Source organism: Rhinichthys klamathensis, unplaced genomic scaffold (genome assembly GCF_029890125.1).
Source record: "Rhinichthys klamathensis goyatoka isolate OS25496 unplaced genomic scaffold, OSU_Roscu_1.1 h1tg000264l_1, whole genome shotgun sequence".
Lineage (NCBI taxonomy): Eukaryota > Metazoa > Chordata > Actinopteri > Cypriniformes > Leuciscidae > Rhinichthys > Rhinichthys klamathensis.
Genome location: NW_026606785.1, coordinates 2,094,577 through 2,166,665, shown reverse-complemented (window position 1 = coordinate 2,166,665; position 72,089 = coordinate 2,094,577). Strand labels below are relative to the sequence as shown.

The following is a 72,089-nucleotide window of genomic DNA, read 5'->3' as shown; positions in this document are numbered from 1 at the left end:
AAGTATACTTACACAGCATAAATGCTTTACATGTGTTATATTGCACACTCTATACTCAATTATGAACAGCATTCACCATCCACATTTTCGTATATTAACAAACACAAACTTAAACAATATTTATGAAAATACAAAACAATTGTGACTTACCTAATGTAACAAAACAGTTCAAACACCCTTTTAGAAAGATATTGACAACGATGATTCAGATTATCGACAGCCGCACATGTGGTTCACGATCTCTCTCTTCACTGAGCTGGCGCGCATATGACGTCAGCTCTCATCGACGCAATACTCTTAACAATTTTGTTGCTCAGCGAATACAAAATAATTACAACAAAAAAAAAAAAAAACATGTCTGAACATTTCATGCATTAGGAAAGAAAAAAATATATATATAATCAAGACAAAAAAAAATCATACATGAAAAATATATAACACAGCCTCAATTAATTGGGTGGGTTACATGTTCACCTCTGTTTTTCCTAATTGTACCACGTACACAGGTTTTCATATCAAGTAGGCGCTTACACAGTCGTACAGAGTTGTATAAGTTGTCCATAAACAATCTGTAGCCGTGACCTACTAGGCGATCAAGAAGAGAGACAACCGTGTCTCCCAGGGCAGCGCTTTCCCCACAATAGGGCTTCATGTTAAAACAGTACCCTGTATCAGAATCGCACAAGATGTAGGATTTTACTCCATATTTGATGGGTTTATGGGGATTGTACACCCTGAAAGCTAGGCGCCCACGCCACAGAAACATCCCCTCATCAATGCAAATGTTTGACTTGGGCTGATACATTTCGCGGAATTTGGACACAAGGTGATCCAAGACAGGGCGGATTTTGTACAGCCTGTCAGTACAATTGTCTGGCCTTGTTGTATTATCATTGAAGTGAAGAAATCTCCATATGATTTCAAACCTGTTGCGAGGCATGACCTTGTTGAAGTAGGGGGTAGCTAACATGTCATCTGTACACCAATACATATCAAGTTCAGGCTTATGAATGATACCAGTGAGAAAAAGGAGCCCCATGAAAGTTTTCATTTCTGAAACTGTGACAGGCTTCCATGCATGATATCTAGCATGTTGTGAAGTGTCATCCATAGCCTGAATACACTGATCTGCATACAGGTTGGTCTGATCAACAATGTTCTGAATCAGTACATTAGAAATGAACAACTCCGTAAAGTCTACAGGTTGTTCTGACTCAAGAGCAGCAGCATCACCGATAGGCCCAGGATTCTCAGTGAAGGGAATGTTTTTTGGCTGCCAGTTAATTTCATGCCACTCAGGATCATCAGGTTCATCATCTTCAGCTGGATCAGGATGGTTCACAGTGGCCCTTGTTTGGTCACCAGCAGCACCGTGTTGATGTACTTGACGCATCCGGCCTCTGCCTCGCTGTGTTCTACCTGTAAATAATTATATGAGTAATTGGAATTACTTTCAATAAACAGACCTAGATACACACACATATATAAATACATATTACAATGTGGTAAATGTGCACAAAGAGAGATACAATTTGGCCATTATACGCTCATATTTACAGACACAGCCACACATAAATGCATGCACACTTACACACAAATATTATAGTGTTTATATATATATATATATATATATATTTATCCCATAAAGATATAACACTTTCTCAGATATTTTGTTTTCTTACCTCTATGTATATTTATATTTTAGTTTTTCTTCATTAAAAATAAATAAATAAAAGAATACCTGGGTCTCTGAGGGTTATAATATGAGACTTGATGTTTACAGTAACAAAGTACAACAAACTAATCTGATTTTGTCCTTACAGGGAAAACGATGGAAAAAACTGGAGGCGAAATCCATTCGAGAGGCGATGAAAGAGGAGGAGAAGAAACGTATCTACTTGGAAGAAGCAAGATAACAGGCCCAGAAAAGAAAGGAGGCTATTGAAAAAACTAAAACCCAGCAGTACCACCAGACTGACAGAGTCAAAGGCCTCCATGTGTGTGTCTTACGTTATTAGACCACAAGTCAAGTCAAGTCACCTTTATTTATATAGCGCTTTTTACAATACAGATTGTATCAAAGCAGCTTCACAGTGATAACATGAAAATAATAATAAAAAATTGGATCATCGTCCACCTTAAGGCAGATCTATGATATTGTTGAATATTAAATGCAACTGTTTTTCTGTGGTGAAATGTTAGTAGAAACGATCCTCTTGTTGTTCTAGAGCGCTCTGAGGCTGGCGGAGGTCCTGAAGGAAAGAGAGGCTCAGATCGAGCTCAAGCGCATGAGGCAGAACGCCAGCAGAGCCGTGGACAGAGAGATCTTGGCCCGAATGGCTTGCAGAGAAGAGCAGGCGGTCCAGCAGGAGCGACAGAAAGCACTGCAGAGAAAACGAGACCAACTGGCCATTTCTGAGTGCTTGAAACTACAGTAAGGAGAAATTAAAGTGCATTTATGCTTCAGTGCATACACAGCTAACACAAATATGCTCTAATGACTTTTTGATAACGTTCCAATTAAGATATAAATGTTATTTCTGAATGTTCCCTAAACGTTCAAAGTGTCAACAACATTTAAAATGTTTTTTTTATTTTTTTTTATTCAAACACTTGAATGTTACTTTTGAACAGTGTTGGGGAAAGTTACTTTTAAAAGTAATACATTACAATATTGTGTTACGTTAAAATTAACTAATTGTATTACTTAGTTTAATGGAAAGTAGTGTTATGTTAACCCTCTGGGGATCAGAGTGTTTTTGGGGCCCTTGGGATGTTTTGACATGCACTGACATTTGTGCTTTTTTCAGTTATTTATAAACATGTTAATGGCAAAGGTTTAAATTCACTCTATATAGCACAGACGGGACTACCATGATAAGTGAGCAACATGTATGTACATGTTTGTATTTTTAAGAGAATAATGTTTATGCGTGGTTATTAAAAAAAATAAAAATGAAAGTTGCTGAAATAAGACCACAAAACACATATTGATTATTTCTTCACAAGACTTTTGAAAATTGTATCACATAGTCTAGAATATTTGCTCCAAAACTATGTGAGAATCATCCTGACTACTCATTCAGATAAGTCAATAAAGTATTTTACATTTTTAATTACGTGTTTTGTTTGAGAAAGCTTTACGCGAGGAGGCATGATCTCTCATTAATATGTATGGCATTTCACACCTGAGAAAGACAAAGACCCTCCCATAATATGGCCCTATTAGGTGCTATCAGGCCATATCATTACAGGAGCCTTGCACAAAGAATGAGGAGATTTAAAAAAGAATGGCTTTTAGATTGTTTGGATTTATATAAGGAAAATACAGGATGCATACGTCTGGACACTTCTATCACACACCCTTCACCATATAGACATGTTTTTTTTCTAGTTCAAAGTTAGAGTTGGAAACATCTTGAAAAGAAAATTGTCTTTTTCCATAAATGTCTTAGTTTGATCATACATATTTCAAAGTTGAGGATTCATTATTTTGATATAGCTTGAACAAACACTATAACATCTTAGTTGATTAGTTTATTGACAAAACATACTATATATTTAACATATGAGCAGAAACTCCAAACAAAAGCTTATTTGATGTCTATTTTAGAGTCTGTAACAGTACGTATCTGTGCGTTCATTCATTCATTCATTCATTCATTCATTCATTCATTCATTCATTCATTCATTCATTCTCTCTCTCTCTCACACACACACACACACACACACACACACACACACACACACACACACACACACACACACACACACACACAACATGATTTACATTTAAACAGTATGCTATTTTTCCGTTTACAGACACTAACGTTATTCTATATCGCGATTAGAACAAAGCACTTGCATAAAACACTTACTTCTCAGCTGAATCTGTTGCTCCTCGAAGTGAAAATAAACCAGCACTTGTTCTGTGGTAAATTGTCCCAGGATTGTCCCTCATATAGCCGCGCAAGACGACAGTAGATTAATCTGACTAAAAAATAACGTGTGTTTTCAGAGTTTATGGGCGTTAACGCGTCTCAATGTGTTGCTTCACATATTTGCGTTTGAATAGCGCGTGCTCTCCGTGGGCGTGTCACATTACCAGAGATAATCAGCTGAGAGAACGGTAATGAGACGGGCTGACACGTCTCTCTTTTTATATAGATGACCAGAGGTGGAAAGAGTAATAAAATATTCTACTCAAGTAAAAGTACTACTACTTCAATGAAATTTTACTTAAGTACAAGTAAAAGTACCGGTCTAAAAATCTACTCAAGTAAAAGTAAAAAGTTGCTCATTTAAAATTTACTCAGAGTAAAAGTTACTGAGTTACTTTTTTAACAGCGGGTGGGGGAATCCCCCGTGTAGGGTTGTATTAATGGTATGAGATTTTCACAGTATGATAACGTCTCAGAAAATATCACTGTTTACAGTATTAATCAATTATTAAATATGCTATATGTATTTTTTAGCGGCCTCTATCGGTGATGTTTCAGATTGCAACCAATTTTTACAAGAGCGCTCGTGCTCTTGCGCGTGCTCGAACACAAGAGCGATCACTCATGGTACCGGCCACACTGATACTTTCAACACACCGGAGAAAGCGTCACACAACATGCTGGAAACTCATGTAAACTCCCACTGCAACGTTACAATAATAGGCTACTTTTATCAGCTTGACGTTGAACTAATGCTCCATGCTCGTACCATGATAACGTTACATTTGTGGTGTTATCTAGCATAAGGCATTTCACTAACTATTCGTGTATCTTTCACAATCAGCAATGTCAACATAGGTGAATGTATAATACCGTATGATAACGAAAACGGTTAGTGAACTAGACTGAACAATTTCAGTGTAACAGTAAGATCGTAGGAAGTAACATTACTGTACTGAACGTGTCTGGAAATGTGTATTATAAACAATATGATAGTAGTGGGATGAGTGACGTTAGACAGTAGATCTAGTACATAAAATAAAAGTTACATCCTAAAGCACCTACTTTTTGTTATCCTGGAACAGTCTTTTGTATTCATTTCATGTCTCATGTATGTTGTAGTTTACCTTGCTATTTCATTATAGTTTAACATTATTTCAGCATATCTGAAAACTTGTAATTTATCACAATAAAAATAGCGGAGGTCTCTCCATAATTCAAACACTCTGCCGATGTTGATCCGTGTTTTTGTCCTAAGTCGATCCGATTCACGTTTGGCCTGACGAGCTTCAGCAGATACATTTTTGTTTTGTTTTGTTTTTTATATTTTTGTGGAGTTTGTGTTGGAGTGTGTGTTGTGCTGGAGGCAGGTCGTTTGTTGGTGTTATCAGACTCCATGTGGTCAGCTGCAGTGCCGTCGCATAGACTGTATATAAACAGCAGAGAGGCTCGGGAGCGCGCATGCACGTCACATCCGATGGATTTCGCAGTAAATCCGACCCGGAGACTTCACATAGAAATAAGAATACTGGCCTTCAGAGGTAATAGCTAAACCCGACAAGTGGATCATTGTAATGTGTGATTACAACCCCTTCACACACAGGCAATAAAAAAAGGATTCATTTTAGAAGAAAAGTTACATATACAGGGTTCCCGCGGGTCCTTAAAAAGTCTTAAAATGTCTTAAATTAAAATCCGGGAAATTAAGGTCTTAAATTGTCTTAAATTTACCGTAAAGTTGCTGTAGGTATTAAATTTTCAGCCTGTCTGCTTAATGACGATAGGGAAGCACAGTGGTCCACCGTAAAACATCTATCTATCATTTTTATCAATTTAGTACGTGTGAAATGAGTGTCCGCGATTGAATAGCTTATTGAGGTAACGTTAGGTCAGCTACAGACGCTGAAGTCGGTCTGCGCCTGCGTGCCGCCATTACGCGGTTGTCGTGTTTACTCGCAGGTGAGGTGAGGTTCAAAATGCAAAGATGGGGAAGTGTAAATTTAACGACAAGTGGATGGAAGAGGATGCATTTAGGAGGTGGTTGGCGCCGGCTGAAAATAATAATGAGGCAATGTGTAAATTCTGCAAAAAGACCTTTTCATTAGGGACCATGGGGCTCAAAGCCGTCGAGTCGCACATGAAGGGAGGAAAGCACCAGAGATACGTTGCAGCAGCTAGTCATAGCGGGTCCAGGTTAATCCCTGCATTGTTTGCAGCTCGACCTAACGATGTTACTAGTTCAGACGCCACCTCACAGTCGGCTATAACAAGTTTCATTTCACCGCCAGACACCCAAAAGGCAGAGTTACTGTGGGTTCTCCATACTGTGACGAGGCACAATTCATTTAAATCTAACGAGGACATACGTGACATCTTTGCTGCCATGTTCCCCGATTCGCAGCTTGCAAAGTCATTCACCTGTGGTGAAAATAAAACGGCATACGTCGCCAAATATGGCATCGCTTCATTTATCAAGAAGGAGCTATCGTGCAGCGTTAGTGAGAAGCCATATGTCGTCATGTTTGACGAAAGTTTGAATAAAACGACAAAGAACAAACAAATGGACCTTCATTTGCGATTCTGGACTACTGATGATGAGACCGGCACTCACTACGTCATCTCCCGCTACTATGGATCGGTATTCATGGGCCACTCCAGAGCCGAGGACATGTTGGGTCATTTCAATGTAAGTAACGTTACGATTGTGTTTGAAATCGCATATTATTATTCATACTAAGTGTGGTGTAAAATTTAGTACTGTTAGTGCGGTTTAAAGTTCATATGCTAGGGGTGTAAACACCAACACTCCCCCGGTGTTCACTCCGGGCATAGGACTGGTTATGTGCTCCAGTCAGGTCACAATTCTATGGTCACTTTGACAATCTAAAGTAACAACACATTTGCTCAGAGTTTAAGAGGTATAACTGTTGGTAGATGTGGTTTTTAGTTTAAATATGCCGAATTGTGATTTTATGGGCTGTTGGGCAAATGTAGCTGCTAATGTAGGCTGTCACTTAATGCCATAGCAACAGCAAACATTCACTTAAGGGTTAATGAGCTGTAAATAGAGATGCAGAAACAAGCTATGTTTGTAAATACACATTAGATATGTTGTATTTTACCACAAAATACATGATTTTTACCAGTTAGTAAACCTATAGAAATAAATTATTTTAATTAGCAAAATTTACCATTACATTTATAGGCCACGCACATAGAAAGACCACTGTGACCATATACTGACTTGAAAAGTGCACATTAACCAGTACTACTGTTACAATCTGCATAAAGTTTTTTTTAATGTAAAAGCTCACATTTTTAATGTACGAAGGCATCCTGTATCATAACTAATGTCTGTCGTTTGTAAAACAAATCTGAATTGAACTCACTGAACATATACCCATATACCAATTATATAATGATTAACGTTAATTATCGCCTGTGTTTGTGTATGTTTGCATTTTATTTTTCAGGAGTATGTATTTGTGTGTGTTTGTGTCGGGGTTTTGATGGATGTTTTTGATCTCTCTCTCTCTCTCTCTCTCTCTCTCTCTCTCTCTCTCTCTCTCTCTCTCTCTCTCTCTGGATGGATGTTTTTGATCTCTCTCTCTCTCTCTCTCTCTCTCTCTCTCTCTCTCTGCTATATAAGCCCAACCATTATTATTATATTATAATGTGGATTACTTGGCACATTGAATTGATCTTTTTCCTTTTTTTTTATACAAATGTGCAGGAAGGTACAAAGGAGCTGAATCTGAACAACATGCTCTCACTATCAATGGATGGGCCCGCTGTAAACTGGAAGTTTGTTGAACTCTTACAAGAGGAACACAGAGAGCAGTGTGGTGGAGCCCAACTACAAATAATTGGGAGTTGTGGCCTTCACACGATGCACAACTCGTTCAAGAACGGCTTTGCAGTGTGGCAAGTTGAGAAAGTCCTGAAAGCCCTGCACTACCTGTTTCATTGTGCACCTGCAAGGAGAGAGGACTTTGTGTTAGTGACAAAGTGTGATACATTTCCTCTGCCATTTTGCGGACATCGATGGCTGGAAAACCTTCCAGCAGTGGAGCGAGCCATTGAAATTTGGCCATATATTGTCACCTATGTGGATCAGGTCAAAGCCAAAAAGCTGCCCAATCCAAGGTCATCGTCATATGACACCATCGCAGAAGCCCGGATGGATCACTTCATCTTGGCAAAGTTACACTTCTTCATGAGTGTCTCAAGAAGTTTTCAGCCATTTCTCACCAAGTATCAGACAGATGCCCCGATGATTCCCTTCCTCGGCAGAGATTTGGAGGATCTAATCAGGGTAGGCCTAATGACTACTAAAAGTATATTAATGGTTTAATCATTCAAGCACCGTCATTTACAGAGGATATGAACAATAAAACAAAGTACTGAGTTTTCAGCATGATGATGTTTGTAGAAAGTATTGTAAATACTGTAATACTTTTTCTAATTTTGTTTATAATTATTATGCTTGTGCTATTCTATTTTCAGAGCCTTCTCAGACGCTTCATAAAGCGAGACGTCCAGGTTGATGTTTCCCCAGCAAAGCTGGTCAAGCTTGATGTGACAGACCAAAAGCTTTGGGTCAGTCCAAAGCAAGTGGACATTGGCATGGGAGCCACAGCTGCCCTCAAGGTAATATTTATCTTAAAATACTTTATCATTGTGCTATATGAGCTGCAAAGTCACTTGACTAGTGAAGTATTTATGTTGAGAAATAAAGAGATCAGTTTAATTGTTTTGACATCAAGCAGTTGACCTTTTAATTGGATCTGTCAAATGTTGTATAGTGTAAGTTACACATAGGGAGAGTTTATTTGATGTTTCAGGTGATGTGACTTTTGTGCTTTTGTCAGGGAATGTCAGGCAGTCAGAGTGGTGGAAGTGAGCGTGAGGTGCTACTGTTCATGCGAGACAGCCAGAGTGCCCTGTCAAAAATTTGTCAGAACATTTTATTGAAGTGCCCCCTGAAGTACCCCTCTGTCCGAAATATGATGTGCCTGGACCCCCAAAATATGCACAAAGAACCTGACATGTGCCAGCAAAAAATTAAGGCCCTCATCATGAAATTTGTGCAGGATAAGAAGCTGTCAGGAGGAGTCACAGCGGGTAACATCTTTAGACATATCAGAAATGTGAACAATTAGCCTAGTGTTTATCAAAGGGAGTCTTATTTTAGGTATCATACTAGCCTATTATTTTGCAGTTCTTTTTTGTTTTATTTTATTGGAAATACAGCCTAGTATGAGTTATAATAAATGTATGTAGGCCTAATATATGTTCTTAGACATAATAATTGAAATATAGTTAAAAATATGAGATGCATTTTCCAGAGTATAGTGAAAATAAATCTCTTGTGACAACAAAGTATAATTTTAACTAGAAAATATTACAGATGTGCTTGTCTTTATCTAAATGCAGGTGATAAGATTGCCCAACAATTTCAGAAGTTCCTCTTCAGTGAGGCCAGAGGAGAGGAATTCATGGCCTTCAGTGCATTGGATGGAAAATTGCGAGTTGACAGCTTCCTGCATAAGGCCATGAATGGATATGCAGAACTTTGGAGCTTTGTGGAAAAGCTGCTGCTTCTGTCCCATGGACAAGCTACTGTGGAGCGTGGGTTCTCCATAAATAAGGAGGTGGAGATGTGCAATATGAACGAAGACACTATAGTCTCACAGAGATTAATCTGCGACTATGTGAGGATGTGTGGTGGAGTGGTCAAAGTGCCTCTAACTAAAGAGCTGCTAAATGAGTGTGCATCTGCACGCAACCGGTACAGGATCTTCTTGGAAGATGAGAGGAAGAAAAAGGAAAAGACAAAACAGATGATCAAGAGAAAAGGGTTTGAAGATGAGCTTGAAGAGCTACGCAAGAAAAGAAGAACAATCTCAACTGTGTGTGAAACTCTAGAAAAGGATGCAGATGGCCTTGCAGAGAAGGCTGAGAATACAGCAGGGACCAAGATGGCAGAACTTATCACTAAATCCAATTCCATGAGAAAAAGATGCAAGGAAAAGAGAAGGGAGTTGGTGGACCTAGACCATGAAATTGAGAAGAGAGCAGCAGAGCTGCGCCACATGTCTTGAGGAGAATTTGGGATGTTACGAAACAAAGGGTTTCTCTCAGTAAAAGTCATGTAATAACATTTGTGTTTTCTAACAGTTATGTAGATTATTTGTCAACTTTTTGGCTTGTGAAAGGCTGTGTTGAGGACATTATTGAGCTTATTTTCAGTATTCTAAATGGTTCCTTCATACAAGGCATTGTGTTGTTTAGTGTAATCTAACTTATCTGTTACGTTGGCTCTGTTCTACATCACAAAGGAACAAAAAATAAAAAAGGTTTCAAAGAAAAGTATTTTTACTTTTTTTACTTACCGAGTTTACACATTTCACATAATTGATACCAAATGGAAAGCTTTTAAGTTTTGATTTCCATTGTAGGAGGCAATAAATTGAGTAGCCTATTCCAAAGAAATCTTGACATTTTTGGGTCTTAAATTATTTTTGTTGAGGTCTTAAAAAGGTCTTAAAAAGCATTAAATTTTACTTTTAAAATGGTGCAAGAACCCTGTTTTACTTGTACTTAAGTAAAATTTCATTGAAGTAGTAGTACTTTTACTTGAGTAGAATATTTTATTACTCTTTCCACCTCTGGTCATCTATATAAAAAGAGAGACGTGTCAGCCCGTCTCATTACCGTTCTCTCAGCTGATTATCTCTGGTAATGTGACACGCCCACGGAGAGCACGCGCTATTCAAACGCAAATATGTGAAGCAACACATTGAGACGCGTTAACGCCCATAAACTCTGAAAACACACATTATTTTTTAGTCAGATTAATCTACTGTCGTCTTGCGCGGCTATATGAGGAACAATCCTGGGACAATTTACCACAGAACAAGTGCTGGTTTATTTTCACTTCGAGGAGCAACAGATTCAGCTGAGAAGTAAGTGTTTTATGCAAGTGCTTTGTTCTAATCGCGATATAGAATAACGTTAGTGTCTGTAAACGGAAAAATAGCATACTGTTTAAATGTAAATCATGTTTGTGTGTATGTGTGTGTGTGTGTGTGTGTGTGTGAATGAATGAATGAATGAACGCACAGATACTTACTGTTACAGACTCTAAAATAGACATCAAATAAGCTTTTGTTAGGAGTTTCTGCTCATATGTTAAATATATAGTATGTTTTGTCAATAAACTAATCAACTAAGATGTTATAGTGTTTGTTCAAGCTATATCAAAATAATGAATCCTCAACTTTGAAATATGTATGATCAAACTAAGACATTTATGGGAAAAGACAATTTTCTTTTCAAGATGTTTCCAACTCTAACTTTGAACTGAAAAAAAAAAACATGTCTATATGGTGAAGGGTGTGTGATAGAAGTGTCCAGACGTATGCACCCTGTATTTTCCTTATATAAATCCAAACAATCTAAAAGCCATTCTTTTTTAAATCTCCTCATTCTTTGTGCAAGGCTCCTGTAATGATATGGCCTGATAGCACCTAATAGGGCCATATTATGGGAGGGTCTTTGTCTTTCTCAGGTGTGAAATGCCATACATATTAATGAGAGATCATGCCTCCTCGCATAAAGCTTTCTCAAACAAAACACGTAATTAAAAATGTAAAATACTTTATTGACTTATCTAAATGAGTAGTCAGGATGATTCTCACATAGTTTTGGAGCAAATATTCTAGACTGTGATACAATTTTCAAAAGTCTTGTGAAGAAATAATCAATATGTGTTTTGTGGTCTTATTTCAGCAACTTTCATTTTTATTTTTTTTAATAACCACGCATAAACATTATTCTCTTAAAAATACAAACATGTACATACATGTTGCTCACTTATCATGGTAGTCCCGTCTGTGCTATATAGAGTGAATTTAAACCTTTGCCATTAACATGTTTATAAATAACTGAAAAAAGCACAAATGTCAGTGCATGTCAAAACATCCCAAGGGCCCCAAAAACACTCTGATCCCCAGAGGGTTAACATAACACTACTTTCCATTAAACTAAGTAATACAATTAGTTAATTTTAACGTAACACAATATTGTAATGTATTACTTTTAAAAGTAACTTTCCCCAACACTGTTCAAAAGTAACATTCCCACATTGTTTGAATAAAAAATAAAATAAAAACATTTTAAATGTTGTTGACACTTTGAACGTTTAGGGAACATTCAGAAATAACATTTATATCTTAATTGGAACGTTATCAAAAAGTCATTAGAGCATATTTGTGTTAGCTGTGTATGCACTGAAGCATAAATGCACTTTAATTTCTCCTTACTGTAGTTTCAAGCACTCAGAAATGGCCAGTTGGTCTCGTTTTCTCTGCAGTGCTTTCTGTCGCTCCTGCTGGACCGCCTGCTCTTCTCTGCAAGCCATTCGGGCCAAGATCTCTCTGTCCACGGCTCTGCTGGCGTTCTGCCTCATGCGCTTGAGCTCGATCTGAGCCTCTCTTTCCTTCAGGACCTCCGCCAGCCTCAGAGCGCTCTAGAACAACAAGAGGATCGTTTCTACTAACATTTCACCACAGAAAAACAGTTGCATTTAATATTCAACAATATCATAGATCTGCCTTAAGGTGGACGATGATCCAATTTTTTATTATTATTTTCATGTTATCACTGTGAAGCTGCTTTGATACAATCTGTATTGTAAAAAGCGTAATATAAATAAAGGTGACTTGACTTGACTTGTGGTCTAATAACGTAAGACACACACATGGAGGCCTTTGACTCTGTCAGTCTGGTGGTACTGCTGGGTTTTAGTTTTTTCAATAGCCTCCTTTCTTTTCTGGGCCTGTTATCTTGCTTCTTCCAAGTAGATACGTTTCTTCTCCTCCTCTTTCATCGCCTCTCGAATGGATTTCGCCTCCAGTTTTTTCCATCGTTTTCCCTGTAAGGACAAAATCAGATTAGTTTGTTGTACTTTGTTACTGTAAACATCAAGTCTCATATTATAACCCTCAGAGACCCAGGTATTCTTTTATTTATTTATTTTTAATGAAGAAAAACTAAAATATCACATCAAGATGACATTCAAATTACAATTTAACATTACCAAATTGTAACAAACTTAGTATTATAATAGGGGCACAGACGGCGGGGCGGCAGTGGCTCAGTGGTTCATGTTGGTTGTCTACAAACCGGAAGGTTGGTGGTTCAATCCTCGGTTCCACCTGACCAAGTGTCGAGGTGTCCATGAGCAAGACACCTAACCCCAGCTGCTCCCGACGAGCTGGATGGCGCCTTGCATGGCTGCCGTCGTCCGTCGGTGTATGAATGAGTGAGTGAATGGGTGAATGTGAGGCAAATTGTAAAGCGCTTTGGTGGCCATTGGGTCTGTGAAAGCGCTATATAAATGCAGTCCATTTACAGACACAAAAAAAAAATTAGACAGCGAGAAGTCTAAATAAGGCTATATAAAAACAATAAAAGTGTCTGACAGGTTCTATATACAGACGTCTTTAATAATCATAGTAATAATGATTTATAATTTAAATAAATTATTCTTATTTCTTAATAAAGACTCATAAAAAGGCCTATTTTCTTCCTTAAAAGTGATTAGGTCATTAAAAAGTATGATGTTTACGCATATATAGTTTTAGGGTAAATTTGGGGGTTTTCAAGCAAGTATTATTGCTCAGTCAGTGAGACTAATGCTTTCTGTACACCTAAAGACTTTGAAAAGATTTAGAAAAGACTTTATAAGATTATCAGCTCACATCTAAAGATTTTGGGTTCAGTGTTTTTAGTCTCAGACTAAAGATTTTACATACACTGAATCTTGTAGTGACACTATTTACAAGACTACAACAAGATTATTTTAGCTTTTTTTTCCCACCAAATTCCTCCCATCATGCTCAGCAGTGATTTAACAAAAATGGAGGAGAAGCAGCTACAGTTAGCTATCATTAAATAATAATAATAATAATAAATTATCATTATTAAATTATATAAAGGCAACCACACAGTCATGTGAAAAAATAGGACACCATGAAAGCCTGTCTATTTTTCAACATACGGACATGTAATAACAATTTTAACAATACTGAAGGACCCAGTGATTTATATAAACTATTTAAAAATAAGAAAGCCCTTTTTAAGACTCTCTGTGAACTGTAATTTTAAAAGAATGCAATTTTTGAGGAGGAATAAATTAGGACACCCCCCATATATTTCCCCCACACTGCTTATGAGTGTGGAAAAGGATTTAAAAAGATATCAAAGGACTTTGACATCAGCCATTCCACCATTTTACCTCACTGAATTAATTTCAACAAAGGGGGGTATCACTAGTTATTAGGGGTCCTAATTTTTTCCTCCATTAAAATAGGCATTTTTATGCATATTTTTTGTTTGATGAGTAAAAATATGTTAATTTATATTGTTTAATTACAATAAATCACTTTCTTTTCCAGGAATGAAAAAAAAATCAAATTTGACATTATGTGAACATTTCTTAACTCTTTCCCCGCCAAACACGGAATTTTCCGGGTTTTATAAAAAAACGCTTCCCCGCCAAACACGGAATTTTCCGGGTATCCGTGTTTTAGGTGGTATATACGGTAAGGAAGACCCACGCGCATGTTTTGAAAGAGTACACAACTCAAAGATCAAAGCAACAGACTGCGATCGTCTCTAACGTGAAGAAGTGGAGTAGTGAGAATGTAGCTCAAAATATCAGACAGACAAATGCAGAGGTATACGGCTGATCAAGTGCTGGAGGTGTTGATGGACTCGGAGTCCGATCACTCTTTATTTGATCATTCTGAATCTGATCGGGACGAAGTAGTCAGTGAGAGAGATGCACATGTTGTCACAGAAAGTTCTAGCCATGGACGTGCCGCAGATAGATCGTTCACCCGTCGATCTGGACGAAGACAAAGTTCACCTGTGTGTCGAAGATTGGACAGTGACAATTCAGACTGTGACATTACAGACTGTGACACTTCGGACAGTGAGTGGACGCATTCAAGGTCAAGATCTAATTCGTCGTTCCAAGGTGCCAGAACGCATAGAGGTAAGACAAGATAAGAAAATATCTGAGAAAGTGTTATATCTTTATGGGATAAAATATATATATATATATAAACACTATAATATTTGTGTGTGAGTGTGCATGCATTTATGTGTGGCTGTGTCTGTAAATATGAGCGTATAATGGCCAAATTGTATCTCTCTTTGTGCACATTTAACACATTGTAATATGTATTTATATATGTGTGTGTGTATCTAGGTCTGTTTATTGAAAGTAATTCCAATTACTCATATAATTATTTACAGGTAGAACACAGCGAGGCAGAGGCCGGATGCGTCAAGTACATCAACACGGTGCTGCTGGTGACCAAACAAGGGCCACTGTGAACCATCCTGATCCAGCTGAAGATGATGAACCTGATGATCCTGAGTGGCATGAAATTAACTGGCAGCCAAAAAACATTCCCTTCACTGAGAATCCTGGGCCTATCGGTGATGCTGCTGCTCTTGAGTCAGAACAACCTGTAGACTTTACTGAGTTGTTCATTTCTAATGTACTGATTCAGAACATTGTTGATCAGACCAACCTGTATGCAGATCAGTGTATTCAGGCTATGGATGACACTTCACAACATGCTAGATATCATGCCTGTCACAGTTTCAGAAATGAAAACTTTCATGGGGCTCCTTTTTCTCACTGGTATCATTCATAAGCCTGAACTTGATATGTATTGGTGTACAGATGACATGTTAGCTACCCCCTACTTCAACAAGGTCATGCCTCGCAACAGGTTTGAAATCATATGGAGATTTCTTCACTTCAATGATAATACAACAAGGCCAGACAATTGTACTGACAGGCTGTACAAAATCCGCCCTGTCTTGGATCACCTTGTGTCCAAATTCCGCGAAATGTATCAGCCCAAGTCAAACATTTGCATTGATGAGGGGATGTTTCTGTGGCGTGGGCGCCTAGCTTTCAGGGTGTACAATCCCCATAAACCCATCAAATATGGAGTAAAATCCTACATCTTGTGCGATTCTGATACAGGGTACTGTTTTAACATGAAGCCCTATTGTGGGGAAAGCGCTGCCCTGGGAGACACGGTTGTCTCTCTTCTTGATCGCCTAGTAGGTCACGGCTACAGATTGTTTATGGACAACTTATACAACTCTGTACGACTGTGTAAGCGCCTACTTGATATGAAAACCCATGTATGTGGTACAATTAGGAAAAACAGAGGTGAACCGCCGGTCATTCGAGATGTCAGAAATGCTGACCTTAGGATTGGGGAAACAATCATGCGTCACAAAGAAAATGTGATGGTCTTGGCATGGAGAGACAAACAAACAGTGAAAATGGTCACAACATTCCATCAGAACAACATGGAACGTGTTGAGGTATGGCAGAGAGGTCACCAAGAAAAAGTTGCAAAGCAAAAACCAGCATGCATTGTGGGAATACAATCATGAAATGAATGGCGTTGACAAACTAGACCAAAACATTGTGTACTACCCTTTTATCAGGAAGTCACACAAGTGGACGAAGAAATTTGTCATGTATCTGTTTCAGATCAGTTTGTTCAACGCTTTTGTCATTTACAAAGCGAAAAACCCACAGGGTAATTGTAACACTCTTCTCTCATTCATCCAGAGTGTTATAAAATCATGGACCAGCCAACAGTATGCTGGTGGTGGGGAGGAAAGTGTTGAGCCCCCAACTGAAAACACTCCAAGAGCACCATACAACACTGACCCAACCAACCGGCTGAATGTCAGTTTTGCTGTTCATGAACTTGTTCCAATCCTGCCCACTCCCAAAAAGCAACACCCAACCAGAGGATGCAGAGTTTGTGTACGTAAGGGGTTGCGGAAGGAGACCTCGTTCTACTGCAAAAGTTGTGGTGTCCCCTTACATCCTGGGAAATGTTACTCCGTGTACCACTCAAAAGCAAATTACACTGCCTAAATTTGATATATTTTACATTTATTTATAAATTTAATTTATTTTGAAAGGTTTTATATATGAAGGAAACGACATCTGAATGTATTCTGCTTGAAAATGCACTTGTTTGATAAAAATGCCTTTTTCTCAGCTTTTTGTCAAAAATGTTGTGTTTTTGACAAAACCTACCTCTGTTCAAGTGGCAATAAAAAAAGAACAAATGAAGATAAAATAAAATCGTTTTTTTGTTTAAAAGCAGAGGCTCAGATCTTTATTTTGATATATAGCATCTTCATATATTTGTCACGAGTCTATGATGGAGGACTCAAATGCAGAAATGTGTTAACAGGTTTTATTGAAAGACAGTAGACAAGACGAGAGATGGTGGTGGGTGAGGAGGTGAATAGTCCAAACAGTAGGCAGAGATGAGGCACAAAGACAGGCAGGCTGAGAGAGCGCTGAATCCAACCCAGGATGATAGTAGGAGGGAGGGTTAGTGATGTGACATTTGAACCGAGGCATCGGAGCTTGTGTCGAGAAAAAATGGGCGTGCCAGATGAAGCCGCGATTCGAGGCTTGTGTTGTTAACGTGAAAATCACGTGACTGATGACAAACGAGGCCTCGGTTTGTGTGGATACGTCATCGGTTCGGTCTGAGTGTCGCTTCCGGATAAAGGGGTTCGAAACTCGCGCCACCTTGTGGGTGTTGTCAGGAGTAGTAGAAGCTAGAAGCAGTTGTAGTGTCAGAGAGTCAGAGATCTCTCATTGTCGTTATTGTGTCATATATGTGTTAGGGCTGTATATTATTACATTATATCAGGTTAGAATAGTTATTATTAATAATAATTGTTATTATTAATTATAGTAGCTATATTATAGTCTTGTTATATTAATTAGATAAGATTATTTGGATTGCTTTGTATTTTTGGTAGCTTAGATTTTTGGATCTGGACTGCTTTTTCATTTGGATTGCCCTTTTGGATTTGTTAGCTTTTTATGACATCTTCCTTTATCCTGGTAATGGAGCCAGCAAGAAAGAGGAGATCCTCCCCTGTCTGGGCTCAACAGAAGCATCAGTATCTTCATTTATACCCGCTGGCACTGACATTTTATGTTCCCCTGCATCCTCTGGTCCTTGTGAAAGGATATTTTTCCAAGGCTGGACAGGTTTTGTCCAAGAAGAGGAATTGTCTAAACCCCAACACACTTCAAAAAAATTCATTTTCTCAATAAAAATCTATTGCAATCCTTCCTTCATCCACCCCAAACTGTGGTGTTTACAGCAGTTTACTTTATTACACTCCCTCGAGTCCCTCCACCATAAGCACTGCACTCAACACAGTCCCTTTTGTTGTTCATACTGTCACTATCCAAATTTTTTTTTTGAATAAATTAATTAACTGTGTGTGTGGCAGTTGTCTCTGTACAAGTAAATGCAGACAGAGAAAGATACACGTTTTATTTCATACCCAGGCAATGGACAAATGTCTGCACAGATCTCTTTATTATTGCAAATGAAAGGTTACAGAGAAATTAACAGTGAGAAGAAGATAAATAAATAAAACAGAGCGGGAGGGGGGCGGGTCATTGGTTCAGAATGAATTAATTTGCCTGCTATTTCTTTGCACAGTAGCTAGGTGTCACTAGTGAGCAATGCTGAATGAAGCTTCGAGTAATGAACCTTTGGGTGAAGCAATGGGCTGCGAGGTCTCAGTGGTTCAGGAAGCCTCATTTTGCCATCACTAGGGAGGGTAGACACAGAAGGCCAGCAAGAGACTGGGCCTTTCTCAATCTGTGTTCTTGTCTGTACTTGTGTCCTTGTGTTCTTGTGAAACGTCATCTTTTGTGGCCCAAGTACTGTCCCAATACACAAGTTTGCATTTTGGCAAGAACAGTTAAAAATCCCGGATGTGTTCTTGACACGCCCATTTTACCGAGGATGCATCGGCTGGTAACTTGTGTGAACTTGACGGCAGAAATATCCCAGCATTCAATTCGGCATTCGAGGAAGGAGAGGCAGGTCAATACAGAATTTCGTTTTTCTACAATTACGTACACTATTTCATCACTAAATTCACTTCTGAGAACATTTGATGCGAGAAATCAACTGTGTAGATTTCAAATATTGGCATTTTACGAAAATGTATGGCTAATCGAAAATGTGCTCAAACGTTTTCGGAAGTGAGAATCTCCATAAGCGCCTGCGGGTGTAACGTTAGCTATCGAGCCAACCGGCCAGTTTGCTCACAGACTCGTTTTTCCCCACAGTCAAGAGACCATTGCAGCCTGGCTGTTATCGTCAACAATTCTCGTTATGTTTGGGTACTGCAGACGGTGTCTGTGCGGGGGAATTATTGCGCAATACCAGCAAGAACACATCGGCTCAAACTGTCAGCAGCGTTCTGTGTGCTCGTCACCTTGTGAGTTCATTCTTCCAAGAACAACTAGCAAGAGCGTTCTCCCCAAGAACACAAGTCCGTTCTTTGCATTCTTGGTTTTGAGAAACACCCACTGTCTTGCTGCTTGGCTGATGGTATAAGCGGCCAGGGAAGCTCAGCTTGGAGGACAAACTAGGGAAGACAAAAGACACAGCAAGCACAAGAAACGACGAGACTAGACGAGGAGATTTAAGTTAGCTCTGACTAGAAATTACTAGACTATCAAACAAACAATGTAGCACAACGTCTATACAGAAGAACAACATCTAACGAACTGGCAACACATGAGGGCAAGAGAACACATATAAAGGGAGCTAAGAACAAGAGGAACAGGTGAGCACACTCAGACAAGGAACAGGTGACCACACTCAGGTAAACGAGGACTCAAACAAGGGAGCAGAGAACATGAGGAACAGGTGACAACACTCAGACAAACGAGGACTCAACTAGACAAGAGGGTGTGGTACAGGGAAACAAGGAGGCAGGAACAGAGGAGCACATGGCCAACACAAACAAAACCATATGTTAAAGCACAACACAAACATAGAGACATGAAACAAAGACAACACAGACAAAGCTGCCAGAGCAAGACCCTGACAATATTCATAGAAGAAAATATTCTGCGGGCCATTAAAGTTTAGCGAAAATCGTCAAAAACCCTGGCGGTGGCTGGCAACTTTTTTTTAAAATGCTGGCGGGGAAAGAGTTAATAAAGAGTTGACTATTTAATGGGATGACCTAACTTTTTCACATGACCGGGGGTTATGAATCTATATCATTATATGATGAGAACAATCGTTTGAACTAAATGTCTTGAAAGGGTATAATTTTAAATGCTGTGGTGAAATTATGAATATAAGTGTTTCTTTGTTGTGACTGATGGCTTCCTGTTTCCGGTTTTCTGAGAACGATTTTATTGGTTGTTGATTGTTTTACGTCACAATAGCTGTGTCCCAATGTGAAGGCTGCATCCTCCGAAGGCCGCGGACTTCGAAGGATGCAGCCTATTCGTCCTTCAAAGGACGCACCTTGTAGCCTTCATAGGATTTCCTAATTGCACATCCAGGTGTTCCCAATTACCGCTCCATGGCGCCAAGCAACAGTGCGAGACGGAGCTGCCATCCTGATGATTAATTTGTTATAATTGAGTAAACAGCTATGGAGCCAGAATTGGCTATTGTCATTTTTATGTTTTATATTTTACTGAGGATGTTAAATAGGCTACATGAATTTTCTAAACGACATTTAGGCCACTTGTCTTTAAAGTCATTTTTTTAGGAGGAAAAAGCTCAATATAATAGAATAAGCAAAAAAAGACTTCACATATAAAAAAGAAATATAACACAAACACAAGGTTAGGTTATATAAAAATAAAACATTCATAAATTATTTTATACTGTCTTCAGTGAACTCAACGCAAATGATAATAATATTATTATTATTAGCCTACATTTAGGCTACATATTTAGAAGGCGCTTTTATCCAAAAAAGGAACAAAGAAATTCGTCAAATGTCAGTCATAATACAGGGCTAAGATTATCACAAATAAACAAGATTTTGACGCAAATGTGTGTGGGAGTGTGAGCGCGCACTGCATGGCATGGAGGCGCGGCCGCGAACACTTGCATTTTCCCATCAACAGTGGAAACAACTTAAAAAATACTCTATAATTTCTGGTCATACAGAAAAGAATAATACATCATTCGTAACTACTTTTATTTGTCCAAACTCACATAACAAGAAAACGTTGTGCTTTTGTAAAATAAAATAAAACAATCAGTCGCGCTTTCATGATCTCCGTGAACTGGAGCGCGTCTCATAAATGAACTGAAACAAAATATACCTAGCCTAAAGCTTGAAATGTTCACTTTTAAACGAACAATTAAAATGCCTCGTTATTTATTCAGACACATTTATTATCATTAGCCTATAAATCATGGTTCCAGAGACATGGCTCTTCTCATTCAGCATTGCGGGAAAAATATAATTTCCAGGTTCTAATCTGGCCTTAGAAAACCAGTAAAATCGACATTTGTCCCATAGTAATTTGTGAATATTTTATATGTTTAATAAAGGGGCAAAAAGTCTTTTTTTTTTTTTTTTTTTTTTTTTTTCAGCATTTGTGTAGCCTACAGTTCAAATTTTGGTGTTCAACTTTGGCTTTTAAAAATACAACAACCTTTCATTTTTAGTTTTTCAATTACGGGTTAAAAAAAAGAAAAACAAATGGACGCCAAAGTAGGCTACCTTATATTATTAAATATTTCAAATAATGTATTTGTAGAAAGGTTTGATAGTCAATCAAAATACTAGTAAAATCAAAGACTTTAATCTAAAAAAACTATCACTAAACTATTTTTAGTTTAATAGTCTGTGTAAATTTGCATCCATTAGTTTTTCATTTTTTAATCCGTAATTGAAAAACGAAAAATGAACGGTTTTAAAAGGCATAGTTGAACACCAACATTTGAATTTGAACTGTAGGCTACACACCAAATGCCGCACCAAAAATGCTGTCGTCACCGGCGCGCAATGAATTATGGGGTAGGATCAGGGTAGGATAGGCCGCTAAGTGTCCATTTATGTATCCTTCCTTTCACGGGGAAACAAAGGCTGCATTTGGCGTCGCTTTTGAATCAGGGTAGCCTTCGTCGCGCCGCGATGACGCAACCGGCCTTCGAATACGGCCTTCAAAGGATGCGGAATTGAATTGGGACAGCCTTCATCGCGCCGCGGTGACGCAATCGGCCTTCAAATGCGTCCTTCGAAGATGCAGCCTTTGAATTGGGACAGCCTTCGTCGCGCCGCTGTGACGCAATCGGCCTTCAAATGCGGCCTTCGGAGGACGCAGCCTTCACATTGGGACACAGCTTTCGACTACGCTAGGACTTGCGATAATATCAAACATGTTTGATATGAAAGACTAGAGAAAGACTGGCATAAATCGGGTCGCCGACTGCAGATTATCACCTCACAATTAACGATCGAGACGACGGGAGCGCGCCGAGACTCCAGTAAGATTCCTAAAGACTGCCGGTCTTTAGTCTGGGACTGTGAAAATCCTTTGGTGTACGCCCGGCATAAGAAGTACGGAGCCCCGCACAATAAGAGAGCTACAAATGCAGTAACTCCAGTGTGATGCTGTCACTCACAGCTATGGTGTTGGGTTTGACGAGCTCTTTAGAGCGCATGTGCAGCGCCTCCCGCTGTTCAGCCGCTGCTATGACACTTCTGCTGTGACGATTCACTCCGTTCACACTGTCCATGGTTGCGGTTGGGTTGCGGAGAGTTTGGGTTGCGAGAGTTGTGAGATTATGGTTTTCTAACACCTACTCCCGTGTAATGGAAATCATTATGAACATCAGCTATGCTAATTATTTCCCATCTGCCTTTCTGCTGTTATCTCGGGACGCTTGTCCCGAGAAAAATGGCGTTCGTAGGCTCCAGTTTTGTATCCTGCCTCTCACGGGGATTTCGGATGCCCCAACGCCTGTGATGAGAAGACCAACGCCTGTGAAGAGACGACTCAACGCCTGCGAAGAGACGACTCAACGCCGGCGATATGTTATCCCCTTAATATTACATGATTAACTAAATGTATTTTTTCCAGGTACTTTCTGATATGCACTTACTGTAAAGCTTCTTTGAAACCCTATGATTGTTAGCCAGAGGAGAACTGGCCCCTGACTAGCCTGGGTTCTCCCAAGGTTTTTTTCTCCATCCAATCTGATGGAGTTTTGGTTCCTTGCCACTGTCGCCTTGCTTTTGGCTTGCTTAGTTGGGGATATTTAATATTCAACAATATTATTGAACTGTGTTGTACTACTTTCATGTTATCACTGTGAAGCTGCTTTGATGCAATCTGTATTGTGAAAAGCGCTATACAAATAAATGTGACTTGACTTGACTTGTCCTGCATGCGCTGCCAATCAGATTTGGACAAAACTAGGTCTGCTTCGTGTTTCTCCATCTCCCAACTCACAACTGTATGCATTAGACAACAAATTTCCAAGTTATTATAAAAGCCATTCCTGATAAGCTGGAGTCGATGGTTGCGGTCAACACCTCTCATATTGCCGGATTGAGAGAAAAGCTTAACGCCGTGTGTGATGACGTGAATGAGGTGAAGACCAAAGTTTCCCAAGTCGAGTGATCACTGTTGAAAGAGAACAATCGGATCGGCGCATTGGAGTCACGCATCACTGAATTGGAGCGGTATTCCAGACGTTGGAATTTGAAATTACACTGCCTGTCAGATAATATCGATGAAAAAAATGTAAGGAGAGAAGTGGTTGGCATTTGTCAGAAATTACTGCCAGAGCACGCTGACCATCTTCCGGATGTGATCGACACAGTGCATCGTGTTGGTGTGAAGAAAATTCTGCCCGCGGTGTAATCATCCAGTTCTCTTCGCGTATACACAGAGCAGCAGTACGGGCGGCAGCCAAAAACTCCGCTTATCTACGGGAAAATGGTCTGCGTTTTAGAGAGGATCTTTGCAAGGCCGACAGAGATGGTAGAATGAAGTTGTGGCCGTTAGTCGACGAGGCACGGAAAGCAGGAAAGGTTGCCTACTTTGTAGCTGGTCGGGCCTTCGTGGAGAAAAAAGAGATCTTTCCGCCAAGCTGAGTTCTCTCAACTTTGAGATAAGGTGTTCTGTTTACATGCTTGTTAAAAAATAAATTAATTTGTTTTTCATCGCCACTTGTTTTTTTTCCTAGCTATTGTTCATATTTTGTCCGGTTATACCTACGAAACTACAGTTGATGTGGCACTTTTTGTTCTCATCAAAATATTGTTCAAGTGAATTCAATTTTTATTTTGATGTCTTTAACTTTAATTTCACTCAATGCAAAGAATCGAAATAGCCTTACCTTGTGTCAAATAGTAAACTGAGCAACAGGAGAACTGGATATTAATTAAAAAAACGCTTGCACGCTCTTGCCGTATCTACGGACTGACCGCTTGTTCTTTAGGAGTGGGTAGATGTTTCTCCCTGCCTTCTCGGCTGTTTCGATGACTTGATTGGCGTATTTCTGGAACTGGGTTTCCTCCTCAACAATGAGAGCGGTGTTCTTTGCCACAAAGTCTTTCAGTTCTTTTTTCGCACGACGATTTGTGGTCTAATAACGTAAGACACGAACATGGAGGCCTTTCACTCTGTCGGTCTGGTATACTGCTTGGTTTCTGCTTTCTCAATGGCCTCCTTTCGTATCTGGGCCTGGTATTTCTCTTCTTCTATGTCGAGACGTTTCTTCTCCTCTTCTTCGATCGCCTTCAGCTTGCTGTGGACGCCAGCAGCGTAGGCGCCGGTGCCGTACTTTTGCAATCAGGCGTAGACAACGTAAACCATCCCGTGAGTTTCTTCTCTAAGAAATGTAATTCTGCCAAGCGAAAGTACTCCACTATCAAGCAAGAGACTTAGGCTTTAGTCCTGGCTATTCAACACTTCGAAAGTGTATTTAGGTTCTACGGTACATCCAGTTAAGGTCTATACTGACCATGACCCACTCACATTCCTCAGTCGCATGTACAATTCAAATCGTAGGTTAAAAAAAAAATTACTTGGAAAATAACAAAAACGTTTTGTTTATTGTGAAAATGAACTTGCATGTGTCCTTATTTACTGAATATGGTCTATACATTTAGGTTATAGTTAATAATAATAAAACAAAACTATATGTATATATATATATATAGATTGTTTTGGGATTTATTTTAATTTATTGGGCTTGCTAACCTAATGTAAGTCTGTAGCAATACTAGGTATTGCGTCGCGCATAGTTGCGATTTGCCTGTGACTTAACCAATATACGCCAAAATAATACATTCCTGTGTAATTCTAACTTCTTTTCGCATGCAGATACGCCTTGAACGAGGTAGTGATTATTTGTAGCTGGAACTCTATTGTCTGGGTTGGCTCAAACATTGAGCTGAAACACAGAATTCGTGAGTAAAAATGAGTGTTCTCATGTTCCAGGTATGGCGACAGGTCACCATTTCGGGGTTGGGGTATTACGTCCCACAGCTCTGGTGTTTGTTCCTATACATGTGTTTGAGCGCAATGTCTCTTCCCCAATTACAGATGAGCCACACCTGAGCGAAGCCTACTTGCGCTATAAAAGGCTCCTGGGACCACACCTGAGCGCGCACACAGAGCCTGAGAACAGAGTCGATGCACAGCCGTGCTTTCTGTCTTTTGAGTGACTACCGTCCAGCCGTCCACCCGGCAGTAGAAAGCGTTCCGCCTTTGTATTTTTTTTTGTTAACCTACCTATTATTTGATAACCATTCTGTTAAATAAACATACCCCTACTTTTGATACGAGCTGATCTGTGTGCGTCTCTCCTTTGTTAAGGGTGGTGTCCGTCTGCTCGTAACATAGTGGAGGCTCGTCCGAGATCAATAGTTTAAGTCGGATTTTAGTGTTTAGTATTAATTGCGGAACTTTTGAACGCTACAACATTTTGGTGAGTATTCTGGTGGGCAATTTTGATTGTCTGTTCCTTTGTTTAGTCGACTGTTTATTTTATTTTGGTGGATATCTCAGGAGGGGGCACGTGGGACGCCTCGAGCTACTAGCCACTGAAGATTGCGTAGGTATTTAGGATTTTTTTGGGGGGTTTTATGTGTAGTTAGTTAGAGAAGTTGGACAACATTTTGCATTACAACATTATTTCAGAATACCTTTTAGTTTAGTTGTATAGCTTGTGATATATTGTGGCATATCGCCTATTTAGTGAGCGCTGGTACTCTGTATGTACTAGCGTATTGGTTAAATTTGTGGGTGGACATTAAAATTCGTGGTCGTTTGTAGCCTATATTGTGCTTTTCGTTTGACCACTTTAGATATTCGCTACTTTGTACATACCCCTACTTTTGATACGACCTGATCTGTGTGCGTCTCTCCTTTATGTTAAGGGTGGTGTCCGTCTGCCCGTAACACCAAGTTATTAAAAAAAGCTTTGATTATTATACATTATTTTCAGATATTTTGTTGTGCAGTATTTTTTTTGTTAATTTTTTTTATTGAAGGAAAAGGAAAACAATACAACAATAACACAATACAGAATTTCCATTCACAGATACAATTTATCCTTTCCCCCCTTTTTTGTTTTTTTTCCACCCACTTTTTTCGAGTCGTCTCTTCACAGGCGTCGAGTCGTCTCTTCACAGGCGTCGAGTCGTCTCATCGCAGGTGTTGGGGCATCTGAAGTCTCCGTGAGAGTCTGGATACAAACTTGAGCTGACGAACGCTATTTACCTCGGGACTAGCGTCCCGAGATAACAGCAGAAAAGCAGATGGGAAATAATTAGCGTAGCTGCTGTTCATAATATTAATGCATTCGATCTGATTCAACAATAGAAGGTAAGCATTATGTGAATGCTTGGCTAAAGAGATGCGTCTTTAATCTAGTTTTGAACTGGGAGAGCGAGTCTGAGCCACGAACAGTATCAGGAAGGCTATTCCAGAGTTTAGGAGCTAAATGCGAGAATGCCCTCCCTCCTTTAGTGGACTTAGATATCCTAGGAATGACCAGAAGCCTCGAATTTAGTGATCTTAACGAACGCGATGGATTGTAGGGCTATAGAAGGTCCATTAAATACACAGGAGCTAAACCATTTAGGGCTTTATAGGTCAGTAGTAGTACTTTGTAATTGATACGGAACTTAATAGGTAACCAGTGCAGAGATGATAAAATCGGTGTTATATGATCATATTTTCTTGACCTAGTAAGAACTCTAGCGGCTGCATTTTGCACTAACTGTAGCTTGTTTATTGAGGATGCAGGACAACCAGCTAATAAGGCATTACAGTAATCTAGTCTCGAGGTCATGAATGCATGAACTAACTTTTCTGCATCAGAAACAGATAGCATGTTACGTAATTTAGCAATGTTTCTAAGATGGAAAAAGGCTGTTCTTGTAACATATGAAATATGATTTTCGAAAGACAAGTTGCGGTCTAGTATAACACCCAGGTCTTTTACTGTAGTCGATAAGGTAACAGGACATCCTTCTAAATTAAAGTTGTATTGTAAGAGATTTTGTGGGTAGTTTTTTGGACCAATAAGTAATACCTCCGTTTTATCTGGATTTAATAGCAGGAAATTACACGTCATCCAGCAATTTATATCTTTAAGACATTCTGTCAATTTTGATGAGTTAGTGTTTTCATCTGGTCGTGATGAAATATATAATTGAGTGTCATCAGCATAGCAGTGGAAATTAATTCCATGTTTTCTTATAATATTACCAAGTGGCAGCATATATATTGAGAATAGCAGAGGGCCTAACACCGATCGAGACTCATTTAGACCGAAATACTCATTTGGTTTAAGCCAGGTTTCAGTAAGGCAAAGTACATCGAAGCTATTATCTGTGACCATTTCATTTACAATAACCGCCTTAGGTGTGAGCGATCTAATGTTTAGAAGACCTAGTTTTAGAAATTGTTTTTGTTCACTGATATTTAGATTTTCTGGTTTAATTACAATAAGATTTTTCCTAGATCCTACACTAGATTTATTGTTTGGCCTCACTAGACGAGGAATAGACACAGTTTCTATATAATGTTCTACACTACTTATATCAATTAAGTTGGGACAGCAAAGACTGTGAATTGGACTTTGACTTACTAGTCAGATGGTGTGCAACGTCTTGGAGATGTTGTCCGACAGAACAGCCGCTCCGATTCTGCTGGGGTGCAGGCCATCAGCACGGTAGAGCCTAGGTCGCTCCCAGAACAGATTCCAATTATTTACAAAGAGCAGTTTCTGTTCATTACACAATGACATTATCCATTCATTTAGTGCAAATAATCTACTGAACCTTTCCTGTCCTTGTCGGTACGTGGGAAGCGGTCCAGACACGATGATCGTTGCCTCAGGCGCTGTGCTGCGTACCGCCTCGATCAGGCTCCTGTAGTCCTTCTTCAGAACCTCCGTCTGCCGCAGCCTAATGTCGTTCGTTCCCGCATGGAGGACAACGGCTCCGACGCGCTCGTCACCGTTCAGGATCTCGGGAACCTGTGCGGCGACATCAAGAACACGAGCACCAGGAAAGCAGTGAGTGCGCACCTTACCCTTACCTGAGGTAGCGCGGACATGACGGACCATGGAAGTGCCGATGATCACGGCGTCGTCGCGTTCCGACTCGCGAAGAGGGGAGAAGCGGTTCCGAGTGGAGATCTCGAAGACCGGGAGGGGCGGAGAGGTTCTTGCTCTGGTCCTGGCTCGTGTCTTCCGCTGTGGGATCACCCAGGGTCCATGGTGCTGTGTCGGTGCCGGAGTGAATGAAGCCAGAGATGATCGCGTCCTCCTGGGCAGAGAAACGCACGGAGTAGAGGAAGTCGGAGTCAAAAAGTTACTAACCACTGACTTGTGAGCATCGGCGCGTGACGTTTCAAGCGCTGATCGCCGATCCCGCAGCTCGGCTTGCCTCTCCAGCAGATCACGGATCTGTTTCTCCACCGATTCCAGTTCCAATCGCACCGACATCAGCTCGAATGTGTCCTCACCTGCACTCAGAGGTAACGTTAGACACACATCCGATATGTTCGCCATTATAACAGATGAACAGTAAATTAGTAGTGATACTACCAATATCACTACTAATTTAGGACTGGAATGCTGGATATAACCTGTATCCTTTCAGTGAAACGGGTGTAAAATCAGACGCTCGATAGGCGCGAGCCCACGCGTGAAATGCTAGCGGGCTAAAGGCTAGTAGCCGAGATTCGCAAAGTTGGATCTAAGTAGCGATATCAAAGCAATCCGATTGTTTTTTATAGGGAATAGTATCGAGGATAGGTTCACACGATATAAAAATAGAAAGTGCTTGTTAATAAATGAGTGGTAAAGAAGAAAATCAAGGATTAATGAATCAATTCGACGGAGCTCTAAACACAAACAAACACCGCACGCGCATGCGCAGAGAGAACCACATATTACTGGTTAATTATGCAATACAAACAGTACAATAATAACAGGCACACATTCAATTGGGTAGTACCTTTAAATTTGTGAAATAGGAAATAAAGGGTTGCCATTTAAGGAAAAATTTGACTGTACATCCTCTCAATGTATATTTAATTTTCTCAAGTTTTAAAAAATACATGATGTCTCTGAGCCAACGGGAGATAGAAGGATATTTAGCAGACTTCCAATGTAGCAATAAGGAGCGTCTTGCTAGTAAGGATGTGAAAGCTATGATGTCCTTTTGTGTACGGTTAAGTGCCATTGAGGGGTCAGGAATCCCAAATATAGCAATCAGAGGACAAGGTTGGAGATTTACCCCAAGAACAGAGGACATAATATTAAAATAAGCCACCCAGAAATCTACCAAATCAGGACAAAAAAACAACAACATGTGGCTAAGATGACAAGGGGAGCCATGGCATTTATCACATTTGTCTTCCACTTCCGGATATATTTCAGATACACTGTAACAAATTGCTGTAGATTCTACAGCAAAATTCTACAGAAATTTATTGTTTTATCATTTTACAAGTTATTACTGTAATTCGCAATGCATTATGGGTCAAAAAGGGTATTACAGTTGTTAACAGTATATTTCCCTATCAACTGTAAATTGATTTACAGGTTAGAGGTGTTTTTACTGTAGTTCATACGTTTTACAACAATTTACTGTGACGTGGCATTATGGGATTGCGCGGGCTGAATACAGGTTTGAAAACTGGTGGACTGGAGCAGGGCAAGAAGCGCTGAAGATAAAAGGCACTATTTACAAAATGTTTGGTAAGTTAACTTAAATGTACGTCCATAAATATTACAATCTAATGTATTACTTAATGCTGTTTGAGCGATTCATATTTTGAACAGAATTCATCATGTCAGATATGCAATTAATTTTATCGACTTGTTAACAACTGCGTGTTATCAGGACATTTAGTGTGATGTAAAAGTGTTTGATTCCAATATTAACGTTACGTTTATTTAGTAAAGGAATGTGTCTTTAATTTTAAATTTCTTGTTTCAGGCGAGGCAGAATCGCGACGGGGCGCGCCATAACAGTGGTGAGACGAAGCTGAACTGTTACAAGGTAAAACCATCGTAAATGTTATGGACGAATGCTGCCGTTTGTTACAGTTTTATTCGCAATCCGCGTATATTTGCTCTCAAGAGAGTATTTTTAGAGCATTTGCAGTTTCCAAGACAAGACAAATCAACTGAAGTGTTGGTGAGAAAAAAACTAGTAACGTTAGGCCTATACGCAGTTAGCTTTCTTGACGAAAAACATTAGAATCTATGATATTATTAACATCGTTGCATGCTGCTATTTTCTCATTTATTTCACCAGTTTTGATTTATTATTGAGAGCATGTAAAACCAGAGTTTAACAAAGGCCTGCGTCATAACTAAATTTAACGCAAAGCAATTTGCTGCGAACAATGATATAGGAATGCCTATTTGCCTTTGCTCTCGAGAGAGTATTTTTTAGAGCATTTGCAGTTTGGAAGACAAGACATAATTACTGAAGTGCTGTTGAGACAAAACTACATACAGGATACGCACGTGCAGTTAGCTTTGCTGATTAAAAACATTACAATATGATTTTAACATCGTTGGATGCTGCTATTTCTCATTTATTTCACTAGTTTGGATTTCTTATTGAGAGAATGTAAAACCAGTGTTTAACAAATCCCTGCGTCATAAATAAATTCAAAAAGACTGGCAAACGATTTGAAAGTTCATTTAATTTTCTGTTAAAAGTTCCTATATTTATTGTTTTCTTAATATAACTTGAACCTAAATCTAAATGAAAAATGTATTACTGTAAATTGTGTCGACATGAGAGCAATACCATTGTAGGTTTTACTAAGCATATGAAAGGTCACAGTAATGTTCCAAACTGCTGTTTTACCTGTGGTGTACCTGACTGTTCCTGTGCATTTACAAAATTTGCAGCTTCTCATCTATATAGAGACCATACAGGTTATCATAAGTCTCGTAAAGGTTCCAGATTTGACCAAATAGACACAACACTGATTTGCCAGATTGGATTTTGTCATTTCACATGCACAACTCTGAATGACTTAATTAGGCATTTAAAATGCCATTTTGATGAGGGCAGGGAAATCGGTCTGTACTGCATTTACTGCATACTGCATTTAATTACATTTACAATTTTTTCCTTTTATATTTTTTCTTGTAGATGTCAGCAACAGCAGCTGATGTAGAAAAAAGTTCTACACTTCCAGACTCTCCGAGACTGATTGTCTTAGGTAATGTATGTTCCAAAATCTTTAAATTACTTAATACATTTTGCCTGTTGTATGTTAGCATACATTTTTATAAAGTGTTTTCTTATATTTATTATTTTTAGGTGAAATTCTCACTGCAACCCAGTGGATGCCGAGTATTGAGGGTCAAGTGTTTATGAATCCACACCCCAATTTTATGGCTGGAATTGCTGCTTTGTTTGCAACTTACTACAACTTTAATCTGGTGTACGAGCACGAGGCATCCTGCACACTTGAATTTGTTCAAAGGTAACAGTTTACTTAAATATAAATGTGTATATGTTAAAGGATTAGTTCACCCAAAAATTAAATTTCTGTCATTAATTAACTACTGACCCTCATTCATTTTCGGAACACAAATTAAGATATTTTTGATGAAATCCGAGAGGTTTCTGAACCACACATAGGCAGCAAAATCATTGCAACTTTCCAGGTCCAGAAAGGCAGTTAAGACATTGTTAAAATAGACCATATGACTACAGTGGATCAACCTTAATGTTATGAAGCCACGATAATACTTTTTGGGCGCAAAAAAACCCCAAAATAACGACTTTATTCAACAATCTCTTCTGTGTCAGTCTCTGACGCTGTTAATGTAATAAACACAGTGCAGCGCTTCCAGGTTCTACGTTAGAACAAAAAGTATTCTCATCACTTCATAACATTGAGGTTGATCCACTGGAGTTACATGGACTATTTTAATGATGTTTTTACTACCTTTCTAGGCCCTGGAAGTTGTAATGACGTTGTGGTCTATGTGTGGTTCAGAAACCTCTCTGATTTCATCAAAAACATCTTAATGTGTGTTCATGAAAATGAATGTAGGTCAGTCGTTGAGTAATTAATTACAGAAATGTCGTTTTGGGGTGAACTAACCCTTTTTAGTATTGCAGCGAATGCTTATTGTAAAGTGGTATATTTTCATTAGTCTGCACGTGATCCTAAAGCTTCTGCTTGTGTTTTTCTGACTAATTTTTGTGCAGATGTTTTGTTGGAATCAACCCATCCACTGGTACCAAGACAGTCAAAAAAAAGTGGAAAGACCTCAGAGAAGAGGAACAACAATATCAATCCTCATGTGTCTACTCTTCTCAGAAGGCTAATGGACTTTGAGTTGTTAAGCATGTAAGTTGTCAAATGTATATATAAAAAAAAAAAACTACAGGAGGAGATGTCTATACTTGCAAAAAATGTAAAAACGTACTTTAAATTAAAATGGTTTAAATGTTTTTAGAGAGAATGTTGTCAATCACCATTGTTGTTTATCACAAACATTTATACCAAAAATAATTTTAAAAAAGGCAGAAATGTGAGTTTTAACAGGAGATGTGAGTTAAAGGGTTGGTTCACCCCAAAATAAAAATACTGTCAGTAATTACTCTCCCTCATATTGTTCCAACCCTGTAAGACTTTCGTTCATCTTCGGAACACAAATTAAGATATTTTGGATTAAATCTGAGAGCTGGATCACTCCTCACACACATGATCAGCGTTGGCCAATAGTGAGCCTACGTGTGACGTACAACACAAAAGCGCTGCGCTGTTACACTACGTGAAATATCACGGCCCTCAGAGAAGGAAATGAATTGTTGAATAAAGTCGTTATTTTTGTTTGTTTTTGCGCACAAAAAGTATTCTCGTCGCTTGATAAACTTAAGATTGAGCCACTGTAGTCACTTGGACTATTTTAACGATGTCTTTCATAACTTTTCTGGGCCGGCAAGTTTCGATCCCTTAAGAAGCCTATGGAGGAGTGATCCAGCTCTCAGATTTAATCAAAAATATCTTAATTTGTGTTCCAAAGATGAAGGAAAGTCTTCCGGGGTTGGAACAACATGAGGGTGAGTAATTACTGACAGAATTTTCATTTTGGGGTGAACTAACCCTTTAACCATAATGCCATTCTGTTGGTTGAGCTTAAAGGAATAGTTCACCCAAAAATGGAAATTCCGTCATCATTTACTCACCCCCATGTTGTTCCAAACCTGTATGAGATTCTTTCTTTTGCTGAACACAGAATATATTTTAGATATATTGAAGAATGTTGGTAATCAACAGATGGTAGCCATTTACTTTCAATTGTCTGGTTACCAAAATTCTTTGAAATATCATATTTTGTGTTCAACAGAAGAAAGAAACTCATACAGGTTTGGAACAAATTGAGGGTGAGTAAACACAATGATGACAGAATTTTCATTTTTGGATGAACTGTCCCTTTAACTTTTATTGAACCCAGAATCTTGCTTTTAAGTCTTACAAGTTATTTGTAGTTATTTTGTGACTGATTTTGAAAAGATTTTCTGTACTTGAAAAAGTAAAATTGTTGTTACCAGTCTTGCAGTTATTTGCTTAATATTTGAATAAATATTTTTTGACAACAGCTTTGACTTTGTGTTTGTTTTTTTAAATGTTTATTTTAATGCATTTACATCAATATAATAAAGTACAGTTTACTGTTAAAATGATTCTTTTCAGCTTTTTAAATGTTAAACTATTACAGCATCTTCTTGAATTTTGTGGGTATTTACAGGATTTTATTGGCAACTTTATTGCCAGGTTAATACTGTACTTTAGTGAAATTACAAAAAATTGCTGTAAAATATATTTACAGGATTTTATTGGCAACTTTATTGCCAGGTAAATACTGTACTTTAGTGAAATTACAAAATATTGCTGTAAAATAAAATACAAGTTTAATTCAATGTTACTGTAAAAAAAACGTCTCGGTTACGGATGTAACCCTCGTTCCCTGAGTAGGGAACGGAGACGTTCCGTCGGATGACGACGAATGGGGTTTCGCTTAGAAAGCCAATCGACTTCGAGTACTTCAAAACGAGCCAATGGCAAAGAAATGCCATGGGTCTGCGGAATTTGCATAGCGTAGCACCGCCCCACCTCGTGGGTATTTAAGGAGCACGCTGGCAGCAAACCGGCATGTTTTCTTCGCTGAGGAGCCAAGACTGAGGTCAGGCGATCCTCGCGGTACAGCGGAAGTGGCAGACAGACGGAACGTCTCCGTTCCCTACTCAGGGAACGAGGGTTACATCCGTAACCGAGACGTTCCCTTTCGTTGTCACTCCGAGTTCCGTCGGATGACGACGAATGGGGATACCAGTCTAATCACGCCACTTCTCAGCTGTCTTCCAGTGCCCTGCGTAATCTGAGATCCCTGTCGTGAGACTAGCACGGACGAAGGACTCCTATTATCACAGGAATTTTAACCAAGGTACACTGGGGAGCATATCCCAGAATTAAAGGGAAGTATGCAATTATTGCCAACCCAGAGGGGGGGACTTAGGAATACACATATGACCCGAGGGATGCATATGGGGAATCTCTAGGGTGTCCAGCCGCAGGTGGAATATTTCAACCCCAGGGGTGGCAAGGTGGCTTGCCGAGGGAAAGACACATGCTCAAAGAGGCTTACAGTGGAAATACACATGTGGGGGTCGCTCAGAGGAGGGACCATGCACACGGGGAGGCACCTAGCCGACGCGCAGGCAATAGACACTGGCGCCAGCATCAGAAGTGCTGGAGGAACTCAGGGCTTTCGGGGAAGCTCACCTGAGCAAATATATCGCACGTATCCAGTCCGTGGAGTGGAGTGGCGAGCAAGCGAAGACACCTTAACGGAACCCATGTTAGCTTGAAAAAGTCAGTACACGGGAGGAGACTGGCTCCACTCGGAGATTGTAAAATCTGGCGAAAGTGTTAGGTGTCGCCCAGCCTGCAGCTCTGCAGATGTCTGTTAGCGAGGCGCCATGCGCTAAAGCCCAAGAGGATGCCACACTCCGGGTGGAGTGGGCTGTCACACCAAGGGGGCACGGTCGACCTTGCTGCTGGTATGCCAAGGCAATGGCGTCCACTATCCAGTGAGACAACCTTTGCTTGGAGAGAGCCTTTCCCTTCAGCTTCCCACCATGACAGACAAAGAGCTGGTCTGAGGTCCTGAAACACTGCGTTCTGTCTACATAGATGCGGAGAGCACGTACTGGACAGAGCAGTGCCAAGGCTGGGTCTGCCTCCTCCGGGGGCAGCGCTTGCAGGTTCACCACCTGGTCCCGAAAGGGAGTGGTAGGAACCTTGGGCACATATCCAAGCCGGGGTCTCAGGATCACGTGAGAATAGCCCGGCCCGAATTCTAGGCACGCTTCGTCAACGGAGAATGCGTGCAGGTCCCCCACCCTCTTAACGGAGGCCAATGCAGTCAGAAGCGCTGTCTTCATAGATAGGAAGTTTAGCTCGACTGACTGCAAAGGCTCAAAGGGAGCACTGCGCAGGGCAGTTAGGACCACTGCGAGGACCCAAGAGGGTACGAGAGGAGGACGAGGAGGATTCAGTCTCCTCGCTCCTCTCAGGAACCTGATGATCAGGTCATGTTTCCCCAAAGACTTACCTTCTATAAGGTCATGCTGTGCGGCAATAGCGGCTACATAGACCTTAAAGTCCCACTCCGATCATATTTTTTAGCTATTTTTAAACATTCCCAGTGGTCTTTAAATTATGATTATGCCATTTTTAGCCAAAATCACAAAACCTGTGCCGTTTTCTGGGACTTCGCTTCAGCAGAGCGGCAGTAGCTCATTAGAAATTCGCCTCTGCGTTGTGGGCGGAGCCGTTGGCACGGAGGCACGGGGACGACCCTCCCCCTCCCCGTTGCTGAGAGCTCTGTCTCTCCCGCTAGCTTACATCCCCAACCTGTCAATACCGGTGCAACAAAAATGGAGAACAATATTGGAGCTATCCAGCCGTACAGTTTTGAGCCAGATGCCAGCTCGGACGAGGAACAAGAGGACGTACATAGATCTAGTCGTCTACAAGTGGATGTATCAGAATGGTAACGTTATTGTTTTTGTAATCTCTTGAATTGACTATTTCAGGCCAATAACTCCTAATAACATGTTAGTAAATAAATATGTTTGTGGACATGCTCCAAACATTTAGTCAGATTAACCTTTTTGAAGTTTTCATAGCTATCACACAAAGAATAAATCATAGTGCTGCAGAATCAAGTTTAAATTTAAGTTTACTTATAGAGCACAGTATGAGCTTGTGGCCCCGCCCAGTGGAGTTACTACGTCACAACTCCAGTCTATTTCAAACGGCATTTTTGCGTCTGCTACTGATTCACAGCCATTTGAATGTAGAAATACTCAGAAATACAACTTTGAGCCTATTTTTCTAAAGATATGTCCTCTAACATAAGAAAAATGCCACAAGAACATGTTAACACCTAGAAAAACATTATTTTCATCGGAGTGGGTCTTTAAGGGTGGAGGGAGACAGCCTTCGCTCCAACCCTTCTTGAAGAAAGGAAAGCACAACACTGATCGAACAACTCCGGGGCTCTTCTCGGCGAGAAGAGCACCAGCTGACGAAGAGGTTCCACTTCAACGCGTAGAGGTGTCTCGTGGACGACGCTCTAGCGGAAGTGATGGTAGCCGCCACCGCTGGTGGCAGGGTACTCAAACCTGCCTCGTCCCGTCCAGGAGCCACACGTAGAGGTTCCAAAGATCGGGACGAGGGTGCCATAGGGTGCCCCGTCCCTGAGAAAGGAGGTCCTTCCTCAGAGGAATCGGCCAAGGAGGTGCTGTCGCGAGGAGTACAAGTTCGGAGAACCAGGTCCGGGTGGGCCAGTACGGCGCGACCAGAGTGACCTGCTCCTCGTCCTCCCTGACCTTGCGCAGGAGTTGCGCAAGAAGGCTCACTGGGGGAAACGCATATTTGCGGCCCCGCGGCCAGCTGTGCGCCAGAGCATCCGTGCCGAGCGTGCCCTCGGTCAGGGAATAATACTGGGCGCAATGGGTCGAGTCGTGAGAGGATCTATCTGTGCGTCCCCGAACTGGTCCCAAATCAGCTGAACCGTCTGGGGATGGAGTCGCCAATCTCCGGGGAGGGGCTGAAGCCGTGACAGCTCGTCGGCTGCACAGTTCAGGGCTCCAGGGATGTAAATGGCTCGAAGCGACCTCAGATGCTTCTGACTCCATAAGAGGAGGTGGCGGGCGAGTTGCGACATACGGCGGGAGCGCAGACCACCTTGACGGTTGATGTACGCTACAGTGGCGGTATTGTCTGTTCGGACTAGTACGTGTTGATTCTTGAGCACGGCCCGGAAGCGGCGCAGAGCAAGACGTACAGCCTGCAACTCGAGGCAATTGATGTGCCATAAGCGGTGGGGTCCTGTCCAGGAGCCCGCGGCAGCACGTCCATTGCACATGGCACCCCAGCCCGTGGTGGAGGCATCTGTCGTTACAACAACATGCCGGGAAGCTCGTTCCAGAGGCACTCCTGCCCGTAGAAAGCTGAGGTTCCCCCACGGGGTGAAGGTCTGACGGCAGGTCGGAGTAACTGGTACTCGGAGCGTGCCGTGTTGCCATGCCCACCTCGGGACTCGGTCGCGAAGCCAAAGCTGAAGCGGTCTCATATGAAGCAATCCGAGCGGCGTTGCCGCGGCTGCAGATGCCATATGCCCCAGGAGCCTCTGAAAAAGTTTCAGTGGAACCGCACTCTTGCCCTCGAACTGTCTCAGGCAAGTCAGCAGTGACTGCGCGCGCTCGCTCGTAAGCTGCGCGGACATGGCGACCGAGTCGATCTCCATACCGAGAAAAGAGATCCTCTGCACGGGGCAAAGTTTGCTCTTCTCCCAGTTGACCCGAAGGCCCAAACGGGCTACATGGCGGAGTACCAAATCCCTGTGTTTGCAAAGCTGATCTCGAGAGTGAGCTAGAATCAGCCAGTCGTCGAGATAGTTCAGAATGCGAACCCCGTGTTCCCGGAGGGGAACAAGGGCTGCCTCGACGACCTTCGTGAAGACGCGAGGGGACAGGGCTAGCCCGAATGGGAGAACTGCGTACTGATATGCCTGTCCCTCGAAAGCAAACCGTAGGAACGGTCCGTGTCGAGGGAGAATGGAGACATGAAAGTAGGCGTCCTTCAGGTCGATCGCTGCAAACCAATCCTGGTGCCGCACACATTCGAAAACGCGTTTGGCGGTGAGCATCTTGAACGGCAGCCTGTGAAGGGAGCGGTTCAATACGCGCAGGTCCAGGATTGGCCGTAACCCACCGGTTTTCTTCGGGACAATGAAGTAGGGGCTGTAAAACCCGGACCTCATTTCGGCTGGAGGGACAGTCTCGATCGCACCCTTCGCCAGCAGGGTAGCAACCTCCGCTCTCATGATAGGGGCATTGCCACCGACCATAGTGGAGCGGACTCCCCTGAAGCGGGGAGGAGACCGCGCGAACTGAATCGCGTAGCCGAGCCTGATCGTTCGTGCGACCCAGCGGGACAGGTTGGGAAGCTCTAACCAGGCTCCCAAGGACTGAACCAGCGGGGTCATGCGAACCACAGACTTCCCGTCGGTGGGGCAGCGAGGCGGTATGACTGACCCAGACGTGGACGGCATAGCGGCCCGATGTGGGGGTGCAGTCATGAACCGCGCCCTGACAGAGGAGACCAGGGAAGGACGAACGTTCCACGGGGGTCTGCTCTGCCAGGGGTCTGGCGACAGAGGGGGATGAGAGTGGTACGGTCCGGGGACGGCGCGCACTGTCATCCGGCTCTGGGACAGAGGAGGACGAGGGGTGCACGGCCCGGGGGCGGCGTACCGTGTCGTCCAAGAACTCTGTGTGCTCAGGGATGAACGTGTTATTTCTTTCTTTAACCACATTAGGGTGCTGCCCACCCGTGGGTGAGCAGCGGGGAGTGGAGAACAAAAGATTCTCCCCCGGCCCTCCACCGGGGGAAGGAGTGGTCCTGCTACCACCTCCTGAGAAAAACACGTCATCCCTGAGCAGCCCGTCTCAGGAGCGCCGCTTGGCCCGGCGTTTAGCGGGGGGCGGGGCTGGAGAGGGCTGGGGCGCCTTCTTGCGACTTCCTCCGCGACCGGGCCCGGGTGGAGGCTGCTGCTTGGGCCGGGCGGGAGGGGCGGGAGTCGCAGGAGGGCGCCCTCGGCGGCGAACAGACTGAGTACTCTGCCCGGTCGGCTGGGTGGAGGCAGCAGCGGGCCGTCGGGGCAGAATATGCTTAATAGCCTCAGTCTGTTTCTGCGCAGTCGAGAACTGTTGGGCAAAGTCCTCGACTGCACCGCCGAAAAGGCCATCTTGCGATATGGGGGTGTCGAGCAGCCGGGACCGCTCGGCATCCTTCATATCGGCAAGATTAAGCCATAGATGTCTCTCCTGGACCACGGCTGTGGACATCACCAAACCCAGGGAGCGTGCGGCCACCTTCGTCGCTCGGAGAGCAAGGTCGGTGGCGGCGCGCAGCTCATTGAAGAGCCCTGGGTCCGTCCTACCCTCGTGCATGTCCCTGAGCATCCGGGCCTGGTAGACCTGCAGAATGGCCATGGCATGCAAAGAGGTGGCTGCCTGTCCCGCAGCTCTGTAGGACTTCGCCACTAACGTAGACGAATACCTACAGGCTTTGGATGGGTGCTTTGGCTCACCACGAGACGAAGCGCTCTGAGGACACAGTTGCATCGCAACAGAGCGTTCGACCGGGGGAAGCCCAGTGTACCCACGGGCAGCGGCCTCATCGAGGGGAGGAAAGGCGGATGAGATCATCAAACGGTCACGGGAAGACATGGGAGTCTTCCAGGACTTCGAGATCTCATCATGCACGTCCGGGAAGAAAGGTATCGGGGCCTGACGCGGACGGGGGTCCGCAGCCTGACCCAAATACCAGTCATCCAGCCGCGAGCGCTCGGGACAGGGCGGAGGGTTCCACTCTAACCCGATGCTCGCGGCGGCTCGAGACAGCATGGCCGTCATCTCTGGATCTGACTCTGGCACAACTGTAGTCACACCCGAAGGCGGCAGCTGTGATGAGTCTTCACTTCCAGAAGACTCCGACCCACCTTGTGATGCTGCAATAGACATGGCATCTTCCTCTGGAGCGCCAAAGGAAACCCGCGGGACACCCGAAGATGATCTCGCCGGAATCCCCTGAGCACTCACGGGTTGCAGCATTGGAGAGGGTGCGGCTGGGCACGGACTGATAGTCGGCGCTTGGTTCCAAACCGTCACCCTCAGATCACCCTGGCCACCAGCCGAAGTACTAGCTCTATTTCTAGAGTCAGTAGATCGGGGTGTGGATGAGGGGACCCTCACTCTTGCGAGATCACCGAGTCTTGACCGTAATGCTGCGATGGTCATGTTCCCACAGAGAGAACATGAGTCATCCACGAGTGCTGCTCTAGCGTGATCAATGCCCAAACACACTATGCACCACTCGTGCCCATCAGAGTCGTCAACCAGCCTACCGCAACCAGAAGTGCACGGGCGAGGCATCTTTAAAAAGACGTGCCACGTGCAAGCTCTTTTGTGAGAATAGAAACCTGATTGTGTTGAAGCGCTCGGGGAGAAACACACTCGCTGTCGAACCACAGACAGATACGCAGGAAGTGCGCGCTCGCCGAAGATCGCCGTCACACCAACACCAGAGAATCTTGCTCGTTTGAAGAACTGACAAATTCAGGAATGGCTTGTGGAACGAAGGATCACCTTGGCTCCGAAGCGAAAACATGCCGGTTTGCTGCCAGCGTGCTCCTTAAATACCCACGAGGTGGGGCGGTGCTACGCTATGCAAATTCCGCAGACCCATGGCATTTCTTTGCCATTGGCTCGTTTTGAAGTACTCGAAGTCGATTGGCTTTCTAAGCGAAACCCCATTCGTCGTCATCCGACGGAACTCGGAGTGACAACGAAAGGGAACTATAAATTACTGTATTTCATATACATCAATTAACTGTAAGTTGCTTTACAGTATTATACTGTAATAAATTTTACAGCAATTACCAACATTTTTACAGGACTTTATTGGCAACTTTTTTGCCAGTAAATTCCTGTAAATTCTACAGGAAATTTTTTACAGTGTAGTCTAAGCTTAGAGAAATGTACCCTATGTAAAACCTTGAATTGAATAAGTCCAAGACGAGCACAAGAGGTGGTAGAACGTATCCTCTCTATGGCCTGTTCCCAAGACTCCTCCTGTATTTGTATTCCCAGTTCCCTTTCCCATGTACCCTTAAGTTTGGCATTTGAATGGTCGCTAAAAGCTAAGATAATGTCATATAGCTTTGAAATGATTCCCCTGTGATGAGGGACAAATGAAAGCATGGTTTCCCACCGATGCACTGGAGGTAAAGAAGGGAAATTAGGGAAACACTTAGCCACAAAGTTGCGAGTTTGAAAATAGCGAAACAGATGAGTAACAGGGAGTTCAAAGCGAGATGACAGATTGGTAAAGCTATCAAAGACACCATCTACATATAAATCTCTGAATTGCAAAACACCCTTGTCATACCACAGTGAAAATGTCGAGTCCGAAAGTGATGGAGGAAATAAATGGTTGTTATTGATAGGACCCAAGGAAGATGCATCTACAAATTTAAAGTGTCGTCTAAATTGATACCAGATTTTGAGTGTGTTAAGAACCACTTGATTATCAGTGTATAGAGAAGGTTTCGTAGGTAAAGAGGAATAAAGTAGAGCAGGTATAGAAGATCCCCTACAGGATGATAGTTCTAGTTTACACCAAGAGGATCCAGGGGATTTTAACCAGTAGCAAAGTTTATGGATGTGAGCCGCCCAATAGTAAGTTAAAAAATTAGGTAATGCCAGTCCTCCATTAAGTCTGCATCTCTGCAGTAGAGTTTTACGAATCGTAGGTGATTTTCCGCCCCAAATAAAAGAACAAATTATCTTATCAAATGAGTCAAAGAAATGTTTTGGCAGAAAAAGAGGAATTGACTGGAATAAAAAAAGAAATCTCGGTAAAATATTCATTTTAACAACATTAATCTTGCCGATTAGTGAAAGGGGGAGGTTACCCCATCTTTGAATATTAGATGTAATCCTAGAGATAAGGGGAGTGAAATTCGCAGACGCAAGGCTAGATAAAGAACGAGTCACGTTAACACCTAGGTATTTGAACCCTGATGGACTAAATCGAAAAGGCAAATCTGACTGTTGCAACTGACATGCTGCAGTATTAATGGGAAAACACTCACTTTTCTCCAAATTTAATTTGTAACCTGAAAAAGCGCTGAAGTTCTCCAGAATACCCAAAACCGCAGGGATGGAAAGTGTAGGATCAGTTATATACAATAACAAATCATCCGCATAAAGTGATAATTTATATTCGAATCCATTACGGGTGATACCTTTGAATAAAGGGGAAGATCTTAATGTAATTGACAAGAGGCTCGATAGCAATAGCAAAGAGCAAAGGTGATAAAGGACAACCTTGGCGAGTTCCACGTCCAAGGGCAAAATAATCAGAATAAACATCATTAGTATGAACACTAGCCTTGGGGGATGACTAAAGGAGGCGAATCCAAGAAATACATTTTTCACCAAATCCAAATTTTTTCAGAACTGCAAACAAGTATTCCCACTCTACCCTATCGAATGCCTTTTCTGCGTCTAAAGAAATCACAAGCTCAGGAAGTTCAGCCGAGTGTTTTGAGTAAATTATATTGAAAAGTGTACGGGTATTAAAAAACAGTTGACGTCCCTTTATAAAACCATTTTGCTCATCAGATATAATATGAGGAAGCACATTCTCTAAGCGGGATGCAATTACTTTAGCCAATACCTTGACGTCAGCATTAAGCAAAGACAATGGTCTGTAAGACCCACAGGAGGTCGAATCTTTGTCCTTTTTGAGAAGGAGAGCGATAGTGGCTTGTGTCAAGGTTGGTGGTAATGAACCACTTTCTAGGGATTCATTGAATACGGATAAAAGTAACGGTGCCAATTTGCCAATAAATGTTTTAAAAAATTCAATCGGAAACCCATCGGGGCCTGGGGCTTGATTAGATTGCATAGCATTAATTGCTATTAATACTTCTTCAAGAGAGAGTGGAGAGTCCATTTGCGTGGCAGTATTTGTATCAATGACAGGGTTCGAAAGATTCTGAAGAAATGTATTCATTTTAGTGTTGTCAGTAGGAAATTCAGATTTATATAATAAAGAGTAAAATGATTTAAAAATAGCATTAATTTCCAAGGGGTCTGTAGTAATAGTGTCATACGTGTTTTTAATAGTAGGTATCAGACGGGAAGTGGCCTGCCGTCGTAACTGATGTGCCAGTAAACGACTTGCCTTGTCGCCATATTCGTAGTATGAGCCACGGCTGCGTAATAGCAAGCGCTCTGCCTCTTTAGTTGAGATGAGATCAAATTCTGCTTGCAGATCAAGACGCTGCTTAAGAAGTTCTGGAGAAGGGTTCAGCACGAATCTTTGATCAAGGTCCCCAATCACAGATGTAAGTGCATTAAGCCTGGCATTAATCTTTTTATTAGAAAGAGCAGAATAAGAAATAATTTGGCCTCTCAGGTAACATTTAAGTGTCTCCCACAGCAATGAATATGAAGATGAGTCATTATGATTGAAAGACAAGAACTCATCAATAGAGTTTGAAATGAATTTGCAGAATTCTTGGTCTGCCAAAAGGAGAGAGTTAAATCTCCAAAGTGGTGGGCTACGTTTATAGGTAGAAAGTTGAATATCTAATAGTAAAGGTGAATGGTCAGAGATTACAATACCTAAATAGTCCGAAGAATTAACACATGAATTAAGCGTACTGTCAATAAAAAAAATAATCAATCCTAGAATATGAATGGTGCACCTGGGAAAAGAAAGAGAATTTTTTAATAGAGGGGTTGCGAGATCTCCATGGATCAATAAGACCATACTGTTTCATAAAATCAGAGAAAGTTTTAGACATAGCAGATTGAGATAGATTTCGAGGATTAGACCGATCTAAGATTGGGTCGAAAACACAATTTAAATCCCCAACGAAAATCAGCAGGTGTGTATTCAAGAAGGGGATGTTACTCAGCAATCTGTTAGCGAATTCAACATCATCGAAGTTCGGGGCATATACATTCACCAACAAAACCTTTTTTTGCATCAGGGTACCAGCAACCATGAGGTATCTGCCATTCCTATCAGGAATAACGTCAGTGGATGAGAACTGGACTTTTTTGTTAATTAGAATAGCGACTCCCCTAGCTTTTGAATTAAAGTTTGAGTGAAAGACTTGACCTACCCAAGGGCAATGTAACCTAACATGGTCTTTAACATGAAGATGAGTCTCCTGCAAAAAAACTAAATCAGAGTTTAAACGTTTCAAGTGTGCAAAAACCTTAGATCTCTTAACAGGATTACCCATACCTCTGATATTCCAACTGATGAATCTGAGAGGTGTGCCTGACCCAGCAATGCTGGGATCTATATTGCCATTAACCATTTGAAAAAAAAAAGAAGAATTTATTTTTGAAAATGATCATATAGAGCCGAGGTGGGCCCCCCTCCCCTCCCAACATACCCCTAAACACAAATGCACCCAAAGTCCCCATATAACCACAGAACAAAGGAGACAGCAGTGCTTCCCACAGTAAACAAAAGTTGTCCACAACACCGTTGAACAACTCGGAGACCATGCAAACCAAACAAAAGTAAGAGAAGAAAAAAAGAGAAAAAAACTCCCGCCGATCTCAACACTATTTAACGTTAAACATATGCGCATGAATACAGTAAAGCACGCGAAAATACAAATAACAGTGGGCCCTCAGTCCTGTGCAAATAGATGCAGAAAGCATAAAATGGGGTAATGTTGATCAGATCTAGTAAGTGCAGCAAGCTAGAAAACCACCTAATACTAAACAAATTAAGACTGGTGTATTCACAACCTCTAAGGAATAGGCCTACTAGAACATAGATCAGAAACGCTGTTGGAGCTCACCCAGGAACCAACGTTTTGACAAAGTCGCTGGCTTCCTCCGCAGAAACGAAATCCTTCTCAACACCGTTGTATGTGATGCGAAGACGCGCTGGATGAAACAGACCATATCGAGCACCGTCAATGCCACGAAGTTGACGTCTGACCTCGTTGAATGCAGCCCGAGCTATCTTGACAGTGTGGTCAGGGTCACGTCTCTGACTTTAATCTGCCGGAGCTCTCTCGCGCGGCGCAGAATGTCAACACAGTCACTGTAATAATGAAATCTGCACACAATGGCTCGTGGACGATCACCAGGCTTGGGTTGGAGGGTCCAGTGGGACCGGTCCAAAAGCGGCTCCTTTTCCAGATTGAACGCTTCCTTCAGTAAGGCGGCCACAGCAGCCGTGGTACAGGTGTCAGGGCCCTCCGGTACTCCCACTATCCTGATGTTGTTACGCCGTGATCTGGACTCCAAGTCTTCACATTTATTTTCCAGCATGGCTATGTTAGCTGTGAGGCGCTCGATAGTTGTTTTCATCTCGGCGATGTCATCTGAGCACTCGGTGAGTGCGTGCTCCATCTCTCGGACCGTACCTTTTAGCTCAGACATGGTAGCATCGGTAGCAGCTTTATCATTCGCCAGCTGTGACTTCACCGCTTGCAGGTCAAGCTTAATAGTAGGCAAAGCATCCCCGAGAGTATCCTGGAGTTCCTTTTTAAAAATATCAGCAATATCTTTCCTCACCGAGGCCAATAACTCGAGCTTGAGTGCAGCGATGTCAAGGTTGGCATCCGTCGAGGTGCCCTCGACCTCTGAGGTAACAGATGATCCACTCGAAGACGCGGTCGCAACTTGCAGACCAGGCCGCAGTTGTGTCTGAATAGTTTTGTGAGTTTTAGAATTCTTTCCAGCCATCTTATGCAGTTAGACTTTTTAGTAAAAAATGTTGCGGAGTAAGACTATACTAAATATGTAACGAAAAAGCGCAGAAAAATAACAATATTAACTGAAATCGGCAGGAGCTAACAAACTCACGTCCTACTACATTGATGCACGGCCCCCTGTTGTGCAGTATTTTGAATTCTTTAAAAACCTTGTTTTCTCGAGCCTTTTCTCCGACCGTTCTGGACGACACCTGTTCTATCTAAAGCTGTTGACATTTTAACCCTCTGGGGTCTGAGGGGTTTTCTGGGTCCCTGAGGTGTTCTGACATGCTCTAACATTTGCGCTTATTTCTGTTACTTGTGACATTTTCATGGCTAAAGTCTTATTACACTCGCCTTCAGCTTGCTGTGGACGCCAGCAGCGTAGGCGCCGGTGCCGTACTTTTGCAATCAGGCGTAGACAACGTAAACCATCCCGTGAGTTTCTTCTCTAAGAAATGTAATTCTGCCCAGCGAAAGTACTCCACTATCAAGCAAGAGACTTTGGCTTTAGTCCTGGCTATTCAACACTTCGAAAGTGTATTTAGGTTCTACGGTACATCCAGTTAAGGTCTATACTGACCATGACCCACTCAAATTCCTCAGTCGCATGTACAATTCAAATCGTAGGTTAATGCGCTGATTGCTTCAACCTTTTAACCTCCAAATTGTGCATGTCCGGGGAATAGACAATAATATCGCAGATGCGTTGTCTAGGGTGGATGCTTAATAGTATTTTTTTTTAAAGCTGAACGCACTTTCTTTCATTTGTTGTATGTATGTGTATTGGAGTGCTTTTCCTTCTTCTTTAGCTTTTTGAGCTTGAAGTTTTTGCTTCTCCATGAAGATTTGATCTGCTTCCTTCTTTGCATTCAGCATCTCCAGAGCTTTCTGTTCTTCTTCCTCTGCCTTTCGTTCCAGCTCTTGCCTCTGATATAGAGTTGAGAAAAATGTTTATTTCAATAAATGCATTTCAAATTCTATATATAAACCGTGTGATGCTCATAAACCCAGCATCACTGCGGTAAAATTAAGCAATAAGCCCCGCGAAGCCGTGTTTTACAGTGGAACAGCTGAGGGCCGTTGTTAGGCATGAGATTAGGCAGAGCGGAGATTTAAAAATGTTTACATGTCGTTAGCCTCATAGCTATTATGCTATGAGACTAACGATGTATAAAAACATTAGGAATAGGTAATTTACCCTGGATTCTCTGTGTGCAGAGATAGATTTCAACATGGCTGCATGTTTTTCTTCTTTCTCGCGCTGCACTCGGGCCCGTCTGGCCTCACGTTCAGCGACTGCTTTTGCGATGATATCTTCCTCATTGCTGATTTTTTCCTGCTTCTGCACGGCTAACTTCAGTATAACAGTCTCTCTATGTCTTTGACGCTCTAAAAGGCAAAAATAAAGACAAATACAAGCCCAGTTCTGAGACAGTGGAAAGAATTATACTTTCTCCAGGCTTCCCACTCAGTGAACTTCCATTAATTCAATAACCTTCCCAGTTAGATGTGATTCATGAATGAGCAAGTTGTAAGAATGTGGATGTCAAATGGTATGTCAATGTTCCCAAAATACCTTTCACAGACAAATTAAAGATTGGAACTGGTTTGCAAGCACGTTTGAATTTGAAACAAACACTTAGAGCAGTTTCTAGTTGATTAAATACACCCGAATAACTAAGTTAGCAAAACTCAAATAATTTGAGGTAATCAGTTACATCAAATTGTTTAAGTTAAGAAATTGAATGTGTAAGTAAGCAGAGCTTGCAGATTTTTGTTTTGTAATCATACATTTTAATTGCTTTTAACTTGAAATATTTGAGTAAGATAATTCATACACAACTTAAAATTCTCATGTAATCTCAACTTCAATATTTTTAGTAGTGGAAACTTGGCTGGATTTAACCAGCTATTTCAATAAGTGCTACCTATAGTATCAGCATATCATAGCCCTTGCGGAATGAGTACATCAACTTAAAACATTTAACACACACTGTTCTCAAACCAAACTCGTCACCGGCCATGATGGTAACTCCCCAAAAAACCCAACATAACAGAAACTCTTCTAAACTAGCATAACAAAACATTAAACACTACTAAATCTCCCACTTAACATTAATCTGGCACAAAACCCATTATATGACACTTAATTTTAGCATTTACTCTGCCTTTTGAGTGTCATTGCAAAGCATGCTGGGAAATAAAAATCCCAGCCCAGTTTCAGTTAAATCTAAGTTTGTCAAAATTAAAAGAAACAAGTTCATAGAACTCAAAACAACGAAACAATTCAACTTACTTAAAATGTGTCAGTTTTGTGAACTCAAAAGAAAAAATAAATGTTAAAATATTCATAAAATTGTAAGTATCGTATGTTAATTTGATGGAACTAATTTGTATAATGTGAGTTGGCTCTACTCAAAACAATGGATTATTTTGAGCATTAGGGTTTACAGTGTTAGGAAGCTAAAAATAAAAATATTAGATGAGAAACTTTAACCTTGAACTTAGAAATGTTGCCTTGGCAACTAATTGAAATAACATTTCAATTTGTAAGTTGAAGTACTAAAATTACTAAAACTGAAGTAAATATAAAATAAAACTCAAAAGAAATAAAAAAAAAAAAACGGGGAAAAATGACAAAAGCACACAATTCTGAAAATAATAATAAAAGGTCATTCAAAACATTGCTAAATACTGTATACTATAAATAATACTAAAATATCACTGGAAGCCCATGATCTCTAGAGATTCACAGTTTTAAAGTAACAAAAATGCCTAAAATGCGCCCAAAGTTATTTTATCTGTTGTCTAAGCATTTAATATATAAATGTTAGTATGGGTTGGAAGTGTTTAACATAATTAATCAGCATGCTGTGTTTTTTATGCGTGTTAGCCCTCATAAATGTGCAAAAATGCTCCTGAAAATAAAGAAGTTAATTTCTGACACTAATGAGTGTGATTAATATCCACCACAGGACGCATTTCCATTGTCTTATGTACAATACCTAAATGTACAATACCTAAATGTTTCCTCCTGTTTTTCTCTCCTCATTCTCGTCACTTTTTCGTTCTGGCTGGCGATCTGCTTTCTCTTCTCCTCCTCTTCCTCTTGCCTCCGAGCCTCCGCTGCTTTTGTCAGCTCTCTGTTGGTCAAATGGTCCTGATGGGAGACAGAAGAAGGGATTTCAAAACCGCATCTGATTCGATCTGCTTTTACAGTGTGAATGTTGTCCAACAACCGGCTTACACGAAAAGCATTCATTCTTTTTCTCTTCACTTCTCGATTCTGGCGCTCTTTGATGGCCTGTTCCCTCAGATGAAGATCTCGGAGTTGCTTCATCTCTTCAGCCTCCCTTCTCCTCTCCTGCTCCTTCTTCATGTCATGCTCCTTAACCCTAATAAAGGAGGAAACGTCAGACACATTGACACATTAAGGTGATTCCCAGCTAACAGGGAATGTTCTCAGAACTTTAGATACGGTTCTCTCAAAGTTACGAACAAACGTTCTTCTAGTAACATTATGTTTGTTCAAAGTTATCTGGTCTTTAATCATGTTCTCAAAACATTAACACAAAACAGAACTTATACATAATTCGTGGAGTGTTTTTTGTACAGAAAAAGTAACAACATTAACATAACACTACTTTCCATTAAACTAACTAAGTAATACAATTAGTTAATTTTAACGTAACACAATATTGTAATGTATTACTTTTAAAAGTAACTTTCCCCAACACTGTTCAAAAGTAACATTCCCACAGTGTTTGAAGAATAAAAAAAAATAAAAACATTTTAAATGTTGTTGACACTTTGAACGTTTAGGGAACATTCAGAAATAACATTTATATCTTAATTGGAACGTTATCAAAAAGTCCTTAGAGCATATTTGTGTTAGCTGTGTATGCACTGAAGCATAAATGCACTTTAATTTCTCCTTACTGTAGTTTCAAGCACTCAGAAATGGCCAGTTGGTCTCGTTTTCTCTGCAGTGCTTTCTGTCGCTCCTGCTGGACCGCCTGCTCTTCTCTGCAAGCCATTCGGGCCAAGATCTCTCTGTCCACGGCTCTGCTGGCGTTCTGCCTCATGTGTTGAGCTCGATCTGAGCCTCTCTTTCCTTCAGGACCTCCGCCAGCCTCAGAGCGCTCTAGAACAACAAGAGGATCGTTTCTACTAACATTTCACCACAGAAAAACACTTGTGGTCTAATAACGTAAGACACACACATGGAGACCTTTGACTCTGTCCGTCTGGTGGTACTGCTGGGTTTTAGTTTCCTCAATTATCTCCTTTCGTATCTGGGCCTGATATCTTGCTTCTTCCAAGTCGATACGTTCCCTTTCGAGGGAACTCGCGATGCGTCACTTGACGCTTTGGGAACGCCCCCAGCGTGAATGCGTCTGAGCATCAATGTCAACTAGTCCAATGGAAAGAATGAGCGTCACGGGCGGGTGACGTCATGACCAGGAAGGCATAAGAGCACATCCGGTGAAACGCGGCATTAGCTTCTGTGTCTCAGCAAGCGATCTGTGTTACTCTGTCTCTGTCTATTTATTGTTGTCTGTTCGATATTATTGGGAAGAGTTATGGCGAAACAACTTTACAAACTCTGTGCTTCTCCCTGCCCGCGTTATTTAACGGGTGGGGACACACACGAGCTTTGTGTAGTTTGTTTGGGAGTGGAACATGCGGTATCAGCCTCCGAGGGGGCTGATTGCAACATTGTGAGAAGCTTTCGCTTCGCATGCTCCACTCCCGCCTGTCACTTTTCGAGGAAAGTGGCCAGGCTCGCGATCCTCGGGGTGCAGGACACGCGTCTGCAGAGGCAGCGCGGAGAATGCATTCCTGTGGATCGCGAATAGGATCTCGTTACGGGGTTGGAGACGGGTCCGCGGATCTTATCTCCTCCCTTTCCACGAGGGATCCAGTGCTCTCTCTCCGGTCTCGGAAGCCCGCGCTGCGGTCTCTTCCGCCAGGGGAGAGAAATCAATGCTTCAGTGCTCTACCTCCGAGGAGGTAGATGTGCTGGGCATTGAAAGTGTACACAATCATGGGGGAAGTGGATTTGCCATCTCTTCCCCAGCGTATGAGAATTATATATAGCCTATATATATATATATATATATGATAGTTTATATATTATATATAAAATAAAGTGTATATATATAAAGAATGTATATAAAAAATATATATATATAATAATAAGCTGGTGGAGGTGTTTACTAAGGCTGTAGATAAATTAAATATTTAATGGCCAGCAGAAATAAGGGGGCACTCGTCCTTAAAATAAATTGTACGAGTTTCCTTTCCTCTATTTTTCCACCTCCATCACGGGGCCTTCCATTTTTCCCGATCTGCACAGCGAGCTGTCTAGATCATGGAAAAAGCCTTACTCATTTTTTAGCCCCACATTCATGTATATTCAGATATTTGGGGGTTAAGAGAGTATGGCTATGGGGCAATACCCCGGGTAGAACAGACACTTGCGAGCTATGTCTCCCGGTTCAGTATCGTCCCTGAAGGCGTCCGCTTCTCTCACTAAACCATTAAAGAAAACTATTTTTTAATCTAGTGGGAAAAGCATATATGGCAGTGGGTCTAGCACGAGCCTGCTTGCACACTATAGCAGTGCTGCAAGCATATCAGGCTGACCTGCTGTGGTATTTGGACAGAAGTGAGGGAGTTTGGCCCGATGGGGTTTGAGAACTCCGTCGGGCCTCAGATTTATCTCTCAGGGATGGCAGCCAAAGAAATGTGGTCACTGAGAGACACCTCTGGCTCAATTTGATGGGAATCATGGAGAAAGATACAAGATAATCTCTCCCTCGCTATGTCCAACCCACTGGGGCTGCTGGGCGTGAGCAGCTCCAGCCGGCTAGTTTCTCATACACAACACAGCAGCCAAAGCCTTCAAAGCAGAAGCCGGATCCGAGGACCGTTCTTCATGCTGAGAAGGCTGCGGCTCAAAAGAAAGGGTCTGGCGCCACGGCGTCAGACCGGTGAGGGCAGCCCCAACCGGGGTGGAATGGTGTACACCTCATTATACGGTGCCCTTTCCATCTCTGTGCCCTCAGGGGACCGTTCTGCCAATCCCGCCACCCTTGGTGCTTCGGGGCGCAGCGTTCTCCAGCGAGCTTCTGGCGCAGCGTCAACTCGACATTGCGTCGGACTCGCGCCCTCTGAGGGGGGTTCGAAAACAGTCAGTTCGGGTGGTTCCTGCCAGTATGTTTCAGGTCCCCGAACTGGCTGTCTTTATTACACCAGAGGCCAGCCTCGAGGGGCTGGTTCCCTTGGTAGATTTTCTGGCAGCGCGGAAGCTACTGCCAAATATATCTCTATGGGTAATGGTAATCTCTCTGGTAATGGAGCAAGGGGTAAAGGCCCTGTTAGCAAAGAAAGCTATAGAGCAGGTGTACTCACCCGACATTGCGTCGGGTCTTTACAGTCGTTATCTCATTGTTCCAAAAAAGGATGGAGAGCTGCGTCACATACTATCTTCGTCTGTTGGAGTGTTTGATGCTGGAACTCAAGTCCAAGATGCTGACACTCAAACAGATTGTGACTCAAATCAGATCCGAGGACTGGTTTGTCACGATAGATCTAAAAGACGTATACTTCCATATCTCCATCCTCCCTCAGCACAGGAGGTTCCTGAGGTTTTCTTTGGGGCAAAGAACACCAGTATCAGGCACTTCCTTTCGGTCTAGCTCTATCACCCCGCACATTCACGAAGTGTGTAGACGCAGCTCTGGCCCCGCCAGGCTGCAGTGTATACGCATTCTGAATTGCATAGATGACTGGCTGATTCTAGCGGAATCAGAACAGTTAGCGGTTCGGCACCGAGGTGTCGTTCTCGCTCATATGCAGATGTTGGGGTTGAGGCTCAATGCCAAGAAGAGTGTGCTTTCTCCAGTACAGAGAACCACTTTCCTTGGTGTGGTATGGGATTCAGTGACGATGCGGGCCACTCTGTCGCCCGTTCGTGTAGCTGCTATCCTAACAGCCACAAAAGAGCTGAGGCTAGGCCAGTCACGCACTGTAAAACAGTTCGAGAGACTGTTGGGTCTTGTGGCAGTAGCGTCCAACGGGATACTTTTTGGCCTGCTGTACATGAGACCTTTGCAGTGGTGGAGCAGGACCAGAGGGTTCTCCCCGAGGGGAAACCCACTTCGTATGATCAAGATCATGCGGCGGTGCCTTCGTGCCTTGGTTATATGGAGGAAACACTGGTTCTTAACCCAGGGTTCGGTGTTGGGAGCTCTTTGCCATCGAGTTGCTATCTCGACAGATGCTTCCCTCACCGGCTGGGGAGCGGTATTGGAAGGCCGCTCAGCTCAGGGCTTGGGAGGAGTCATCATCTCGCTTGGCACATGAATTGCCTAGAGATGATGGTCGTCTTCAATGCGTTGAGACATCTCCTCCCAGACCTGAGGGGCCATCATGTGTTGTTCTGAAACAGTGACTGTTAGGCCTCAGGGCAGCAGCGTTCAATGTGATACCCTTTGACCTGCTGTACGTGAGACCTTTACAGTGGTGGCTCAGGACCAGAGGGTTCTCCCTGAGGGGAAGCCCACTCCGTACGATCAAGATCACGCGGCAGTATCCCCGCGCCTTGGTTATATGGAGGAAACTCTGGTTCTTGACCCACAGACAACACGTTGGTGGCCTATTATTTTGGTCCCTCAGGAAATTACGCTGTCTGAGGGCAGTGTATATTCCAGGGGGGCCAGAATATTGGAGCAGACACCCTGTTGAGGCAGGGGCTGAGGCCAGGGGACTCCACCCCGAGGCGGTGGAGCAAATATGGGAGTTTTATGGCCAGGCAGAAGTGGATTTGTTCTCGTCTCAGCATACGACGCACTGTCCACTCTGGTTATCCCTCACTCAACCAGTTCCCTCTGGGCTGGTTGCTATGGTGCAGACGTGGCTGAGGCTACGTCTGTACGCATTTCCCCCTGTTGCTCTGCTCCCAGGAGTTCTGGAGTGATTCCGCCAGGATGGAATAAGCCTATTTAGTAGCACCACCCTGGCCGAGCTGAATTTGGTTTGCGGACCTAATTTTTCTCCTTGACGGACCTCCCTTGGAGGTCCCGATCAGGAGAGACCTTCCGTCTCAGGCAGGGGATGCAATATTGCACCCCCGGCAGGGGATTTGGAAACTGTGGGTATGGCCTCTGAGGGGGCCCAACTCATAGAGAGTGGTCTCTCAACCGAGGTTGTTGAGACCATTCTAAGCTCCAGAGCTCCCGCTACGAGGAAACTATATTCACTATTTCGAGAGTTTTTCACTTCTTGGTGTTACCAGCGTCAGTGGGATCCGGTTAACTGTTCAGTAAACACAGTATTCGAGTTTCTGCAAGAACGCTTTGTATCAGGTCTATGTCCTTCCACGCTTAAGGTATACGTGGCGGCCATTGCGGCTTTCCACGCCCTGGTGGGTAGTACATTTTTGGGTCGAGACCCCCTGATCACTCGTTTCCTTCTTGGCACTTTGAGGCTGAGGCCTGCAACTTGCACTAGGGTGCTGGCTTGGGACCTTGCAATAGTTCTAGAAGGCCTATCTGGGGCTCCCTTTGAGCTGCAGGTTTCTGTCCTCCTTTTACATCTGCGGACCAGGAAAGGCTGAACCTCTTGTGTCCAGTGCGAGCACTGGATACTTATGTTCATCGGACATCTTCAATGAGGAAGTCCGACCAGTTATTTATTTGCTTTGGATCACCTAAGAAGGGTCTTCCTGCTTCTAAACAGACGGTTAGTAAGTGGATAGTCGAGGCTATTTCACTTGCATACGAGTAATCTGACCATCCGTGTCCCTTGGTGGTCAGAGCTCACTCAACGAGGGGTATGGCGGCCTCTAAAGCCTTGTTATTTGGGGTTTCTCTCCAAGACGTTTGTGATGCGGCAGGCTGGACTTCACCGCTCACATTCGTCAGGTTTTACAGTTTGGACCTGGATGCTGCCCCAGGTTCTCAGGTGCTTAGTGCTTAGTTCCAACAGACTGACACTCAGGTACTTGGAATTCTGGCGTTTTGGGTATTCTCGTTCCCAAAGCGTCAAGTGACGCATCGCGAGTTCCCTCGAAAGGGAACGTCTCAGGTTACTACTGTAACCATAGTTCCCTGAGAAAGGGAACGAGACGATGCATCACCCTGCCATACTTCCTGCATCCCTGTGATCGGCTTGCTTCGAATTCTTGAAGCTAATGCCGCGTTTCACCGGATGTGCTCTTATGCCTTCCTGGTCATGACGTCACCCGCCCGTGACGCTCATTCATTCCATTGGACTAGTTGACATTGATGCTCAGACGCATTCACGCTGGGGGCGTTCCCAAAGCGTCAAGTGACGCATCGTCTCGTTCCCTTTCTCAGGGAACTATGGTTACAGTAGTAACCTGAGACATTTCTTCTCCTCCTCTTTCATCGCCTCTCGAATTGTTTTCACCTCCAGTTTTTTCCGTCGTTCTCCCTGTAAGGACAAAATCAGATTTGTTTGTTGTACTTTGTTACTGTAAACATCCAGTCTCATATTATAACCCTCAGAGACCCAGGTATTCTTTTATTTATTTATTTTTAATGAAGAAAAACTAAAATATCACATCAAGATGACATTCAAATTACAATTTAACATTATACCAAATTGTAACAAACTTAGTATTATAATAGGGGCACAGACACAAAAAGAAAATTAGACAGCGAGAAGTCTAAATAAGGCTATATAAAAACAATAAAAGTGTCTGACAATGTTTCTATAGACAGATGTCTTTACTTTAATAATCATAATAATTTATAATTTAAATAAATTATTCTTATTTCTTAATAAAGACTCATAAAAAGGCCTATTTTCTTCCTTAAAAGTGATTAGGTCATTAAAAAGCATGATGTTTACGCATATAGTTTTAGGAAGTACGGAGCCCCGCACAATAAGAGAGCTACAAATGCAGTAACTCCAGTGCGATGCTGTCACTCACAGCTATGGTGTTGGGCCAGTGTTTAACGAGCTCTTTAGAGCGCATGTGCAGCGCCTCCCGCTGTTCAGCCGCTGCTATGACACTTCTGCTGTGACGATTCACTCCGTTCACACGGTCCTGGACGCGCTGCCATTCAGATCTGGACAACACTAGGTCTGCTTCGGGTTTTTCCATCTCCCAACTCCCAACTGTATGCATGATTAGACAACATATTTCCAAGTTATTATAAAAAATTTCCACCGAAAGGGTGACATTTCTGTCCCCAGGTCATTATATGTATAAAATTGCATGAAAATTAACTCTAAAATACATTTTATTATTAAGCAAAATGTCCTGCACACTAAGCTAACTACAAATTTAAAATGTATAATTAAAAACATAAATAAAAACTACATAGAACACTAAAAAATAGCATTTTCTGCATGTCCCCACTCTCTATCTCTAAACTTTACCATGAAATATAATGATTAAAATCTATCAGAAATCAGATTTTTTTTGCATTGTTGTTTGACTTTATATCCAATCTATGTTTTTAAATATTTTATCTAATATTTTAGAGAAAATACATATTTTAGTCGTGTCCCCGGGTTTTCACTCAGTCCTGTTTTAAACCGAAATTTAAAAAGCAAACATAAGTTCACAATAAAACGAAATAAAGCCACAACACAACAGAAATAAGCCACAACACAACACAACAGAAATAAGCCACGACACAACAGAAATAAATGAGTTTCGGTAACAGGACTGAGAAAACATGCGTCCATCTTTTGCTTAGAAACCTTGTAAAAATTAAATAAAGTTGCCTGAGATTGAACAACAATAGACATTTTGAATAGTTAAATATGCATAGTATTAGATTCAGTGTTGAAAAATATAAAAAATAAAGTTTCATTTTGAAAAGTTACAATAAGCAAATGGTACATTCATGTAATGGTTACACAGATATTTTGTTGTGCAGTATTTTCTTTAAATACCTTGTATCCTCGAGCCTGTTCTCCGGCCGTTCTGGACGACACCTGTTCTATCTGTTGCCATTTATCAATAGATTCGTATTGGTATATTGAGAAGATGCTGTTGTGTGTTGGATCCTCAAGATGCTGTTCAACGTTGGACCAGACAGTGTATATAAGGCTTGGACTCGCTGTGTTCTGACTCAGGAACCCCGCCTGTGATGTCATAGAGCCTGTGCCTGCCTGTGACGTCGGGGGCGCGCAAGATGGCGTCGTGAGCACCAGGCAGTGAAGCCACCGGAAGTGTTCGAGCGGCCATCTTACGATTCCCTACCAGCAGAGGGCTCTGTAGCTCCGACGACCCGCTGTGCAGTATACAAGTGTAATACGACGTTCAAAAAAGGATGTAGAAAATTGCCGACAGGTTGTAATACAAGCCCTATACGTAGTAATTTATATGCACAACTGTAGCTATTCCCGTGTTGTTTTCTCCGAGGCAAGAGTAACTTAATGCTTCTTCAAAAACAACAACAACGATTTAACAGTAGCCTATAAGAAACCTCAGAGCAGCAATGATCACAATTAAGTGTCCAATAGCAACACCATTTGACAGCTTCAAAAGAGCTTCGTGCATAGTCCGTTTACCGTTACATTAACGTTAACCCATACAATTTGTATGATGCATTTCCTGAACATGTACTTGTTAACTAATCAAACACTTTATTTAAACAAACTACTGATCTATATAACACAATCGGTCTTCCTACCTTTTACTATCGTATATTGATATGCGCGAGGCGAGGGAGAGAGAGCATACAGCGCTCGTGTTGTTTGAAGACGGTGAGTGCGCGCACGTGCGACCGGGGCTCTGTCTCTGCGGTGCGGTTAAGGGCCGTTACATAAGGCTTGTTTGAGATGAGCAAAATCTGCGCAGAACCGATCACCGGTGATCAGCGCGAGATGCATGCCGGTTAGAAATGTGTCCGAGTGCGGTCCGCCTTGCTCTGATGTCATGCCGACGTATGTCAAAAAACTCTCGCGACCGCAAGGCGCACGTGTCGGATTCTGCAGTCGCGCGCAGTTGCTCTCAAGCGTGCCGCACAAGCCCTCAAAAGTGAAGCCAAAACGTCACGATCGCCCCCCGGTGACCGGTCCTAGTATAGGTCATAAGCCCCGCCTCCCCATGTTATTCAACGGGACGTGAGACCAACTAAATTATTAAATTACACTTCACATATCTTTTTTCTAAAGATAGTTTCTGTCATTTACTGTAGTTTATATCACGTTGATGTAATTTCAAGTGTTTGTTTTTAAAATAAGTTAGTTTTTAGTTAGTTATTTGATGCTATAAAAACGGTGCTGTGACATCATGATTGACAGCTGTGATTGACAGCTTCTCTGTGCGAAGTAGTCACTGAAGCACCAACGGACTTTTTTTCATAATGTTGACTATGTGTTTAGTAGTTGTATTTACCTTATTTTAACGAGGTACTGCAATCAGCAGACAAGGCCACTTAAGAAAAGTGCAGGGGCGTGTGCTAGCGATTGATTCCGCGAGAGTGAGGGCGGGGCCTTGATTTCGCGGCTTTACTTCTTGCTCACGACTGCGCATGACTGGTCCCGAAAACGCTACTGCGCAGACTCAAGTTCCAATATGTCAGCGCCATATCAGGACACTGGCGGCTTCAGTTCTCTCCAATGGAAAAGAGCGAAGGGGCGTCGTCCATATTTTTTTACAGTCTATGTTTGCTCTCCACCGACTGCGCTGATCAAAAGCATGATGGGAAACGACTTGGCGACGACACAGCTTAATGCTCATTGGTTTAAACAACCGTGATGTATTGTTCTCTTTTAAAATGTTTGATTTTAAAACTCTGATATCATGTTTTATGTGTATCAATTATTTGTGAATATTCCCAAACCCTCTGACAGTGTGATCTATGTGATGTAATAAAAAAATAAAAAAATAGAAACAAAAAATGACTGATAAACACGTAGGCCTATTTAAAATGGAATAAGTACTTTGGGTGTCTTTTGTTCATTTTATTTATTTTCATATTCAAGCAACAAAACTTCAATTACATCCAGTTTATTAGCAACAACTGCACGAGCGTGAATCCCGCGATATCCGCCTTTGATCTCACAGGTGTCTGATCCACTGCGAGAAGAGAGATCTGTCCGGCTTGCCTGCGCTTTTTTCTCTCCTCCTCTCACTGCAGCCGCCTACTCTCGACTACATTTCAGGCGAGGCAAGGCGCATCTCAAACAATAGTCAACGCGAGCGACGCGCTCCCTAAACAGTGGACGCAAGCAGACTCAAGCGTGACGATCCGGGCGATCCGTGAAATGCAATACACCGCTCACGCAACAGGGGGTAGTAGAGTCAGTAGCCTACCATTCTCAGTAAATGACAGTAAGTTATAAAGACATCAAAATAATAAAATATTATAACAATAACTTAAATTTCAATGTACAAATTGAATGGATTTGAATGTACACACACACACACTCATATCTCTCTCTTTCTCCTGCCGTAGGCTATTTCAGCCTATCGAGAAGGGCACACGGCATTGACTTCTAGATTGGCTACACACACGACGCGATGAACTGTCATATGAATGCGGATGTATAACCTACGTATAAGCTCCATAGTTTGCATAATTTTTCCTCTTCGCCCGCCTTTGGATTCAAACCTTCTTCTGTAAACATAATATACTTGAATTAATGTACAATACTTGCAATGTCGCCCCCACCGACAACACGTAGTTTTGCGTGCATCGGTGCGTCGCGTATCAAAAACTAGGACGACACATTTGGCTACGCATCGACGCATAATGGCGGCCGAAGCGTAGCGATGCGTAGCCTTGCGGATGCGTATGCGTACCGATGCGTTGACTATGTAACGGCCCTAAATGTGGTCTTTTGACAAATTATATGTATTTAAATGTCTAAAACCTAAGATAAACATTATGTGGTTAAAAACACTGAACACTGATTCATGGCACTACCTCTTTAAAGAAGTTTGAAAATGGGACACATTAGTTTTTATTTATTCTGTAGTATTTATTATTCATTGTAATGGTGTTGATTTTTGGCATTAAGAAAATCTATCCTTCTACATGAATGTAGAAAAAGAGGCTACACTCAGAGCTGCTGAGCGGGAACTCTATCCAGATACCATGCCGGGGAAGAGGGTGAGAAGAGCAAAATGCCTGGACTTTGGTGATGAAGATACCAGTACTGGTGACAAAGCCTCTGGCTCTGGAAATCAAAAACAGGTAATTAAACAGCTAAGATTGATATCACATTAGGAATTGTTTGTGTTTTGGATTTGTAAGACTGGAAAACTGGAAACTGGGTGAAGAGATAGACCACTGGTCTATGAGACAAAGGACCTTGGCAAATTAACATTTGAACTCTCACACACACACACACAAACTTCTTCCCCGCATCCCCCACTCTCGCAGTGACACATAAAAACTCACATAAGAATATCTATGGTTTGATGTGAATGATTATCATTGAGTATTATGTTTGGTATCATTTTAAAGGTCTCAGGTGTTACATGTGTGTCCTGTGTTTCCCCCCGTCATTGTGATTTGGTTGAGTCCTGTGTTTCCCCCGTTCTTTGTGTATTTGGTTCAGTCCTGTTTCCAGTTTCCCGCTCCTCGTTAGTGTTTAGTTTATTCACCTGTGTCTAGTTCATTTGCCCCAGCTGTGCCTTGTTTCCCTAATCTGTTCTCTGTCTATGTAAACCCTGTGTTCTCCCTCACTCCTGGTCGGTTCTCGTTTATGTAACGTTTGTGTATGGTGTGTTGCTGTTTCCCGTGATCCTTGTTTTGTTTGAGTAAATTATATTTGAATTGGACCTGTTGACTGCTGCCTCTTCCTCTGCCTGCACCACACCCGTAACAGAAGAACCGACCACAAAAATGGACGACCAGATGGAGGCTTTCCTCTTTGACCAAAATGGGGCCTCACTGGAGGAATTCACAGAGGTATATCTTCACCTGCACCAGGACGTATACTGGGAGGAAGATTTCCTTAAACAGCGGTTCTGGAGAGGTTTGGATGATCCCTTAGCCCAGATACTGTTGCTCGATGACCTACATCTTCCATTCTCGGAGTTTCTGGACAGGGCGCTTTGGGTCTGTGGTTCATCCCTCACGGTAACATCAGTCCAGCCAGAGACCGTCCAGCCAGAGACCGTCCGTTCAGAGCAACCTGCACCGCAGCTTCACGTCGCCTGCCCGCCAGAGCCTGAGCCCGTCGCCTGCCCGCCAGAGCCTGAGCCCGTCGCCTGCCCGCCAGAGCCTGAGCCCGTCGCCTGCCCGCCAGAGCCTGAGCCCGTCGCCTGCCCGCCAGAGCCTGAGCCCGTCGCCTGCCCGCCAGAGCCTGAGCCCGTCGCCTGCCCGTTAGAGACTGTGCACACCACACGTAAGTCCACTCAAGAGGAGACTGCTTTGATGGTGATGTCTACGGCGATTTTGTGTGTGTGGGCTACACACACATCAGTTCTGGCCCATGCATCCAGTCCTCCCGAGCCTTCTCCGCTGGTTCCGTCCAGCCCAGCCGAGCCTTCACAGCCGGTTCCATCCAGCCCAGCCAAGCCCGCACCACTGGTTCCGTCCAGCCCAGCCAAGCCCGCACCGCTGGTTCCGTCCAGCCCAGCCAAGCCCTCATCGCTGGTTCCGTCCAGCCCAGCCAAGCCCGCACCGCTGGTTCCGTCCAGCCCAGCCAAGCCCTCATCGCTGGTTCCGTCCAGCCCAGCCAAGCCCGCACAGCTGGTCACGTCCAGCCCTGCCGAGCCTGAGCTTCCCTGCAGCCCTGCCGAGCCTGAGCTTCCCTGCAGCCCTGCCGAGCCTGAGCTTCCCTGCAGCCCTGCCGAGCCTGAGCTTCCCTGCAGCCCTGCCGAGCCTGAGCTTCCCTGCAGCCCTGCCGAGCCTGAGCTTCCCTGCAGCCCTGCCGAGCCTGAGCTTCCCTGCAGCCCTGCCGAGCCTGAGCTTCCCTGCAGCCCTGCCGAGCCTGAGCTTCCCTGCAGCCCTGCCGAGCCTGAGCTTCCCTGCAGCCCTGCCGAGCCTGAGCTTCCCTGCAGCCCTGCCGAGCCTGAGCTTCCCTGCACGCCTGCCGAGCCGGAGCTTCCCTGCACGCCTGCCGAGCCGGAGCTTCCCCGCACGCCTGCCGAGCCGGAGCTTCCCTGCGCGTCTGCCGAGCCAGAGCCTTCTCCGCTGGTCCCGTCCACTCCTCCCGAGCCTTCTCCGCTGGTCCCGTCCAGTCCTCCCGAGCCTTCTCTGCTGGTCCCGTCCAGTCCTCCCGAGCCTTCTCCGCTGGTCCCGTCCAGTCCTCCCGTGCCTTCTCCGCTGGTCCCGTCCAGTTCCCCCAAGCCTGTCTCTGAACCCGTCACTCCCCCCAAGAAAATTTTGGGGGGGGGATATAAGCCACCCTGGCCACCTGAAGTGGCCTCTCCACCCTGGCCACCTGAAGTGGCCTCTCCACCCTGGCCACCTGAAGTGGCCTCTCCACCCTGGCCACCTGAAGTGGCCTCTCCACCCTGGCCACCTGAAGTGGCCTCTCCACCCTGGCCACCTGAAGTGGCCTCTCCACCCTGGCCACCTGAAGTGGCCTCTCCACCCTGGCCTCCTGAAGTGGCCTCTCCACCCTGGCCACCCGAGGGAAAGTCTCCACCCTGGCCTCCTGCACGTCCTGCTCCGCCCTGGCCTCCTGCACGTCCTGCTCCGCCCTGGCCTCCTGCATGTCCTGCTCCGCCCTGGAGGCTTCCTGCTCAGGGTAGGCCACGCCCTCGTCAGCCTCCAGGGCGCCCGCCCCCCCACCCCTATTGAAGTTATACGGCGCGAGGACGCGCCTTTTTGGAGGGGGCGTTATGTTACATGTGTGTCCTGTGTTTCCCCCCGTCATTGTGATTTGGTTGAGTCCTGTGTTTCCCCCGTTCTTTGTGTATTTGGTTCAGTCCTGTTTCCAGTTTCCCGCTCCTCGTTAGTGTTTAGTTTATTCACCTGTGTCTAGTTCATTTGCCCCAGCTGTGCCTTGTTTCCCTAATCTGTTCTCTGTCTATGTAAACCCTGTGTTCTCCCTCACTCCTGGTCGGTTCTCGTTTATGTAACGTTTGTGTATGGTGTGTTGCTGTTTCCCGTGATCCTTGTTTTGTTTGAGTAAATTATATTTGAATTGGACCTGTTGACTGCTGCCTCTTCCTCTGCCTGCACCACACCCGTAACATCAGGGTGGCTGGTTCAGATGTCTCATTCCAAATAAGTAAAACAAAAGGAAATAAGGGTTTTAAGAGTTTATGAATAACTGGCACACAAAGGAATGTGGTCTCTAGGCACTCCCAAAGGTGTAAATTCATCAATGCTAATTTCCACTGTTAGCAAATGGTACCATGTAAATTTACTTCTGCCCCCAGTAAGTCTGGGGGGGATGAACACAGTACATTTCCACTGTGAATACAGGTTTACATATGAAATGAGGTCTGGCTATTTAATGGAAGGCAGCAAGGGATCGTGGCTTTTTTCTGTATTTTAGATAGCCCGTGAGGTTTAGCTCATGTAGTTCATGTTGGGTTTGCATCTATTTCTCTAATCCTAAAACATTTGATGTTTGCATTGATTATCTTTTAATTGATTATGGAATTGTTAAAATACATTTACCTGACATAATAAATTGTTATATTTGATTATGCTAACAGACTTTGACTTTATTTTCATTGGAGTTAAAAGGAAAAGTCAAACATTAACGTATATTTAATGATGCACAGATATCATTAAAACACTTTCATTCTATGGAGTCAGATGAAACGAGTTAATACATAAGACAAAATATATTATATTGAATTAAAAAATCCTTTTGCCATTGGAAGAGACGGAACGCGCGTTGAGACCTTCACCGCTAATTTGAATGCCGCCCTTGGATCGAATTAGCAGGACTTACAGATTATTTATCCATGATTAAATATTAAAAATGAACATCTTTGCCCTATACAAAAAGGACAAGGTTGCTGCACAATGACAGGCGGAGGAGGAACTGCTGTCAGAGGACAGTCAGTCCAGAGCAGATTCGTCAATCCAGTAAAACAATGACCTTACCAGAGACCTGCAGAGCCAGGTCAAGGCCTTACAGAAAGAATACACCAAACTGCGGAGCATGGTAGTTAAAGGCAAGTACCGGTATTGAGTATTATATCATCAAATATTACTCTATATCAAATGGTATTAATCCATTTAGACCTGAAGGTGGTTTTCAATACGCTTTCTAAATCTAGAAAAGCAAATCATGTTGGCCGCATGCATTTTCAGAGAATGTTTGAAGAATAAAAAATAAATAATAATAATACCTCAGATTTATATAGCGCTTTTCAAGAGACTCAAAGACGCTTTACAAAAGAATGAAAGAAACAAACAACTTTAAGAAATAATTATTTAAAAGACTAAGACCTTAATGAACAAAAGTAACTGGAATTAAGTCTAAAAAGGTGGGTTTTGAAAATGTCAAGGGACAAGGATGACCCTTGAAGAAACATTTGTCACTCACTTAGACAGGTATAAGAAGGAAAATTATGTTGCAATTTGTTCCATGTGATTGTGCAAGTAACAAGTTACAGCCATCGGTAACAGTCTGTTTCATCATTATACTGATTGTTACTGTCTAATGAGCCATGTGTGCAAACGTACTCGGTTACTAACGTAACCTCGGTTCTCTCTAGAGAGGGAACGAGTACTGCGTAATAGCTTACGCTAGGGGGAAAAACTCTTTTCCGCGAGATATTGAAGCCAAAAATTATCCTTAATTTTTTATTAATGTAAAACGCTTTGCAGCAGCAAGCAGACATAGGCGAAACAGCTCGCGCGCCTATTGGTTGCTCTGCAGCAAATGCAGCAGCCTATCGAGAGAGACTCTGCGTGACGTAATGACCAATGGGGGCAATTCGCGCCCATATCGTCACGTCCCGCCAGAAGGGGCGTGGTCTCACCCTATAAATATGCTCGTTAGGCTGATACAAGCTGGTTTTTATCACTGAAGCGAACCAGAGCGTATTCCAAGCACGGCAAGATACGCAGTACTCGTTCCCTCTCTAGAGAGAACCGAGGTTACGTTAGTAACCGAGTACGTTCTCTTACGAGAGTATCTCTCGTACTGCGTAATAGCTTACGCTAGGGGAACACAATGCAACACGCCGTGCGTACAGGGATCCAACACCAAAGTCCCGGGGGCCGAAGCCCAGGGCTCATGTAGTGCATAATCACCATAAACTCACATAGAGTGGAGGAAGAGAGGCTGGAAGCGTCATTCCCTATAAAAAAGCACCCAGCGGGGCTATTATATGACAATAAAACGCGCAGCCAGGGTGAAAACTTTCAGCCTGATCTGGGTGGCCATACGTGTGTCAACACTCATGGGGCTGCAGTAAACTCAGCATCTGGGCCGCACAGCGGGGCAGATAGCACTGAATTTTAGACCGCCAAAAGCTTAGCTTGTAAGGCGGGTACCTCCAGATTATAGTATTTTATAAATGTAGACGGCGAGGCCCAGCCCGCGGCCGTACAGATATCTTGCAGGGAAACCCCGCTCGACCACGCCCACGAAGAGGCCACGCCTCTCGTGGAGTGCGCCCTGACACCCAAGGGGCACTTGTAGGCCCTTCGCAGAGTAAGCGAGCGCAATGGCATCCACTATCCATCTGGATAGGCTCTGTTTTGAAGCGGCGAGTCCCTTGGAACGCCCGCCAAACAAAACAAAAAGCTGCTCCGTCTGTCTGAAAACAGACGAGCGTGACACATAAGCTCTCAATGCCCTGACGGGGCAAAGGAGACTCGCATCCTCCTCCTCACTGAGAACCGGAACGGTGTATTGAGGGATTTCGGGACATACCCGTGCTTTGGTTTGAGAATGACCTTCGAGTCATTAGGCCCAAACTCCATACACGACGCGCTTAGTGAAAGCGCCTGTAAGTCCCCAATGCGCTTCACTGAAGCGAGAGCCATGAGAAACACTGTTTTGAACGACAGGTGTTTCATGTCCACCAGCTGGATTGGCTCGAACGGGGCGCCTTTCATGGCCTCCAGGACCGTGGAAAGGTCCCACGTCGGGACTGAAGGGGGCCTGGGAGGGTTCAGCCTCCGAGCTCCCCTAAGGAAACGCACGACTAAGTCGTTTTTCCCCAGCGACTGGCCAGACACCGGTTTTGCAAACGTTGCTATGGCCGCCACATATACTTTGAGCGTGGATGGGGTCCTGCCCTTATCCAGTAGCTCTTGAAGGAAGGAAAACACTTCCGAAACCCCGCATTCCACAGGTGAAAAGCTCTGGGCTTGACACCATGCAGAGAAAACAGACCATTTCGAGGAGTAGAGCCGCCTGGTAGACGGAGCTCTAGCCTGCGCGATCATGTTTAACACTCCTTTTGGGAGGCTAGCGGGTACCCGTTGATGGCCCATGCGTGCAGGGACCACAATTCCGGGCGAGGGTGCCAAATCGAGCCCTCCGCCTGAGAGAGGAGGTCTCTCCTCAATGGTACAGGCCATGGGGCAGTGCTGGTCAGCTGCATCAGGGCAGGGAACCACGTCTGGTTTGTCCAGAGCGGAGCTACGAGCAGCACTGGGCATCCGTTCTCCCTGATTCGTTCCAACACCTGAGGCAGGAGCGAGACAGGAGGAAAAGCATATAGGGGGCAGCGGGGCCAAACATGAGCCAGCGCGTCCTTGCTTTTCGAGAAAAACTCCGGGCAATGAGCGTTTTCGTGGGACGCGAATAGGTCCACCTGTGCTCTGCCGAACGTTTTCCACAGCAGCTGGACCGTCTGCGGGTGCAGCGACCATTCCCCTGCTGGAACATTGTTCCTGGACAGTCTGTCTGGTCCCACATTCAGGTGACCAGGCACGTGCGCTGCTCTCAGTGAGAGCAGGTTGTGCTGAGCCCAGACCAGGAGGCGTTCCGTCAGCCTGTGAAGGTTTCGTGACCTGACGCCGCCCTGGCGATTTATGTATGCCACCACTGACATGTTGTCCGACCGGACCAAGACGTGGTGGCCTGTTACCTGGGGACAAAAACGCCGTAGCGCTTTGTCGACTGCTATCATCTCCAAGCAGTTTATGTGAAGGAGCTTTTCCCGTTCTGACCACAGGCCAGCTAGCGGTCTGCCCTCGAGCAGCGCTCCCCACCCCGAGGTGGAGGCGTCCGTAGACACCACCTCCACACTCGAAGCGGTCCCCAGACTCACACCTGACTGATACCAGTCGGTTATTTTCCAGGGTTCCAGAGCTGAAACACACTGAAGGTCGACCCTGAGGCGAAACAGACCCGCTGTCCATGCCCTGGGTGGAACCCGCGCTTTCAGCCACATCTGCAGTGGGCGCATGCGGAGCAAGCCCAACTGGAGTACAGAGGCTGCTGAGGCCATCAGCCCCAACATTTTCTGAAACCTTTTGAGCGGAACTATCGCGCCGTGGCGGATGGATTTCGCGCCGCGCTGAATATTTAGCCCGCGCTCTGGTGACAGGCGTGCCGTCATGGACAGCGAGTCCAACACGGTTCCCAGAAAGGAAATTTTCTGACTGGGAGACAGTGAGCTCTTCGCCCAATTGACTGTGAGGCCCAGCTCCTCGAGGTGCTCGAGTAATGCGGCCCTGTGTTCTATGAGCTCCGATCGTGATCGAGCTAGAATCAGCCAATCGTCCAAGTAGTTCAGGACTCGCATGCCCTGAAGTCTCAGGGGTGCGAGCGCCGCGTCCCTGCACTTCGTGAATGTACGAGGTGCTAGGGACAGGCCGAACGGCAGGACTGTGTATCGATATGCCTGGCCCTCGAAAGCGAATCTCAAGAATCGCCTGTGATGGGACGCTATTTGTATTTGGAAATAGGCGTCTTTCAGATCTATTGACATAAACCAGTCCCCGTGGCGCACTTGCGCGAGGATTTTCCTGGTCGTAAGCATTCTGAACTGGCGCTTCACAAGCGCTCTGTTCAGCTGTCGCAGATCTAAAAAGGGTCTGAGACCTCCATCTTTTTTCGGTACCAGAAAATATCTGCTGTGTAGGCCCCCTTTGCTCTGAGCTTGAGATAAAGGTTCTATAGCACCTTTGCTCAGTAGTTTCGCTATCTCGGCTCGAAGTAGATGAGATACTTCGTTTTCCACCGTCGTCTCGACGCGCGCCGTATAACGGCGGGGACGTCGAGCGAACTGTAGCGAATAGCCTCTTTTTATAGTGTTCAGCACCCATTCCGATACCCCAGGAAGCTGTGCCCACACTTTCTCGTTGAATAGCTAGGGGTAGAATGAGATCTGGGCTCTGGCCGAGACATAGTGACGGCAAGAGAGCTCCGGCGTGCTGTAACGCAGACACTGTGTTTACAGTGTGTGAGGCGGGGGGCGCGCCGATCGCGGCGGGCAGCCTGGCCGCGCTCAAAACCCTTATAGCAGTTTGCTGAGGGAGAGAGAGCGGGGCGAGCCCCGTGGGGCTTAACATGTCTGTGAGTGAATGTGGGCGCAGGACAGCGGGCACATTTACTGCACTGAAAAACACCGTCGGCCTGAGCTGACTGAATGCGTGTTGGTTTCGTTTTCACAGAACCCGTGGGACATGTGGTGTGTGTAGTGTTTGTGGGCACTGAGACGTAGGCACATTCACTACATTTAGTGCACAATCGACATGAGGCGATTTTGTTTGTGCGAGCCCTGCATTTTTGCGGGCTGTGTTTGTGTGTAGAAATGAGCCCTGGGTTGTGGGCATTTTCAATACACTCATAACACCATCGGCTGTGGCCGGAATACCAGAAAATACACCATTTATGTGATTTATCTGGGTCGCCGTGGGAACAGCATTTGTGTGCAGGCAAGCGGGCATGGTACTGGCTTGCTTACTGCAAAATACACTGGAACAGTCACATTTTCTGGAACTGAACGAGCGAAAATTTCAGTGGAAGTCTGGCCACGGCGAGACTGAAACACCGTCGATTTCCTAGGAGGCTAGGAAGACTTGTGTTGGTTTCGTTTTACAGAAACCGTGGTAGTGTTTGTGGGCACTGGGTTGTGGGCACATTCACTACATTTAATGCACAATTGACATGCGTCGATTTCATTTGTGTGAGCCCTGTACCGTGGCGGGCTGTGTTTGTGTGTAGAAATGAACACTGGGCTGTGAGCATTTTATTACACTTATAACACCATCGGCTGTGGCCGGAAAACCAGAAATACAATGATCACATGATTTTTCTAGGTTGCCGTGGAAACGGCCTTTATGTGCAGGCAAGCGGGCCGTGGTACCAGCTTGTTTACTGCAAAATACACTGGAACAGTCGCATTTTCTGGAACTGAACGAGCGAAAAGTTTTTGGTGGAAGTCTGGCCGCGGCGAGACTAAATTTTTATCTGCTGCGAGAGCCGGGATCGAACACGGGTCTCCCGCGTGAAAGCTTAGGGTTCCGCCACTGGGCCACAGGGAGAACTACACTAGCGCAAGCAGATAAGAGAGTGTCATCACAGTTTTGTGTGTGTCGGCGTTTGTATGCAGGTGTGCGTGTCATACAACAGGCTCATTGCTGCAATAATGACATTTTCAGCCGCTCAAACTAGGAGCTGAGAAATGTTTAAGAAATGGAGATTAGTCCGGCCTCGGCGGGGACTAAAAAACACTCTTTTCTCATTTGCCGGTGACGCACGCCCATTGGGGGGCGGGGTAGATTTCTTATAACGTAAAGAAAGCTAGCCGCGGTTTTAGGGCTCGCGGTCTTGATGCTGGCCCGTTTCCTTGACGACTCGCGGACAGAAGGCGGAGGTCCACAGAGCTCGCCTGTTGCGCGGCGGTTGCGCGGGCGCCTCCCAATCGAGGCCGATGCTTTCCACGGCCTGAGAGAGCAGACGCATCAGCTCAGTCTCAATGCCGGCTCTCTTACCAGTGGGCTGGCGGGAAACGCTAGCGGAGGGGAGATCTACGGAGCTCGCCCAATCCTCACTATCGGATGCCAGAGGAGAACACGCCTCGGTGGGTTCGTCAAACTCGTGGATGGACGCGGCGGCAGGCGGCGGCCGTTGTCCGTCGGTGAGCGACTCGAGCGAAGCCGGCGAAGCTGGCGGGCGAACCGGCGAGCTTTGGCGGGCTGGAGAAAGCTCGGGAGCGCGCTGGGCGCGGCGCTTCTTGCGGCGCGGCACCACGGCGGGCTGCGGTGAAGGCTCGGAGAATGATGCCAGGCGAGTCCTCAGAGTCACCATGGGCAAAAGCTCGCAATGAGGGCATCCGCCGTCAGCGAGCGCGAGAGCCGCGTGATCCTCACCCAGGCAGGAAACACAGATGACGTGCCGGTCTCCATCGCTGAGCGGGGCGCGGCACGAGCCACAGGAAGGCATCTTTAAAAAGACGCAGCTCTTTTGTGAGAGAAGTGTGAGTCGCGTCAAGTAAGCGAGCAAACACTCTCAACAGAGTAAATACACACAGAGTATGAAAGGATATAGAACGCCGGAAAGCGCAGCAGGTACGGCAGTTGAAGGCGGCGAGGCCAGCGACTCCAGAGCTCGTCCCGCTGAAAGGCTTGCTTCGACGGCGCGGCTTCTCACTCCGGATCCAGCGATGCGTGTGCTTCGCTGAAGAGGTAAAAATCAGCTTGTATCAGCCTAACGAGCATATTTATAGGGTGAGACCACGCCCCTTCTGGCGGGACATGACGATATGGGCGCGAATTGCCCCCATTGGTCATTACGTCACGCAGAGTCTCTCTCGATAGGCTGCTGCATTTGCTGCAGAGCAACCAATAGGCGCGCGAGCTGTTTCGCCTATGTCTGCTTGCTGCTGCAAAGCGTTTTACATTAATAAAAAATTAAGGATAATTTTTGGCTTCAATATCTCGCGGAAAAGAGTTTTTCCCCCTAGCGTAAGCTATTACGCAGTACGAGAGATACTCTCGTAAGAGAACAAGAATGATATATTGTACACCCATGGAGGTCAGGGTCTGTCCTATCACTTTTTGCTGTTCCGATGTGTTTATTTTAATAAGTCAATTGATTTGTAGCTTCTTGGACTAGTTCAGTTCTAAATGGGTTAATATTAGAAAACTAGAGATGTGGTTTTCAGGCACATATCAGCTTCTATGGTTGCGAGATTTTTCGCAAACCAGAGGGGCAGCAGGAGGAGTGAGGGAGTAATCATTGTTCTGTTCCACAGATGCTGTTGTAAACCAGTTTTCGACGGCCAAGGAAGCTGATGTCAGAAAATCCATCAACAGTAGAATCTGCGAGCTAAGACACCAGGTGAAGCGCAAAAGTGTGGTTATCGTTTAAATCAGTGAAGAACCAAGATGGACTCCTAACCAGGATAAGGGACTGTTCTTTTGGCAATTTATTTCTTTGCTTTTCCCCGCTTCCCAAAGGTCCTTGAAAGTTTGTATATTATTTATTTTATTCATTATTATTTGTGCATTTTGTTTATAGATATTTGGTTTATATTTTATAACAGCTCTACTGAAAGTTTGTTGATTATTGAAATTGCTTTAATTTATAATTTACACACACTCACACTTATTTCCTACCAGTTATCAACTACAGAATGTCTGTTGTTCTGTTTATCTATCAAAATGTGTAACGTTATCGCACATTTGACTGTTTTACAATGGCTAACGTTAACTAACTTAGCTCTAATTGTGTAAATGTATCACATGATGTTTGTTTGTTTTAAAATGGCTATAGCATTACCCAGATCTGCATCAGATGCTGAGTGCCATGATTTTATTTACCCCTATAACATGATCTTTGTACCATATATAGGGTAATTGATATTGTTTGGTCAAAACAAAAGTTTTTTTGTTAGAAGGTAACAAACCTGTAACAAATTTCAGCCAATCAGGAAAGAGAACCCATTTATTAGCTTAAATTTAAAACCTCATTTTGTGCTTACAGGTGCTGT

The 72,089-nt window shown here is 43.6% G+C and overlaps 1 protein-coding gene and 1 pseudogene across 2 annotated transcripts; one reads left to right on the top strand and one right to left on the bottom strand.

Annotated features, from left to right (window-relative positions):
- The first annotated feature begins 5,908 nt into the window (after positions 1 to 5,908).
- LOC130101990 (uncharacterized) lies at positions 5,909 to 9,507 on the top strand. Of its 2 annotated transcripts, XM_056267875.1 has the most exons (4): positions 5,909 to 6,627; positions 7,675 to 8,256; positions 8,448 to 8,591; positions 9,378 to 9,507. In XM_056267875.1, the coding sequence occupies exons 1-4, from the start codon at positions 5,926 to 5,928 to the stop codon at positions 9,498 to 9,500; spliced, it is 1,551 nt and encodes a 516-aa protein (XP_056123850.1). In that variant the 5' UTR covers positions 5,909 to 5,925; the 3' UTR covers positions 9,501 to 9,507. The 2 variants fall into 2 exon arrangements, with proteins under 2 accessions (XP_056123850.1, XP_056123851.1); XM_056267876.1 differs by lacking the exon at positions 9,378 to 9,507 and having other exon boundaries at positions 8,459 to 8,542.
- Positions 9,508 to 12,264: 2,757 nt separating this feature from the next.
- On the bottom strand, positions 12,265 to 56,408 carry LOC130102014 (cilia- and flagella- associated protein 210-like; annotated as a pseudogene).
- Positions 56,409 to 72,089: the final 15,681 nt, after the last annotated feature.

Excerpts from the sequence above, each read along its gene's own strand:
- LOC130101990 (XM_056267875.1), top strand. The coding sequence starts at position 5,926 with ATGGGGAAGTGTAAATTTAACGACAAGTGGATGGAAGAGGATGCATTT. Across the intron at positions 6,628-7,674 it reads ACATGTTGGGTCATTTCAAT|GAAGGTACAAAGGAGCTGAA; the intron begins GTAAGTAACGTT and ends ACAAATGTGCAG. Across the intron at positions 8,592-9,377 it reads GAGCCACAGCTGCCCTCAAG|GTGATAAGATTGCCCAACAA; the intron begins GTAATATTTATC and ends ATCTAAATGCAG.